Genomic DNA, 72,089 nt, shown 5'->3' with positions numbered 1-72,089 from the left:
TTATTTTCAAAAGGACAGTTCAAACCAAATTTATTTCTTCCAGGATGATTTAAATAAATTCCAATTTCTGATTGCTAATTTTTATATAAATAATTGTGAACTCTCAGGCAAGGTAGCTCTACAGGTTATGTCAGCAAAGAGAGTTCTGATGTTAGGCAGATAATAATATTGCAGGAAAATTACGACTTTAAATGAATACTACTTAACCAATAGCATTTATGGGTGGGCTTAGGGCACACCTGGCAATGTTTAGTTGATTTGATTATTGCAGCTGGTCAAACCAGATAACTTAAGCTGAAAGGCCCTCTTAGAGTAGACAAATACATCGACCACATTTCAAAGAATATAATATTTGTTTTCCAGTAGCTTGGAATTCTTGCCATTTCAACCAAACTAAATTCCACAGACGAATACAATTTCACAACTAGAAAAGACCAACACATCAGTATATGTTGGTGCAGCACCTGACTGGTTTATCATCTGTGTCAGCCTCCAGAGTGACATCTTCCCCTTCAAGTGAAAAAGTATCCCAATTGGTACTTATTCTGTGTGAGCTTTGTACTTAAAGAATCAAAATTCCAGTCAGAGCCCCTGAATTCAAAGTCCTCAGCAATGCAATGTCACCACTTGGTGACAGTCACTCAGACTAAGCAACGCTTCCAGTGTCGTCTTCCACTCTGCCTCATTAGAGGTGCTGGTGTCACAGGCAGAACTTGCAGAGTGCAGCTTGATTTGCTTAAGCATGAAAGGCTGATCTTTCCATGTTAGGCTCCAAGGTAGCCTCAAGGACAGGAAGTCATCCCTGGATTTTTCACTCTCCTCAAAGATTTAGTTAACTGATGCATAAGAACAAGTGAAAGTATTAACATCGTTCAGCCTCTCTCAAGATTATCAGGCAGATGATTGCAATTTTTCACATTCCCTCAGTGCATGGATTGCCTAATCTCATAATCTGGGGGTTCTGCAGAGCATGCCCATAAGGCAGGGACTTTTAACCAGGGGTCCACACACAGGGGTCTGTAGAAAGATTTCAGGGGTTTCATGAGCTTGAAATGAAAAATATAACTGATTATCCTTATTTTCTCTGACCTCTAACTGAAATCTAGCATTTCCTTCACTTATGAATGTGAGCAATAAATGACAGTAGTGTTCATTTCATATCACATTACAGTGTTTGCATATCTTGAAAAGTCACTTCTGCTTATCCAAACTTCAAAATTACGGTAGTTGTTAGACCCGACGCCAGTTAAGTGTCATGAAATGATCTGCCGCTACATTCTGAGAAGGAGTCTGTGGTTTTCACCTGACTGGCAAAGGGTCCATGGAACAAAAAAGGTTAAGAACCCCTGCCTATTGGTTTCCTCTTTGACGTTCAAGTTAATTATCGGTATTGAATCTTTAATACTTTAAAAATACACATTACTTATTTTGCTCACGTCAGTGGTTTAATAAATGCCAGAGTATATGTTAAATTACGTTAATATTTAATATCTTTTTTGAGCAGTCAGGAGTGCATTAAAAACGAAAATAATACTAATTCCCACTTCCCTGTGCTTACACTATAGGTAATATTATTTTACACTGTGCAACAGTGGTCTGCAAACTGACGTTCAGTCCCCTGAAGTAATGAACTTGGTGATTTATTTACCGCCTTGGGTGTTATTCATTACTTTTTCAATTACTGCAAAACTTCATTCATCACGGCATGAGACCCTGAGCAATCAGATGAACAGCGCGCTGGGGAGTTTTTCTTTCAAATGGGATCATGTAATAAAGATAAGGACTAAATTAGCATCTCTGTTATGCCAGGCCCCGACATGGGGCTCCATGGCAGTGGGCTTGAGAATAACCCTACAGAAAGGACATTTTCAGAAACGGAAAGCTCAGCACAGCCTTGTCTCCTGCCCTTTAGGAACTGCGAAAGTCACGGTGAAGCACCATCGCCCACAGGGCGGGAAAGCAGGAATCTCTAGGATCCAACATACTGGCAGGAAGCGGCTGAGATTTTGACAGTGCTGGTGTTTGGGTGGTGTCACCCTACAGACTTTTAGAACTGCCAGGAGTGATCGTTATGGAGAGAACCCAGACTGCAGACAAGTCCGAGATTGGTTTCTTTTTATATTTATTTTATTAAGCATCGCCTGGACTCTCAGGGTTGGAGGAACATAACCCCAAGGTGACAGTCCCCCACCGGGCATTTTATCGTTCCCGAGAGGGGCGCCCAATGTAGAACATGGTCCCTGCTGGGAATTCAGCAGGAGGGCAGGAAAGGGTCAGGGGAGGCCTCACTAGGGAGCTCCCACCGTCGCAGGCAAGCTGGAAGAGCAGAAGGGGGTGGGGAGCCCTCAGCAAGGCGACAAGCGGGCACAGTGGGTGTCCAATCGCAGCCCCAGCAAGCCCAGGTGGCCGCGGGAGACACACAACCCTGCAGATTCCAAGCAGCCCCTGGGCCTGGGCACAGGCTTTTCCCAGGCAGCCCAACCCACTCCTCCTGGTGGTCCTAAATCCCCCGGTACCTGAAATGTGCTGATAGAAAGGCGAGGGTCGTGCTTGGCAGGAGGGAGTTAATAGACAAAGGTAGGGATGAAGGGAGGGAGGAAAGGTCCCTTAGGCCTGATGGCAAGACCCTGCTACCTGCTAAGAGCCCAGAGGCAGCGGAAACCCCTGGCTGCTCAGGCCATGGGAGAAGAGACCCCACAAAATGCCAGAAGGAAGCCTGCGCTTGAGGCGGCTGCTGTTCGATTCACAAGTGTCTCTTAGTCCTTTGCCAAGTTTTGCAAAATATCTATCACACAAGGGGCCTTCAAACTCTAATTTTAGGAATTTTATGCCCGTATCAAAAATGTGACGGAAGCTCCGTTTTCAAGAGTTTTCCTGGTTTGCTCTGGCGTCTCTCTGTTGGCCAATCTGTCCTCACCGCTTAGACGGCTCCCAGATAGAGCAGGCAGCAGTGCCCCTGCGGACGCTGTCTGGCCTGTCCCCTTAGTTCTTGTCCCCTGCCTGTTCGCTGCTCACAGCCTCTTCTGAGCCCTTGGACTTGAGGACGAGGGTTGCTTCTCGGGCCCTGCACGCTGTCTTCCTTCTTCCTCCCTGATTTAAAGCACCCCTGTGATGAGGCCTGTGCAAGCCTCACTCCAGGGCAGGACCCCACCAAGCTGGCCCTGATTCTTCTAGCTGGGTGACTAATCTGGTTTTTAGGGCCATGGAGAAAACCTTTTGGTTCAATTCTTATTGTAAATAGTGTTTCTATTTGACCGAGTAGATTTCACCTGACCCTTCCTCCACGGTGAGGATCCCAGGACCCTCATTCCAAACATCAGCACCAGCTGCGCAGAGTTATGGATGAGGAAGTCATCAGATAATAGGACCAGACACGAGTATCCTTGGCTGAAGTGACCTCTCTTGTCATTTGAGCTCCCAAATCCATTTATTTCATCATACACTGGGGCCCATGAGTTCCCCGAAATTACACACAATACTTTGACCATGTGGGCACATTTTTCTGGGGAGAAGACCCATACCTTTCATTCTATTCTCAAAGAGTCCAGGACCTTCCTTCCCTTTGAAAGGATCGAAATGATCTGTCATTTTAATCAAGGCTATCATTATGCTCTATTTATAATCTTAAAACAGTGTCTTGACCGATCTCCCTGCCTTCCGTATCCTTCCAATCTATTCTGCACACTGATGCCACCCCACCATTCCCATTAAGCCAATACAAGGTTTAACAGCTGGGCTTCTGTCCCACTCCTCCCTGTCTGGAAATTCCAAGGAGTCTGACGCCACCACCCTACGGCACCAACACATCCACCCCTGACTTGTTAGCTGCCTTCCTACCTAGCACGCCACCCCTGCCCTGTCCACGCGGACCCACCCACGCCTGTCCACATCCGACACGTCAAAGTCCAGCAAAAGAAGCCTCCCAGAGTAAGACCAGTCCGGAGATAAAGAGTTTAGTTTCGGTCAACAGAATACTGGAAGGCTGGAAATGTCGATTTGACAGTTGTCTGCAAAGAGCGTCAAACCTTGAAAAAGGATTAGCTCTCCAAGGTTTCGACCTTGAATGCAAAAGCTCTCTCCAAGGTAAAAAAAAAAGCAGAAACCAGTCAAGTGCTTAATCTCAATGTCTACAGTACTCAGGTGCCCAACCCAGTGCTCGGTGAAGTGTAGCCCTGGAACGTTTGTAGAATGAATGTGGAAAGTTATGTTGCAACGAAACATATCTGACAGGGGCAGGGGTAAGGGTGGGGCAGTTTCAGTACGTCAAAATTTGCCTGCAAAGTATTTCCACAAAGTACTTTGTGAAAACCAGTCCTTGCCTCCAAAATCGTGGTTTAAAAATGAATTACAGGGTATAAGCTGTTTCAGATGCCAAAAGAGGTAGAAGAAAATGTAGTCTGGTGCCCAGAGAAAGGCTAGCCTTTGAAACAAAAGGGCTGGGAGATGAGGGAGGTAGAGAAGTCATAGGGCACAGGGAGAAAGTATCCAACCTGATATTTTCTTTACTTGGTGAAGCAGTGAAATGATCAGGCACAGCAGCTAAAGGGAATGTCTAATGGTTTTTGCTCTTAGTGTAGATAATGGCTGTATAATCTTGGCCAAATAACTTTACTTTCCCAGCCCTCAATTTCTGCACCGGTGAAAGAGATTACAGATTCTTTTCAAAGTTTCCATCCAGTTCTATGGTATTATGATTCTGCATTGTACCAAAATGTTATGAGGGGGGAAGCGGACTTGGCCCAGTGGATAGGGCATCTGCCTACCACAGGGGAGCTCCTTGACCCGTGTGGAGCTGGCCCATGCGCAGTGCTGATGCGCACAAGGAGTGCCGTGCCATGCAGGGGTGTCCCCCGCGTAGGGGAGCCCCACACACAAGGAGTGCGCCCCATAAGGAGAGCCACCCAGCGCAAAAGAAAGTGCAGCCTGCTCAGGAATGGTGCCACACACACACAGAGCTGACACAACAAGATGATGCAACAAAAAGAAACACAGATTCCCGGTGCCACTGATAAGGATAGAAGTGGTCACAGAAGAACACAGAGCGAATGGACACAGAGCAGACAACTGGGGGGGGGGGGGGGGGGAAGAAGGGGAGAGAAATAAATAAAAAATAAATCTTAAAAAAAAATGTTATGAGAAGCCAAGACAGTTTCTTCATGCCTTTCTTGCAAAAGTGAGGATCCCATGGTCAAGAAAGTCTGGCTCCAGTGAAACAGGTTTCTTTATAACAGGACCTCTGATAGCCTCTAGAATGCTATGTGTATTATGAATCTTGAAGAGGGGTTATTTTAACAACATTCCCCAAACTAAGAAAAAACGTTATTTAAAAACAGGGAGTGGATGTAGCTCAAGCAGTTGAGCGCCTGCTTCTCATGTATGAGGTCCCGGGTTCTATCCCCGCTACGTCCTAAAAACAACAAAACAAGTAAACAAATGAAAAAAAGAAAAAGACTCGGGGGGAGTCAGTGTAGCTCAGTGGTTGGGCTCCGGCTTCCCACATACGAGGTCTCAGGTTTAATCCCCAGCCCCGGTACCTCAAAAAAAAAAAAAAGGAAGGAAAATGAAAAATGCGTTGTAGTTGAAAAGCTGTTTAAAGTTATACACAAAGTCAAGTGACATCCTTAATAGATGCACATAAATATACATCTTCCTATTAACATTCTTCATAGATATGATTACAAAATAAATCCGAAGTGGGGAGAAAGAAAATACACTTTGAATTAATAATGAGTAAATAATCATCTCAGACATTTCCTTAATTATTGTTATCTATGCAACTCACCCCATGCATAATTATTCAGGAAAGAACTCATGTCTTCTTAGAATAACACATTCTAAACCTATATTGTTGGTCTCTAAGCAGTAAATGTGTCTACGGTCAAGTTGAGGGTTCAACAGTCTGAATCAATATTAATATTAAACTTGGGGCTGAAGAGAGACCAAAAGCAGAGGATAGTGCACAGCTGCATAACCATTCTCTGATCTGCTGTTTATGCAGCAACTCTCAGTTGCAAAATGAGGTGTGGCTGAAATGGGAGACCAAGCTCCCACAAGGGTGTCTTCTTCCTTTGCAGAGAGTAACATCAAGGCCAGGAGAGTGTCACCTGCACAGGGTCCCATAGGCACCAGCTACCATGGAGCCTGGCCTCTCCCTGACCTTCAGCGTCCTCTTAAATCTGCAGTAGCTCTAAATCTATAAATTTCTCCCAGGGGACAAGGATGTGGCTCAACTGAGAGAGCGTCCACCCACCATATGGAAAGTCCAGGATTCTATACTCAGGGCCTCCTGACCCGTGTGGTGAGCTGGTCCATGTGCAGTGGTGCTGCACGCAAGGAGAGCCGTGCCACTCAGGAGAGCTCCCGCATAGGGTGCCCCACACGCAAGGAGTGCACCCTGCAAGGAGAGCCACCCTGCGTGGAAAAAGCGCAGCCTGCCCAGGAGTAGCACCGCACATACAAAGAGCTGCCGCTGCAAGATGATGCAACAAAAAAGAGATGCAGTTTTCCAGTGCTGCCTGACAATAAAAGCGGACACAGACAAACACACAGCGAATGGACACAGAGAATGGACAACAGGGGGGGAGGGGAGAGAAATAAATAAAAACAAATCTTTAAAAAAAAATTTCTCCCAGGGAATAACCATGCCCTTTGGTCCCACACATTGGGAGTCCTTTAAAAACCTTAGCATAGATGAACCTTGAAGATATTATGTTGAGTGAAATAGCCAGATACTAAAGGAGAAATATTGTATGAGCTCAGTGATATGAAATAATTAAAATATGCAAAGTCATAGAGTCAGAAACAAGAATACAGGTTACCAGGTACTAGGGTGGAGGGAGGGCAGGAGAAGTTAATGCTTCATTGCTAACGAGTTTCTGCTTTGGATGATGGAAAAGTTTTGGCAATGGATCATGGTAATGAAGACACAACTTTTTGAATGTAATTAACATGACTACATTGCATATTTTAAAATGGGGAATATTAGGGTATACGTATTTTACCAAAATAAAAATTTTAAAAAACCAAACTACACAACAGTAACATTAAATTTAATGTAATCATGTTAAAGTATAATTATAATAATATTATTTTATCAATTGTAACGAAAGTACCATACTAACGCAAATTCTTGATAATAGGGAGAGCTGTGTGTGTGAGGTTGGAAATGGGAACTCTGTACTTCCTCCATGATATTCCTATAAACCTACTACAACTTTTCTAATAAAACAAATTAATTAATTAATAAAAATAAAAAATGAACAAGTGAAAACCTTCCTTTTAAGCTCCCAAGATCTCCAAAGAGAAAGCACTGGAGAATACCTCAAATCCCTCAGCCCCAGGGAAGCAGATGTGGCTCAAGCTGTTGGGCACCCGCCTACCATATGGCTTTGTTCCTGGTACCTCCTAAAGAAGATGAGCAAGACAGTGAGCTGATGTGAAGGGCTGGCATGGCCAGATGATGCAATGAGATGATGCAACGAGGAAACACAATGTGACACAATAAGTAGGGAGCAGAGGTGGCTCAAGTGATTGAGTGCATCCCTCCTGCATGGGAGGTCCCGGATTCAGTTTCTGGTGCCTCCTAAAAAGAAGACGAGAACACAACAAACAGATACAGAGAGCAGACAATGAGTACAACATAGCGAGGGGGAAAAATAAATAAAATGAATCTTTAAAACAAAAAACAAAATCCCTCAGCCCCAGACCTGGCTGCCCATGGCATTCAGCCCGTCTTAGGTCATATGGCCCAAAGTGCTCCTTACCCAGAGGAGAATCTCAACAAGAAGACCTCAACGATCACTGCTCATCTCATTTTACACGTGAACAAACTGAGGCCAAAAAACCCAAGGCCTGGGTAAAGACACTCTACAGTATCCCAGTTCTTCCTGCTGTTGGTGATGCTAAGGACACCACACTTGGCAGAGATGGCTTTTTAGGAGGTGACATTGGGGTTCTTCTGTAGTCTGAACACCCGGGGTTGTTGAGCATGATTGGAAAGACATTGCTCCTACTCATTGGAATCGTTTCCTTTCACAACCAATTCCCCACTCTTACTGACGCCTTCCCATTCACTTTCCTTTGGAAATGATCGACCTTGACACCATCTTGTTATCCAGCTGTGCTTGCAGGGATTTCTCTCTTATCTACATTCCCATGTATTAATAAAGTTCAGTGAGCACTGGCAAAGGATGGGAGGGAAGGGGCAGAGCTGCATAGGTTCTATGAAGTGGTCAGTGGCCATGACCTTTGCTCTGAGGCCTGCCCAGGGTGCTCATGTCTTCAGGAAGGACTTGAAGGTGGCTCAGCAGAGTAGCTGCCTTAGTCCCAGCATCGCTCAGCTGATACGCTTTGGGTAGTCCCTGTCCCGCATTGCTTCTGCCAATTAAAACGCCCTTCCCCTTTCAAACCTGGTTTAGACAGATAGCCCAAATTTGTCAGCAACTAAGGCAGAGACAGTCGGATGAGCTGACTCATTTAAGAAGAGTAATTTCTTTCAGGAAAGATTCCCCATTCATTTAGACACTCAAGCAATTATTAGCTGGCTGACAGTTGTAATTACTTGTTACTGCAGGTAGGTAACTGTTCCAGAAGCCAAGCAAATAGGTTTACTGGTTTCTACTGGGCTTTCAGAACAAGTGATTTTTCAAGGGGTTAGCACAGCGTGTTCAATGAACTTTCCACCCTTGGTAAATTCTTTCCTTAGTGGCTCCTCACTGCAGGCAAGGTACGGATTCTTGGACGGGGCACCTGAGCAAACCATGCTTGGAGATGTTTCATGAGCTTATACTTAACCATTATTCTCAATTTTCAACTTCTTTGGAGTCGGCACTGAACTATATCAATCAACGGGCCTTTTTAGTCAAAGCGGGGTTTATCGTTTTCCCAATTAGGGTATCCCATGGTAACTTCTTCCTCCATGTTGCTGGTTTCTGAAGGGAAGTCAAGGAAAAAAATAAACTCAGAGGGTGGTTTAGTCAAGGTTTCTAACAAGATTACTAAATATCGTAGAGTAGTAAATGATTATGCAATAAGGTTCTCTATTTGATAAGAAAAAGCCCCTTTAAATGTTTTTCAGCATTCCATTAGGAAACAATTTCTTTTACTGAGAAGTCATTTGAGGTATTTTGTTGTTGTCATTATGGTGACTTAATTGAACATTCTCACTCCCTCCATAAGTCCTCCACTATAGCTGAACTCTGGTTGTGAGTGGATCATGACTCTTCTCTTCATATCTCTGAATTGGCACATCCTTCCGGGCACCTGAATAGAAGTTGCAGCAGATGCAGAATTTTATGGCTGCATATAATTTAAGTCTAGCACCTCAAGAAGAGAAAGTTCTACTTTTAAGTAGATGAGAACACAGTGTTGTTGAGAATCAAGAAAGAATGAGGCGAAGTGAACATGGCTCAACTGATAGAGCATCCGCCTACCATATGGAGGGTTGAGGGTTCTATACCCAGGGCCTCCTGACCCATGTGGTAAGCTGGCCCACATACAGTACTGCCACGTGCAAAGAGTGCCGTGCCATGTAGGGCCACCCCCGTGTAGGGGCGCCCAACACGCAAGGAGTAAGCCCCGCAAGGAGAACTGCCCTGTGTGAAAAAAGCGCAGCCCGCCCAGGAATGGCCCCGCACACATGGAGAGCTGACACAGTAAGATGATGCAACAAAAAAGAGATGCAGGGAAGTGGACTTGGCTCAATGGATAGAGCGTCCGCCTACCACATGGGAGGTCCACGGTTCAAACCCATGTGGAGCTGGCCCACGCGCAGTGCTGATGCATGCAAGGAATGCCATGCCACAGAGGGGTGTCCCCCGCGTAGGGGCACCCCACGTGCAACGAGTGCACCCCATAACGGAGAGTTGCCAGCGTGAAAGAAAGTTCAGCCTGCCCAGGATTGGCGGCCACACACACACAGAGCTGACGCAGCAAGATGACGCAACAAAAAGAGACACAGATTCCCGGTGCCGCTGACAAAAATAGAAGCGGACACAGAAGAACGCACAGTGAATGGACACAGAGAACAGATAACTGAAGTGGGGGAGGGGGGAAGGGGAGAGAAATAAATAAAAATAAATTAGAAAAAAAGAGACATAGTTTCCCAGTGCTGCCTGATAATGCAAGCAGACACAGAAGAACAAACAGCAAATGGACACAGAGAGCAGACAATGGGTGGGGAGAGAAATAAATAAATCTTAAAAAAAAAAAAAAAAAGAAAGAAAGAATGAGGAGCAGATGTGGCTAAGTAGTTGAGTGCCCCCCTCCTACATGGGAGGCCCCAAGTTCAGTTCCTGGAACTTCCTAAAGAAAAAACAAAACAAGCAGATGAGTGCAAACAGTGAGCAAAAACAATAGGCAAACAGACAAGGGATCTATCTCAGGGGCAGGGGCAGAGAGAATGAGCCACTAGACTGTGGATTTGGGGAGTATTTTTTAATGACTATAGTCAAAGTATAGAAACTCATAAATAAATTTTATTACAGCTAATATGGGCTATCAGTTAGGTTTGCTAACAGACAAACTCTTCAGAGACTGGGATCTCCAGAAAGGAAAAGTAACCCTACAGCAAACTTTCTTTGCAGCCCTTAAAATAAAAGGACTCTTTGCTTATTATTATGAACATTGAAAGTAGGCTAGATAGCTGTTCTTAAGGCCTGAAAAAAGGTTTAGCTGAAAATCTGAAAATAAGTTGTTGTTTTTTTAAATTATTTGACATTACAAACCTTTAGTATTACCACAACCTTTGCAAATCATGCTGATGGGCTACAAAGTAATCCTCAATCCCTCAATTGTGGGCCAGCAGCTCCAAGATATCAGGACAGTAAAGTTTGCAAATTGAAAGTATATAATTCAAAGCACTAGTTTGGAATCAAATCCCATTCTGGGTTCAAATCTCATGGTCACTTTCTGCCTTTGTACAATCATACCTAACTTACAAGGGTGGGGATGGTGAGATAATGTACAGGAGGCACTTAGTACTATGCCTTGCACATAGTAAATGCTCCACAAACTGTGGTCAACATGCTAATTATACTGCTGAACCGTGCTTCCTTCAATGACGTATACCATTAACTTTCTGAGTGAAGAGTGTGCCATTTTCTCCTTTATAGCAGATCTAACATTCTGGTTATTAAGAAAGTTTCTAGGGTACCCATCAGGCTTGTGCTATTACAAAAGGTCAGTTTGGTCTCTGGTCACAAAGTGTGGTAAGTGGGCCACTATACCAGGATCATTGACAGTGTTTATTTAAAAAGCTAGTTCCTGAGCCTCACAAAAGGCAGGTTGTGTCAGTCAGGATTGGCCATGCTATGCTGCAGTAACAGACACACCCTAAGACCTCAGCAATTTAATAGGAGAGGTTTATTCCTCACTCATGCAATGTCCATTGTGGGTCTGGGATACATGCTGTTTCCATCTTGGAGTTCTGCCATCTCGAGACAAGGCCTCTGTAGTTGCCATGACAGGGGAAGAAGAGACTCAAAGTGACTCTCCTGGCATCTACGCACAGTCATTAGGCAGACTTGTCATGTGATCCTACCCATTGCCATGGGTCCACACGGATATGCAGTGAACATCTAACATCTCTACCCCACCTACTGAATCAGAATCTCGGGGGGTGGGATGCAGGAGTCTACCTTTTTTAACTCTGCAGGTGATTATAAAGCAACAAAAGTTAGTCATCACAGGGCTGTGATTATCTATTACTGGGAATGTTTCTTTATGGGATGAATAATTTGAAATAATGGAGCGATAAGAGTGACTCTGTCAATATAATAATTAAAATGAGTGTCTGACTCTGAAATCATCAGGCTCTTTTCTAGCCATCATTTAAGTATAGCTCCTAGATGCAGGTGCCTCCCAAATCTGCATCTCTGGCCCAGGCTCTCCCCTGGCTTCAGACCTCCACACACGTAGACAGGGTCTCGCAGTACCTCAAACTCTGCGCCTCTCTACCAAACCGGTTCCTGTGTCCACCCACCCAGGTGGCTTCTAGGGCTTGGGAGTCTTCCTCATCTCTTCTGTTTCTTTTACCCCTTGAATCCGGGCATCAAATCCATGTTTCTATCTCTTTACCACAGGAGCCTCTCTTCACACCTGCTGCTACTCCCTCAGTCAGGGCCCCAGTGCAGCGCACTTTGTCTCCCTGTCCCCAGTTCAGCTTCTCTCTCTACTTTAGCCCATGTTACCAGGATCGCATTTGTGGGAAGCCGGCACTCAACCACTGAGCCACATCGGTTTCCTTGAGTTGGTTTTTTCGTTTGTCTTGCTTGTTGTTTTTTGTTTTCATTTTTGTTTATTCAGGAGGCATCGGGAACCAGGCCCGGGACCTCCCATGTGGGAGGCGAGCTCAACCTCTTGAACCACATCCACTCCCCTGAACGCCCTTTCACAAGTATCTCTTCATCTTTAAAGGCTCAGCAAGACGACTCTCTTCTCAGAAGCCTTTTTTTTCCCCTTTATTTTTAAAGAACTTTTAGATTACATAAATATAGAGGATTCCCATATACCCTCTCCCTTCTCCCCTCACATTTTCCTCTATTAATAACATCTTTCATTAGTGTGGTATATTTCTTACAATTGATGACTGGATATTGAAGCATTGATACTAGCCAGTGACTATAGTTTACATTATAGTTTACACTTTGCTCTGCACAATTTTATAGGTTTTGGCAAAATATATAATGGCCTGTGTCCATCACTGCAATATCATGCAGGACAATCCCGATGTCCCAAAAATGCCCCCATGTTACTCCTATTCTTCCCTCTCCCTCCCCTCAGAACCTCTGGTGACCACTGTCTTTATATCAATGTTCCAAGTTCTTCCATTGCTAGAATAATAAAAGGTTTACTTTGGTCCATATTGCATTCCCCTCTTATGTTGTTCATTCCTCAATCTTGAGGATTTGGGGATGGTGATGCCCACTCTGCTTACAACTGAGAGGGGGCTTAGATCTTATAGGCCAGATAGATGAAACAGTCTTGCTTGCAGACAGTTGTAGATACTCTCTCTTTTGGGGGGATGGGCATTGTCCATCACTTAGTTGGTTGTCCTGGGTGAGTCCAGTGAACTGGAGAGTAGGTGCTGGCTGCAGCTCCACTAAGATTCAGGACTCAATTGGCATATGAACAGACTAAAGATTTAAGTTTGGGGGACATATATTTAACAGTGCTAATTATAGGTTCAGATAAAAGGGGCAGAAGAGCTATGTGTAGGGAAGGTATAAATGAGTCTAACTCTGTTACATTGAGAAACATAAATTCCATAGTAAGGCCCACTGGCAGCCTGAGCCTGTCTGCCCTACTTATAGTGTCTAGATGTCTCTAGAGTACTCAGGAGCCCTGCTGCTTGACTCACTGTTTATCGTGGCAGTCAATGAGATCCTGCTGAGTCATGCATAAGCATAATCTCTGGAATGACCTCCTGACTCACTTTGAAATCTCTTAGCTGTAAAGATTCATATGTGGGAAGTGGACTTGGCCCAATGGATAGGGCATCCGCCTACCACATGGGAGATCTGCGGTTCAAACCCCACGCCTCCTTGACCCATGTGGAGCTGGCCCACGTGCAGTGCTGATGTACACAAGGAGTGCCCTGCCACGCAGGGGTGTCCCCCAAGCAGGGGAGCCCCACGTGCAAGAAGTGCACCCCGTAAGGAGAACCACCCAGCTCAAAAGAAAGTGCAGCCTGCCCAGGAATGGCACCACACACACAGAGAGCTGATGCAGCAAGATGACGCAACAAAAAGAAACACAGGGAAACGGACTTTGGCCCAGTGGTTAGGGCGTCCGTCTACCATATGGGAGGTCCGCGGTTCAAACCCCGGGCCTCCTTGACCCGTGTGGAGCTGGCCATGTGCAGTGCTGATGCGCGCAAGGAGTGCCGTGCCACGCAGGGGTGTCCCCCGCGTGGGGGAGCCCCACGCGCAAGGAGTGCGCCCGTGATGAAAGCCGCCCAGCGTGAAAAGAGGGAGCAGCCTGCCCAGGAATGGCGCCGCCCACACTTCCCGTGCCGCTGACGACAACAGAAGCGGACAAAGAAACAAGACGCAGCAAATAGACACCAAGAACAGACAACCATGGGAGGGGGGGAAATTAAATAAATAAATAAATCTTTATAAAAAAAAAAAAAAAGAAACACAGATTCCCAGTGCCGCTGATAAGGATAGTAGCAGTCACAGAAGAACATGCAGTGAGTGGACACAGAGAGCAGACAGCTGGGGGGGAGGGAAGGGGAGAGAAATAAATAAATAAATAAATTTTTTTTAAAAAGATTCATATGTATTTAATATTTCCTCTTTTTGGTCAAAGTCTTTTTCCAAATACATCACGAATTGGCACTTGGTAATAATCCTGGGGTGCCAGGAAGGCCCATCCTGGGAGTCATGTCCCATGCTGGTGGGGAAGGTGGGGAGGTAGTAAGCTTAAATGAGGTTGGTATGAAGCATTTTTTTTTTATTGATTTTGTAAAAATATTACATTAAAAAAAAATGAGGTCCCATTCAACCCCACCACCCCCACCCCACCAGAAGCATTTCTTGATCTTACTCTTTTTCCCTCCACTGTTCCCCAACACACTTCTGTCATGCACCTTTAGTTTGCACTCTTCTGTAAATATGTCTTTCCTCTGCTAGATGGCAAGCCCATTGCGGGCAGAGGCCAAGTTTGTTTCTCAACATTGTATCCTTATATTCTAACATGGTGCTTGGCATATTGTAGGAATGAAAGGAGAAAGGAATGGAGCTTGGGAGCTGCTTGGTGCCAAGCACACTGGAGGTGTTCAATATTTGTTGAATGAAGGAAGAAGTGAATATTTTTCCATCCTCCTCTGCTTGGTTACCTCAAACATCCACGGAAGAGTTACACCAAACCTAAGATAATAGACTAAACAAAACTGACTATCTGTCTGTATGGGGATAGCAATTCTTAGAGAACTTGATGACCAAATTTTGTTGGAAACCATGTTCTGCAGCTATGATCAAAGGTGGGAATGAGAGATGAAGTAAATCATCATCTTCAGGGTGTCTGGGTAATGCTTTTGCAAGGAGAGTTCATGGTATTTGCTGTAACAGCCTAGGAAACTAAAACAATGTCCTTTGTCCATTTTCCTATTGGAGAATTTGTCTTCTTCTTATTTATTTGTAAGAATTCTTCATATGTATACAGGATTATTTATTTTGCAAATGTAGTTGTTTTTTGTTTTTGTTTTTGTTTGCCATGCAAAAGTCTTTATAATCTCTTGTTAGTCAAATCAGTGTCTTTTGCCTTGTGGTTTCCACCTCCAGCATCATGCTTAGAGAAGTCAAGTCAACCCTTATAAGTGTTCTTCTAGTGCATTTATAGTTTCATTTCTTGCATTTAAATCTGATTTATCTGAAATTTCTTGATGTGTGATATAAGGATTGAAATCAAACATTATTTTGTTTTCTAAATTGCCTCAACTTATATTGTTGGGAGAAGCCTTGGGAAAAGTTAAGGTTGCAACACATAACAGTTCTCCTTCAAAGCCTAGAATCTTAGTTCCCTGTTTTCCAGAGTAAGATGCCTGACTGTGCTCCTGGACAGCCAGGAGTACAGGTGTCCCCAGCAACACCTGAGACACCTTTGCTTTTGCCACATTTCCAAACTTCCTCGGAACATTACAGCAGTGGTTGCCACATTGCCCACCCATCCCCACTCTCAAGTCTGCTCCTTCTGCCAGGAACTAAGAAGACTAGTCAAACCAGGAAAGGGAGAGCCAGGGCAGCACAGCCCTTCTTTGAACCTAACCTACCAGGAATTCTTATATTAAGGATCTATTTAATCCAAGATTTAAAAAATAAGAGTCAAATATGATATATACAACAATATAAATCATCACCCAGAAGGAGACTAGATGGACTTCAGAGTCATTCAGGGTTGGACTTGGACTACACCATGGCATGAAAAAAAAATCATAGAAGTGTTTTGTTTTTTTTTAACTTGCCTCAGAAGGAAAAATAGAAAAGGTAAGCTTTGAAGTGACTGAGAAATCATGAAGTGAAGTTTCATTTTAAAAAGTGGAAATGACCATTGATTTTGCCTTATGACTTATTGATTTGATTACCAAAACAAGTTTACTAAAGATCCAACCCTTGGGTTCTCCTGTAAAGCAGCCACCAGATTAGATGCTATCAAGCCCAGGACTAAAGAGCACCTAGCTCCACCTACGCACAGCTCTGAGGACCATCTGGGAGAAGAGGGGTACAGAACGGGAGCCTCTCTTCCCTCTGATATGCTAAAGGGCTGCTTGCCACACAGAAAAGCCAAAGGGAGGAAGGGAGCTCAGAAGTAGTAGATCTTGAGCAAAACAACAGAAACAACCACTGTCTATTGATCTTTTCCTAGCAAACTTATTTTTTATTTCCCTCTCCTGGGTGGGGCTAATTAAGAGGATTTGCTTCAATACCTGAAAAGTATTCAACACACAGTCACTGACAGTTTGCTCCTCTTCCACCGGGCAGCAACAGTCACAAACCTCAGGAGAGAGATCCAAGAGTTGAAGACACCGTGGAGGAGCCCTTCTGGCCACTTGCAGATGAAGTGGTTCTGTGCAATTCTATTATCCCCCAAGTGACAAAATCCTCAAAAGAAGAATCCCCTTAAATGAGAAAATGTCTCCCCTCCTGTCTAAAACGACTTCCTCTATCCTTTCTTCTGCCGTAGGCTATCAATTACCCTTCTTTCACTCAGATAATCAATCTTTCCCTCTTAATTCCAGCTTTTCATCATGCTGTGGTCTCTCCCATTTGGAAAAAAACAACAGTCCTCTCTTGATCCCACACCTTGCTCCAGCAACCAATGCCTCCACCTTTTCAGTCAAATTTCTGGAAAGCAGCAGTGTCCCTACAGAGGGTCTTCATTTCTTCACCCCCATTCACTCCTCAAATCCACTCCAGCTTGGCTTCCTCCCACTTCACTACACTATAGCATCTCTCCCGGAGGTCGCCAGTGACCTCCATGTTGCTACATTCTGAATTCTCAGTTGTGTCTGACCACTTCCTCTTTCCCAGGCTTCTGTGAAACCACATTCTCCTACTTTTTCTCCTCTCTCTCCAACTGCTCAGTCTCAACCTCTTTTGCAGCAAATTCTCTGCTACTGCTCGAGGCTCTCTTCTCCCTCTGTAGTAGAAGCAGAGAGGATTCAGTGATTGAATTTATGCACAGGCTATATTATATCCCCCCTTTGATGCCTTGCTTAAGTTTGTTAAGTTTTGGTGTCACTATTTTGGGAGTTATGAGGTGGGCTGCTGTCCATGTTCTTACTGCATTATTTATTAAAGTGTGTACTCTAGTTATTATTAAGGGGAGGAAGCAGGGAAGTATGATGAGAGCATGGGAGGAGTTTCAGCTATTCACATGTCAACTGCTCATTTTTCCCATTAATTTTTTCAGGAAGGCTTAACAATAAAGTTTCTGGGAACATCTGGGCTTCTCTTGGCTTTTGGAGGAAGTGTTTTTCAGAGTGGTGGAATCTTGGGGAGATTTTTTGCTAGGCTCCAGATCTGTCTACTGATTTATTATATTATTAGCCTGTTCTATTTTTTTTTTTCCTTCGGAGAGTTTACACCTTTAATCTTAATGGGGGTACTGAAGTGGGATGATTTTTTTTCTGTAGCTACTTCCTGCTGGTCCCCTGACCAGTTGACCCTACCTGACAAGGGGTGAAACTCTCTTGCTATCTTATCTCGGTTGGAGGAAGATGGATTTGGCATCCTGGGCAAAGCTGGATGAAGTCTTCATATGGTTAACAAGATGCCGATTCTAGAAGAAATAAACTTAATTAGAATTTTGAGAATATATGGTTCCACTAAGAGGACACTGGACCACAGAAGTAGAAAAGGTCAGGCTCCTGCAAAGGTGGCATTTTCGTAAAGTTGGTGGGAAAGAGTATATATATAGTTATTTTATGTGTTAGTTAACTTCAGAGAGAAATTGCAGTAGACTACGAGGTTAGGTATAAATTGTCAATATCAGTTCCTATGGTAGAGGAGAGGAACGAGAAGAGGCATTTCTCTTTTCAGTTAAGCTAAAGGAGATGAAAAGAGGCAAGGTTTTTTTGTTTGTTTTTTTATTTTATCACCCTCCTTGCAGCTTACTTGTCTGCTCTTTGTGTCCATCTGCTACACACTCTTCTGTGTTTTTACTTCTCTCCCTTTTTGTTGCATCACCTTGCTGAGTCAGCTCTCTGTGGCACTTGCAGGCTGGTGGCTCTCCGCAGTGTGTAGGTGAGCTTGCCTTCACAAGGAGGCCCCGGGACACAAACCCAGGGCCTCCCATATAGTAGATAGGAGCCCAACTGATTGAGCCACAGCTGCTTCCCAAGAGGCAAGGTTTTTAAAGGGAAGTCTGGCTTGTCTTTTTCCTAGCAATAGGCATTTGGGCTAGAGTTAGAGGAAACAGTTAATTTTGACATAGACACTACTTAGCTTTGTCTTTTGACTGTATCTTAAGCTGTGCAATGACTGGCACTCGTGTTTTCAGTCAGGTGCTTCTGGTGAGCTGGCACTCTTGAGTAGCTGACTTTATTCAGGATTAGTACATGAAGCTGGACATTCCTTTAGCTTTAATAGCTGTGGGAGTGATCAGAACTACAGATGAATGCCTTGGTGAAGTTCATGAAGGATTTTTCACTGCACTTTTCCTGGTAGGTAAACTTGAGTATTTTTAACAAGCCACCCATCAGTTTCCAGGGTGAACCCCAAGCTAGCTGACCTGATTTGCTTACCCTGGGTATACTGTGGAACTTTAAGTACTGGTACAGGTGCTGGAATAAGGGGTAGGAGGAAAACCTGGGTTTGCGCTGCTGCTTTAGCAGCTGCATTACCTTGAGTTTTTTTTGTTGTTGTTGTTGTTTTGCTATAGCAATGTTTGTTTTCTGATGCCCTGGATAATGCATAACTGCTTTTTCCTAAGGTAACAGTACGGCTTTTAAGTAAATCTAGGATTTTTGCCTGTGTTTAATAGTTGACCCACTGACAGTTAAACAAGCCTTGTTCTCATTACACAGCTGAGTGAGTATGAAGGACAAGGATAGCATACTTAGAGTCTGTGTAAATATGAGCCCAGCCCATTTCCCAGCTGCTGGCTTTAAACTTAGGGTAAGAGTAATTAGCTCTTCTTTCAGGGTTGAAGTTTCAAGGGGAAGAGCTTTGGCCTCTATGGTTTCAAACTGAGAAACCACTGCACAGCCTGCCTTTTTAATTTTTCTTTTAATAAAACTGCTTTTATCTGTGAACCATTTAATGTTTGGGTTCACAAGAGGCTCATCCTTTAGATCTTGCCTGCTTGAGTAGTTTTGGTAAAGAGTCTCAAGGCAGGAGTGGAGAAGGGGTTTTTCAGGATCCAACTTTGGGCTCTCTACCAGTAGTAGGGTAGCTGGGTTGAGAGTTTGACACACCCTTACCTGCACCTCGGGATTTTTAGTAATTGAGCCTGGCATTAATTAACTGGCTACCTGTAAGCTACTGGTGGCCCTGGGTTTAAGCACATTTTTCACCTGGTGTGGGGTAAAGATTGTGAGAGGTTGCCCCCAAGTTCATCTGGTGGGTTTTTTTTTTTTAATTAAAAGGGCTGTTAGCCCCACTGTTTTCAGGCAAGGTGGCCTTTTTTTTTTTTTTTTTTTTTAATTTCACAGACATGTTTATTAATTACTTAGAAAATGAAGCTGACCAGGACTTTTAAAATGGTCAATGTCCTTCTGCATATGATTTACTAGAAATGTTACCATAATCATCAGACATATGTTTAGAATAGGATATAGGTACAGTATTTAATACTAATTAATGTACTACTCAATGCATAAGTTTCTCCTTGAGCTGCAATCAATGGCTTTAAGTTTCAGGTTTGCAATACCATACAGATTCTCTCTCCATGGGAGCAAGCTATAGTGCCAATTGTGTTTAAGTTCTACTTACAACACTCTGGTATTCATTGCTCCACTTTGTATGTTCTTCACAGAAGCTGCAACACCGTTGACCCTAGAGAGAAGCTAGAAAAGTAGATTCCAGTATTTTGCCAACTTGGTGCATTGTGCGCTTTGGCACTATGAAACAGTGCTAGTCTGGAGATGATATCCATTGTACATTTGGCTATACCGAGCCATTGCTGGCTGCTGCAGGAGTTTGAAACTACAATGTAGTTCCCATCCACTTCAGGAGCATGACCAGAGATGTAATAGATATCTCTGCTGTTTTAGGGGTCAGTGACTAACCTACCCAACAACTCATATGGAGATGTAACCTCTAGTGTATTGGACACTTGGTTTGAATGCACGAGAGAGTTTGACAATGCTGAAGTCTATCTCTTGATTTTTATATATCTTTTAAACATTTCTAATGCAATGTGTTATATAGTAAATGAACTTTTTAGTACTTTGCTTTTTACTTTTATACTTTTACTATGCAGATGTTAATTACACAGGTATTTTACTTTAGCAGTAGAGGAGAAATTATTTTTCCCAATTTTAACATGAAAACTGAAGTTTTCCAATGGAATCAAGGTAACTTTTTATTACCACCACTTGAATATGCACATTGAGGTGAATTGCAGACAGGTTTTATTGCTATGAAGTTACTTTTTGCCGTTAACATCAATTTAGGTTTTTAATTAATAATGGCTTTTTAGAACTAGCCATTCAAATGCTTCAATTTGGAAGATGCTCTTACAAACTTTTTATAATTAAACACAACTACATAGACTGGTTAATTTACCTTAGCAACCAATGGATTTGTTAGCAACCAATTTAGTTAGCAACCAATGGATTTTACTTTATGCATTTAGGAGAGGAAAGATCTACATTTCTTTAACTTAATTTCATTAGATATGAACTTAGAATTTTATCATAGTAAAGACTTAATACATATAATGTTAATTTATTAACTTGATATTTTGTAAACCAAAGAGATAACACCCAAGTTAAATAAATTGAAACTATTATAGTTTATACAAAGAATGTTTGTTTTTCATTTCTTTACAGGGGGCTAAAACCTCTTGTCTTTGAAAAAATTCTAAAACTGAATAATCTTAAAAGCATACTGACTTCTTTTTTTTTTTTTTTAATTTATTTATTTAATTCCCCCCCCCAACCCCGGTTGTCTGTTCTCTGTGTCTGTTTGCTGCGTCTTGTTTCTTTGTGCGCTTCTGTTGTCGTCAGCGGCACAGGAAGTGTGGGCAGCGCCATTCCTGGGCAGGCTGCATTTTCTTTTGCACTGGGCGGCTCTCCTTACGGGGCACACTCCTTGCGTGTGGGGTTCCCCTACGCGGGGGACACCCCTGTGCGGCAGGGCACTCCTTGCGCACATCAGCACTGCGCATGGGCCAGCTCCACACGGGTCAAGGAGGCCCAGGGTTTGAACCGCGGACCTCCCATGTGGTAGACGGACGCCCTAACCACTGGGCCAAGTCCATTTCCCCATACTGACTTCTAGGCTCTGGAATATATTGTAATTATTTAATTTGCTTTGATTATAATTTAGGATCTTTTCATAGCTTTCAAGGACTTTTCTTTTACTTACTGAAATTTGGTAATAGGATTAGTAATTACCTTCATTTAAGGCTGTTAAAAGGTTTAAAATGGGGAACTACGAGAAAAATTGACTTCATTCCCCAGCCTAGAAGACAGAGTTTTAATCTGCCAACCCTGGCCCCTCCTTCAGAGCTCTTGCAATGAGAAGACCCTGGGGGCTGAGCAGGTCAAAGAGCTCAGAAAAAAAAATTTTTTTCCTTTTCTAATAGTTTCTATATTCAGATTTCTATATGACTTTTCCATACTGCTTAGCCTAATTTGGTTTCTAGGAATATTTCTTACATATATAACTGCATATTTAATTTTTAAAAATTTGAATAGAGTGTTTTTTCAAAGAATTATTTGTTAATTTGATATTACTATCCTGATGTATGAAGATATATGCTGAGCAAATGGGCAAACATGAATAGTTTGACATGGAAACACAACTTAATTACTTAAAACTTTGCTTTTTTTTAACAAAACAAGTTCAAATGTAAAACAACACTTGAAAGATCTCCCTGAAGGCTTTTCTTTGTGGGCTTTTCCAGACTAGGGGTTCGTGTTTTCCCCCCTTTGTGGCTTTCTTAATTAATGGCTTATAACCAAGATGTTTCTAATGCTATGATACAATTTTTTGTTGCTTCAGAACTGTAAGCAGAGGCAAGAGGTGGGGCCAGACTTGCAGTAACCATAACAAAGGCAAACTCAGTTTATAATTACCATCACAATAGTTGAAGTCTAGGGGCTAGGTGAGGTTAGTTATAAAATAACCATAATTAAAGGTAAGTTTAAGTTATAATTACCATTACTATAGTAAGCACTAGATATACTTAGCCATAAACAGAGAAATTAGTTTAAGATTAACATTGCAATAGCTGAAATCTAGGCTACATCTACTCCACTGTAATAATTTCAGTTATTAATTTTTGTTTTTTACTGTTTTACTCATACAATGATTTCAACCCTTAGTTTCTAGAAAGTTTTTACTTAAAATCAATTTGGGCACCTTTATTTATTAACTAAGAATTAAAACAATTTTATTAGTAACAATTTTGTGTAGTTTTTCTGCTTTTCCAATAACTAAATAAATTTCACTTGTGATCTATGCATTAAATCCACTAACAAGACAATTATTGGTATTTAAAGATTCATTTTTAGGTTACTTTTCACCATTATCCAACAGGTAAACCCCAAATCTGATTTCCTAGGCACAAGCAAACTGACAAAGTTAAACACAGATTTCAAAGTTGAACACAAGGTTATGCACAGATCAAAACAGAATAATTTTATATCTTTAGTATTTCTAGGAATTCTTTGACCTTAATTGATGGCACATGAGGTTTCTTTATTTTGATCACTATTCACACCTTTTATAGGCACAAGTGAGTTTAAACTGAGAAGTTTGACATTTATTTTCTCATTTCTTTAAGGAGACACGACATGATCTATCTGTTCCCCCTTTTTTTATATGCCAGTTTAACTGGAGTTCAGGGTTCCACACAGAGGCTTCTCTGTGGCCATGTGGACCAGCAGCAGGCAGAACTTCCTGATTCCTGAGAAGAGACTCCCCTGGGGTGCCTGCTGGCATGCCAGAAGCTGTGCTTATCATTCTAGGAAGAATCAAGAGACATCCTTTTAATCAACTAACCTGGTATCACAGAGTTCCAGTCTAACCAAAGTTCACCATTTTACACAATTCAGTACCACTATCTGCAGGCATGAAAACATACATGGGCATCAAATAAACGTACAAACACTAAAGAGCCATAGCACACAGACAGAAACACAAAGCCCATCAATTTGACTCATAATTTCCATTTCTCCAGTATGGCCGTTTTTGAGCTTTTTACTTTTTACTGCTATTTCTAGGAGATTTCTTTGTTTAACTTTTGGGAAATGCCACTGTCTAGGCTATGGGGAGAGGGGGCTTATCTTTCTTTAATGCATATCAGGGGGAACTGAGCTACAGCTAGTTAATTGTTGCAAGTTTAGCCAGGGGTAACTTCTAACAGGGCTCTTTGCCTACCCTTGATGTTTCCAAAACAAGCTCAATTGCAATTCAGCATTAAAATTAAAAGACATTTCTGGCTAAACTTTTCCATTGCTCAATTCATATTCAGACAAAGCTTTATCACAAAAACCAATTCATTTTTCTGTAACCAAGATCTTTCAAATTTAGACCAATTCTTCAGGATGCATCCCAGTGGAAAGCACTGGGATACTGATGCCTCATTTCCTATGGCAGTGGAGAGAGAGAGAGCAGCCAAAATAAAGGCCCAAGAGGCAGCAGGCCTTTTTCTTAAAGGGAAGTAGGGAGCGAGCAGAACTTAAACCCCTCAATGCCTCTCCCACTGTAACCAAATCTTTACTATCTTAGTGAAGGCAAACCAGATCCCAAACTGCAGTCAGTTACAACCAAACATCATGTTTTCTTTTTTCTTTTCAGACCTGGAGAAGACGGCTTCCCCCCAAACTTTTGAGGGTACTAGGGTCCTCTTGGGAGCTAATCAGGCCTCCCCACAATGTTCACAGTTAGGCTTTTCTTACACTATGCCCCCAGGGGTCTTACCTGTCTGGCATGTGGAGCTTCTTTTTCATTCTCAGGATTTCCTTTTAGACTCTTCGGTGTGTCCGGTTTTTCCCCAGGAGGGCTCTGGCAAAGACCACAACCTCTTTCTAGACTAAAAGGTGTCCAAGGCTGGGGATTTGCCTGGGCTCTCTTGGCTTCCTCAGAGGCATCTGAAAGAAGCAACAAAGTGCTGCTGTCTCTGGCCTTCATTGCAATCCCAGACAAGCCCCCCAGGAAATGTAGTGGAAGCAGAGAGAATTCAGTGATCGTGTATTGAAGGCTAGGACTCAGGAATTCTGTGAGAAGGAAGATTTATTATGACCAGCTGGGCCTGGTGGACTCCTGTCCAAAAAGCTGAGCCCCAGGTAGGGGCTTCAGGTTAATTTTATACAAGAGACACACATGGCGGGGCCAGGAGAGGTTTAGGGGTAAAAAAGACTTTGTTAGTTCTTTAGGGCTCAGCCATTTGTTTGAATACCAGCTAAACTTGAATTAGCATATCACCCACATTCCAGATAAGCTTGAATTAACATATAGCTCACATTCCATCTGGATATAACTTTGAATACACATTCAGTCTACATTCTTTCTGAATATTCAAAGTCTATAGGGCCTGTTTCACTTAATTGACTTTCTAGAAACTAGGCACACTTGGATACAGAATTAGATAAGTTTGAATTTATGCACAGGCTATATTACCTCTAGCCTCTCTCAACAAGGGCACATACTTATTTACCAATTACTGTCACTTATTTACCAAAGGCTCCTTAATTTTTTTATTTTTTTATTTTTGGAGGTACTAGGGATTGAACCCAGGACCTCATACATGGGAATCAGGCACTCAACCACTGAGCTACATCTGTTCCCCTCCTTAATTTTTTTAAAAATTTTATTTCTTTATCTCCCCCCTTATTGTTTGAGGTTACTGTCTGCTGTCTGTGTCCATTTGCTGTGTGCTCTCTGTGTTTGCTCAGCTTCTCTTTAAGAGGCACCAGAAACTGAACCTGGGACCTCCCATGTGGAAGAGAGGTGCTCAATTACCTGAGCCACCTCAGCTCCCTGGTTTGTTGTGTCTCTCATTGTCTTTCCTCTTTGTGTCTCTTTTGTTGCATCGTCTTGTTGTGTCAACTCACCATGCTTGTCTGCCATGCCAGCTCGTCTTCTCCAGGAGGCACCAGGAACTGATCTAGGACCTCCCATGTAGTAGGCAGAAGCCTAGTAGCTTGAGCCATACCGGCTTCCCTCCCCTCCTTAATTTTTATCTTCAGCTAGGATCTCTTCCCTGAGCTCCAGATCTACAAATGCTTTTTTGACACTTCCGCAGGGTAGCTCAAAGTTACTCCAAGCCTAACATGCAAATTAAAGTCTTCATTTTACCCCCTAATCTAATTTTCTCCTAGTATCCCAATCTGGGATAGAGTGAACACTACCACACAAAGACGAGTTAAAGGACTCAGATGGGATCTCTTTTCACAAGCCTTTCATGCTACTTTACTGGAATTGTAGTTGGTGCTGGGGCTTAAGATATATCTAGGGGATTTGAATCTCTGGACTGACAATATGATAGCCAGGCCCTGACCTCAACAGACTACAGCTCTTACACTCTGATTTATTGGACTTACTCTACTCAGCTAACATGGAGTTGAAGAATGTCAACCACCACACCATGGAGCCTAGAGTGCCTACAACTGAAAGCAGGAGGATTGCATCCAATATCCATGTGGAATCTAAACCCCCTCTTGACATAGATGTGGAATGGACACAACCAAGCCAACGTCCACAGGAAGGAGGAATACAGTAAGGATCAGAGTGGACTTAATGATATTCTATTCATGAACTATTGTGGTTAATAATCGAGAAAATGTGGCATTGATGTGGAAAAAGTGGCCATGGTGGCTGCTGGGTGCGGGGAAGGGGAGGAAGAGAAGAGATGTGGAGGTATTCTTGGGACTTGGAGTTGTCCTGGGTGGTGCCCCAGGGACAATTGCCGGATGTTGTATGTCCTTCCATGGCCCACTGGATGGAACGTGGGAAAGTGTGGGCTATGGTGTGGAACACGGGACATGGGGTGCAGCGATGCCCGGAAATGTACTCACCAGACACAATGGATGTGACATGATGATGGGGGAGAGTGTTATTGGGGGGGGGGGGAGTGGTGGGGGGGCAGTGGGGGCGAATGGGGACCTCATATTTTTTTTAATGTAATATCTTTTAAAAAAATGAATAAATTGAGTAGAATTTGAAAAAAAAGTCCTAATCTAAAGTGCTGTGGGTGTGAATTCATTTGTAAATGAGCTCTTTGAAGATTCTATTTAGATGAGGTCAAACTGAATCAGCATGGGCCTTTGTCCAATATGACTGGAGTCTTTATAAGGAGAGAAAATCTAGACAGAGACACAGCTGACTGAGCAAGGGTTGTAAAAGCCACAGGAGGAGACAGCAATGAGGCAGAGGCAGAGATGGATTGTAGGCAAGCCACCACCAGAACACTATAGACTTTGAAGAAGGCATGGCCTGCCAATACTGTGAACCAACAAATTCCTGTTGCTCAAACCAACCAGTGTGTGATATTTGTCATAGCAGCCCTGGCAAACTAAGACACTGTCTGATTTAATAATACCTCCATAATGCATTCAAGAAACTGGTCAGAAACCTAAGAATGAATCATTCTTCTTTTTTCTTAATAACACTTTTTAAAAATTAAATTTAATAGATTACATAGAACATTACATTAAAAAAACATAAGAGGTTCCCATATAACCTGCTCCCCAACCCCCACCCCCCAAAATTTTGTAAATTGTAATTTTTTGAAGATACATACATCACAAAAAAGGTTACATTATAAAAAACATAAGAGGTTCCCGTATACCCCAATCCCTGCACCCCACTCCTCCCACACCAACAACCTCCCCCATCATTGTGGCACACTCATCGCACTCGGCGAACATATTCTGGAGCACTGCTGCACCACATGGATAACAGTTTACCCTATAGTTCACACTCTCCCCCAGTACATTCAGTGGGTTGTGGCAGGATATATAATGTTCAACATCTGACCCTGAAATATCATTTAGAACAACTCCAAGTCCCAAAAATGCCCCCTCATCACATCTCTTCTTCCCACTCCCTGCCCTCAGCAACTACTGTGGCCACTTTCTCCCCATCAATGATACAATTTCTTCTATTAGTAGTCACAATAGTTTTATAGTAGAATATTAGTAAGTCCACTCTCATCCATACTTTTTCCTCCATTCTGTGGGCCTTGGGATGGTGATGTCCACTCCACCTCTATATTGAAAGGGGGCTTAGATTCCACATGGCTGATTGATGCAATTCTCCTGTTTGCAGTTGTAGGCACTCTTGGTTCCCTGGTGTGGTAGTTGACCATCTTCATCTCCCTGTTAGCTGACCTGTGTAAGTCCAATGAACCAAAGAGTAGGTTTGCAACTCTACTGAGGCTCAGGGCCCAGCTGGTACATGGGCAGTCCAGAGACTTAAGTCCCTTGAGTATACACCATCCCTAGCACCAACCTCAGGTTCAGTAAAAGTGACAGAAGAGGCATGTGTAGAAAGGTCACATCTGAGTCCAGCTCCATCACTCTCAGGAGCACAAATTCCAAAGTAGGGTCCATTGACATGGCACAGAACTCCAAATCCATCTGCCATACCTTATACCCTGTGGGTCTCCGTAGTCTTTAGGAGAACCAGTACCTAGGGTTGTATCTACTTAAGCTGTTTCTGGAGTCCTACTGAGGTGTGCGTAAGCGTGACCCCTACGATGTTCTCCCGACTCTTTTTTGAAGGCTCTTAGCCATATACACTCACTTCTCTTTACCATTTCCCCTTTTTATTCAGGGTCAAAAAGCCATTTTTAACACATGATCATACATGGCTGAGATATTCTACTGGTCTGAATTAACCCTTTTGGAATTAATCATTCTTGACCTCTCTCTCTCCCCTCCCCATATCTGATCTATCATCAAGTCTTATTGATTCCCCTTTCTCTCTCATCTGCTTGACTTCAGGGGCTTCCGGATACACCTGGAACCCCTGCATCCATTCTCTCCATCACTAACCCACTCTTCTCATTGTAGTCATAGGATTTTGTTTTTTTCAAAGCACAAATTTGATCATATTTTATTCATGCCTAAAATACTTTAGTGGAAACTGGTGTAGCTCAGTTGGTTGAGTGCCTGCTTCCCATGTACGAGGTCCTAGGTTCAATCCCTGGTACCTCCTAAAAAACAAAACAAAAACACTCTAGTGACTTTCTATTGTATTTATGATAAAGACCAAGATCCCATCAGCAGGTCTCACAGCTACCCTGCGTAACCTCGTCTTGGCTTCCTCTCACACTACACTCCCCCTCACTCCACTCCACACAGGCCATTCTTCCTCTCACCAAAAGACTTTTCCATGTGCTGTTTGCTCTGACTAGCACACTCTCCTACCCATCTCTTCCTTCCCTGTTGTCTGTTTGCCTGAGCTGCTCTCACGAATACCACACATGGGCTCGGCTTAAACAATGGGAATTTACTGCCTCATGGTTTTGCTTCCTCCCAGGTCAGTGGCCTTCTGGTGCTGCCTGCCAGCAACGCTGGGGGTTCTGTGACTTGTATCAACTACTTCTTCTCATATGGTCTCATTCTTTCCTTTCTCCCTTGTGACTTCTGGGTCCTCTTTATAAGGCCTCCAGTAAATCCAGATGAAGACCCAACCTCTTTCATTTGGGTCACACCTTAACAAAACAACAACTTCAAGAGGTTCTATTTACAATGGGTTCACACACACAGGGACGTGGGTTAAGATTAGGAGCATGTGTTTGTTGGGGTACCTAATTCAACCTATCTCACCTGACATCCCCTTTGCCTCCTTAAATCCCGCTTAGCTCTGCGACTAAGCCCTGGACCTCCTTAGCTCCTTAGCAAACTCCCCTATTATATACACGCAGCACTCTCTTCCCCTCTTCATCACACTTACCACAGTTATAACTTGAGATTGATTATGTAACTACTTGTCAGAATCTCTCATTAGACTATAAACTGCACGGGAGCAGGAACTATACCTTTCTGTAGCCCACCAAAGTCTCATAAATATTTATTGAATAAATGAATAAGAAAACAAGATATGAGAGGACACATTGGAAATGAGACTAGCAGTTAAGATTGGAAAAGAAGGCAGGCTGTGAGAGTTTAACCCGATGTAATTTCCAGAAGGGCCCCCAAACTACCTCTGCTGTCAACTGATTCTATCCCTCCTTAACTAGAAAGGTTTGAAATGCACATATGGCTGAGAGAGGTAAGACATTAACCTGAATTTTCATTAGCATATTAATATCATGACCCTTCCAGAAAGTGAGCAGTGGAGAAGACTAAAGCAAGACCCTGAGTGTCTAAAGGTGGAAGCTGTCATGTCATGTCAAAGGAGGAGACAAAGTAGAGACCAGGATGAATGGTGTCAAAAACTGCCTTACGACCATAAGTTCTGACAAGATGGCATCTACTTAGGTGGGCACTCCCCAGCTCTCTTGCAAAAAACGGCTGAGAAAGGGCAAAATCCAACCCAAGTCAGCTGTTTTGGGAACCCAGAGAGCAGGAGGCTTCAGGGCATTGATCTGAAAGGAACTGCAAAGAGATAAAGAGCCTAAGGGAAACTTTGGTGCTGGAGTTGGTAGGTGTACGTCCAAGAGACTTGAATCTCTGGGCTGTCCATGTACCAGCTGGGCCTTGAGCCTCAATGGAGTTGCAACGCCTACTCCAGTTCATTAAACTCACCCAGGACAACTAACAAGGAGGTGATGATGGACAACCACCATACCAAGGAACCGAGAGAGTCTACAAACGCAAGGAAGAGAATCTCATCCATCGGCTGTATGGGACTGAAGTTCCCTCTCAATGAGAGATGGAATGGGCATCACCATCCCAGAACCCTCAGAATTGGGGAATGAACTACAGGCTAGAGTGGACGTACTGGTATTCTACTATAGACTTATTGTGATTCTAGCAATGGAAGAACTTATATCATTGATGTAAGAGGCAGTGGTCACTAGAAGTTCTGAGGTCAGGGAAAACAGGTGCACTAGAGGGGCATTTTCAGGACTTGGGAATTATCCTGAATGACAGTTCAATGACAGGTACAGGCCATTATATATCTTGCCACAACCTACAGAATTGTATGGGAGAGAGTCTAAACTACAATGTAAACTGTTAGAGGCTCCCTCTCACTAGGTTTGCAATAATTAACAAGCTGTGACTCAGTTCCCCCTGACATGCATTGAGGAAAGACAAAACCCCCCCTCCCACCATAGCCTGTGTGCCTGAAAGCATGGTACTTCCCCAAAGGTTGAACAAAGAAACCACATGGACACAGGAGTAAAGTGAGATAGGGACTTTTACCCCTTCCAGATCAAAGCACCTCCAGCATTCCAAGAAAGCATAACTCCCTAACCCACTACCTTCTAGCCATATAAGGGATAATTTCTGCCTCTAGGGCTTCCTATCAGCCCCTGCACCTCAACCCCCTCCCACTGACTATCATTTCCCCACCTAGGAAGATACTGTATAAATTCATATTCCCCCTTCCAGGGGTGAGTTGAAATCTATTCTTCAGATGCCCTCCATTGGGAGAGCTTCCCAACAAACTTTCTGCCTGCAGTCATCAGTCTCAGCATCCCAGTGAGTGCTGCTTTTCTCCAACAACATGTAAACTATAATCCATACTTAGTGACAATGCTCCAAAATGTGTTCATCAATTGCAATGAATGTCCCACACTAATGAAAGTTATAGTTAATGTGGGTAAATGTGGGTGGTGTGGGGAACAGGGCATATGGGAATCCCCCCTATTTTTTAATGTAACATTTATGTAATCTAAATATCTTGTAAAAGATATTTAAAATGTCACTTTATCCATCATGCCAAATGCTTCCATGAATTCTATTATTTTATGTGCAACATTATGTGTGATATAAATTCCATACTCCTTTTAAAAACAATTTTCATGTAGGATTTGTGAATGACTTTGGAAATAAATTTGTTTTCTATTTTTAAAAAAACTAAAACAAAAAAAACACAACAGCCTTTCTATGTTATAGTTTTGCTAAGGGTCAGCTTCCAGCCAGCAGCAAACCACCATGTTACTGCTAACCTTGCCAACAAGAATCCTTCCCAGGGAATTCTAACACAGTGCTTCACCCACAGTTGGGAGGCACTGGCAGCAGGAGGCTAATTCCCCCTTCAACTAGATGTATGCAGGCAGCCAGGAAGAGGATGAGCTGCCAGTGCCCATCCAAAAGGGAAGAGTCAGGCCCTTGGGTTCCAATCACAAGGTCCTTCTGCTTGTTCTACTGTAATTACAAATTGAAATATCTTCACCATCAACCAACATCCAGATCCCACAAGGTCCAAGCCACCATATGCAGCCAGTTATCAAAGGACAGTCATCTATTGGGGGAAGTCAAACTCCAGAACCCAATTAATGACAGGAAATGGTCCTCACATTCTATTTATAAGGACTTGCTGAAGATCTGCAGAAACAGAGAAACTTGAAATGGGTGATTGCTTTTATGAAGCACTTTCAAAGCTACAGTTGTTTTATTTTTTCTCCTCTACTGTCAACATGCCTTTAATGGCACCAAAAAGGAAAAAAAATTTCTCATTGTCCCAACTAAGGATATATTTCTATAACAATGATTAAACACTCCAAAAATGTCCCCTATTCATATAATCTGAAATTGTGAAGATCAATTGCATAAAGGATTAATCCAAAGTTTACTAAAATCTTTGACTTTTCCTGGTAGAAAGCCTCTCGGGGGGCATATAGTCCAACCTCCTTTTCAGTGAGGAAATATACTCTATAAAATCCCCGACAGTGACCCCAACCTGGTGCTCAATCACTGAGTCATATTGGTTCCCCTGAGTTGGCTGTTTCATTTGTTTGCTTGTTGTTTGCTTTTTGTGTTTAGGAGGCACCAGGGATCGAATCTGGGACTTCCCATATGGGAAGCAGATACTCAATCGCTCCCAACGACTTTTTTTATACCACTTATTACATGGGGTTCTTTTTTTTTTAAGATTTATTTCTCCCCCCACCCCCCATTTTCCTGGTGTCTGCTCTCTGTGTTCATTCACTGTGTGGTCTTCTGTGTCTGCTTGTGTTCTCATTGGGCAGCTCTGGGAACCAATCCTGGGAACTTCTGGAGTGGGAGAGAGGTTGTTACTCTCTTGCGCCACCTCAACTCCCTGTTCTGCTACATCTTCTTATTTTCTCTCCTCTGTGTCTCTTTTTGTGTCATCTTGCTGCGCCAGCTCTCCATGTCAGCTGGCACTCCACATGGGCAAGCTTGACCTCACCAGGAGGCCCTGGGCATCAAACCCTGGACCTCCTATGTGGTAGACAGGAGCCCAATTGGTTGAGCCACATCTGTTTCCTTACATGGGGCTCTACATAACAAGATGACAATTTAAATGTTGCTCTGTTGGGAAGCAGACTTGGCCCAGTGGTTAGGGCATCCGTCTACCACATGGGAGGTCTGTGGTTCAAACCCCAGGACTCCTTGACCCGTGTGGAGCTGGCCCATGCGCAGTGCTGATGCGTGCAAGGAGTGCTGTGCCATGCAGGGGTGTCCCCCATGTAGGGGTGCGCCCCGTAAGGAGAACTGCCCAGTGTGAAAGAAAGTGCAGCCTGCCCAGGAATGGCGCTGTCCACACGGAGAGCTGACACAACAAGATGATGCAACAAAAAGAAACACAGATTCCCGTGCCGCTGACAACAACAGAAGAGGACAAGAACATGCAGAAAATAGACACAGAGAACAGACAACTTGGGGGGGGGGGCGGCGGGGAAGGGGAGAGAAATAAATAAAATAAATCTTTAAAAAAAACAAAAATTAAAATAAATGTTGCCCTGTTACCTTATTCTTCCAAAAGTAATTGTCTAAAGAAAAAGATTTTAATTGTATATTTAAGTGAAGGGCACAGACTTGGTAATAACTTTATTTTTGGATTTATGGCCATCAGAATATTACTGTTGCAGGAATGACAGCAAACTAAACTTTGAAATTTAATAGACAGCTAATTTGCAGTCCTTTTTTTTTTTTAGTAAAACTGAACTTCACAAAACACTTTTTATTTGTGAGCTATCTTTCCTATAGTCTTATTTTTGTGAACAATGTCATTTCTATAAAATATATAGTTGGCACTTGGCATAATCAAATAATATTTTAATGTAGCATATTTTAAGAGTAAAAGAAAATGTGGATGATTTAGAAATTATGAAACATAAATCAAACAACTAGTAGTAGAAACCAAAGCTTTCTCACATATACTTTAAGTTAACTATTAAGAGTCAGGTCTTTAAAAATATGCCTATAAAATAATACTTTAAAATTTGTCCAGAATTTTAAAACATTTTAAAAATTTAGAGATGTAAAAATACATAGCCGAAATAAATAGAAAAATATAGGATTGCAGTCTACCGATTAGTCTCAGTTTAGAAATAATACCCCATACTATTTCCTGAATGTCAATAATAAGACTTGGTCAGACCAAGAGGAAAGAAAATTCCAAAGAAAGGGGATCTAATAATGAAATCATGAGATGATTAGAAAAAGCATTAACCTTCCAGGAGGAGGCAGCAAGAATCAGGAAATCTCAGCCAAGACAGTCAGCAAGAAAGGGAGCCCAGAGAAATTAAAATGGTTTGGATAGGATTCCCCTATATTCATTCCTCTATGAATGATAAGGGCTGCTAATGTTTGATTCAGTTGTAACAATCCTTACTGATGAAAAGTAGTTAGATCAAATGTTTGCACTGGTCAGCCATGTCCAAATGCTACTCTCTTCTGGTACCATAAAATTACATTTCAACTCAAAAGGGATTAAATCCTCTACAAATAGTGAAGTCTATTGAGTAAATTGATTTTAAGTGGGAAATAGGAAGTGGTTTAAAAAGTTTCATGGAATCAGCAACTCATCAAAAGCGATCCTTAGAATATTTCAGTGTCTCAATTATAGTAGTGGGAAGGAAGGCAAAACAATTGTATTCGAATCAGTTTTGAACCAAGCAAAGTTTAATTAAAGACAAATTCCATAATTGCTTCTGGAAATCAGAATCTCTTTCCCTTGGTCTTTTATTTGCAATTTTTAAAAAAAGTTAAAGCTTTTAAAACTTCGCAAAATGTTTCCTGATGTCTAAATCCACCCCCACCCCAATGCGCATTGTGAACAAAAAGTCTCTACTTTGGCTCCTTAGTGTGACAGAAGATAAACACTAAGGTGTGCCAGCAGGAGATAGAGGAGTGAATTCCACAAGCACTCATCCTAATTGCAGAGGAAAACCACTATCCTCATCATTTTTAAGCTACATAAAAAGAAAAAAATGGAAAAGGCTTTTACATTGCACAATCACAGATGAGTAGCTGATCACGGCTTTCATAAAATATGTATGCCAGCACTTCCGCACCATCAATTCAAAGAACCGTTCTCTTGTGCTAAACTATTTCAGAAGCAAAGGAACTACATAAAGCCATTAAGAATATAAAATGATGCCTAGAAAACAATTACTGAGCTCAATAATCAATTAAAGTTGGGTCTGGGTGTTTCTAAGTGTACTTATTAAAAATAGATTCTTTCCAAGAGAGTTAAAATTAAGAATTACCAAAGAAAATAAATTTCAAAATACTTTGGAAACAAAAATACTTTGGAAACAAACTATAAGCAGTTCTTCTCTTTATTATTATTATTATTAGCCTTAACTTTTTTTTCAAAGCAGTGTTATTGAGCTGCTATAAAAATCTAGATCTGTATAAAAATCATTTCCTAACATTAACAGATATACTACCCTGAATTTTGGTAGTATGATTTAGTAGTATTTTATTTATTTCTCTCCCCTTCCCCTCATTGTCTGCTCTCTGTGTCCATTTGCTGTGTGTTCTTCTGTGTCTGCTTGCATTCTCGTAGTTTGACACCGGGAAACTGTCACTTTTTTTGTTGCATCATCTTGCTGCGTCAGCTCTGGGGAGGGGGCACCACTCCTGCACGGGCTGTGCTATTTTCACACAGGGTGGCTCCCCTTGCGGGGTGCACTCCTGGCTCACGGGGCACCCTTATGTGGGGGACACCCTTGTGTGGCACGGCACTCCTTATGTATGGCAGCACTGAGCATGGGCCAGCTCACCACACGGGTCAGGAGGCCCTGGATATTGAACCCTGGACCCTCCATATGGTAGGCATACGCTCTATCAGTTGAGCCACAACTGCTTCCCTCTCATATATTTTTTTTTTTTAAGATTTATTATTTATTTATTTAATTCCCCCCCTCCCCTGGTTGTCTGTTCTTGGTGTCTGTTTGCTGCGTCTTGTTGTCTTGTTTCTTTGTCCGCTTCTGTTGTCGTCAGCGGCACGGGAAGTGTGGGCGGTGCCATTCCTGGGCAGGCTGCTCTTTCTTTCCACGCTGGGCGGCTTTCCTCACGGGCGCACTCCTTGCGCATGGGGCTCCCCCACACGGGGGACACCCTTGCGTGGCAGGGCACTCCTTGCGCGCATCAGCACTGCGCATGGCCAGCTCCACACGGGGTCAAGGAGGCCCGGGGTTTGAACCGCGGACCTCCCATATGGTAGACGGACGCCCTAACCACTGGGCCAAAGTCCGTTTCCCCCCTCTCATATTTTCATTCCTGTCCAGCACACCAGCTCACTGTCTTCTTTAAGAGGCATCAGAAACTGAACCAGGGACTTCCCATTTGGTAGGCAGGGGTTCAATTGCTTGAGCCACATCCACTTCCCCAGTGTTATTCTTAGAAGTATAAATATACTGGTTGCCTTGCAATAGGTATTGCAATAATATCAGTGGCATGTGCTTAATAATAAAATTAAGGGTATCAGATTAAATTTGTAAGTTATGAAACATAGAAATTATTAACAGGCTCTGCATTCTATTAATTCATGTTGAATCACAAAATATTATAACCAGAAGGAAACTTAAGATCACATAATCTTTTTTTATTTTTTGTCTGAGGTACAAGGGCCAGCCATGGGACCGCCTATGTGGGAAGCCTGTGCTCAACCACTGAGCCACATCAGCTTGCCTGAGTTGGTTTTTTTTGCTTGTTTTCTCAAGAGGGCTCCCACATCTCTTTGTTCACTGTTTTTGCTCATTGTTTGCTCATTATTTTTTGCTCATTATCTGTTTGTCTTTAGGAGGCATTGGGACAGAACCGGGACCTCCCATGTGGGAAGCAGGTGATCAAGGGCTTGAGCCATATCCACTACCCTAGGTTAATCTTGCCTTTCTCCATATAGGGAAACTGGAATCCAGATTTCAATGCTTTACTCATGGTCACGTGGCAAGGGAGTAGCAAAGAGAAGGCCAGAACCCCGTCTTCTTCCTTCCAGCCTGTGTTAGCTCTATTGTTCATTCTCTCTCTCCAGCTTCTCAGGATGGCACCAAAATCCATGAGCCTGCTCTGCTCTACCTTGGCACTTCTCTGTAGACTGCCTTTTACTTGTCAGAGTCACTCGTAAGTTACCACCCTTGTTCTATCTGGGCTCCAAGCATGGAACTCGACAGCCCTTCATAAATTAGTTTGTGTGCATCTCAAACTGGGGGGTGGTGAAGTACAGGGGTCCTTGAAACCACAGGTTAAGTAAGTCCCATTTTCTTGGAAGATGGCGGGGGGGGGCAGCATTCATTTTTATTATTAAAAGAAACATAAAATGTGCATGAATTTTAAAGATGAAATACATACATTTTGAAAATATGCTAGCTTTAGGTAACCTAATTCAGGTCATATTCTTCCTGCAGCAGGGAAACCTCTGGTCCCCTCTGCTTTTGGGATAGTCTGATGGAAAGCTTGGAGTAGTACCTAGTTCAGAGAGTCTTCTCCTTCAGAACATAGCCTGGAGCCCACTTTGTTTCTCATGATATACATATTAAGGTCCTGTTACACTTGTTTGTCCTAAAGACAAATTGTCACACTGTGTAAATACTATATAGACATTCCTAAAATAGATTTAACTTCTATATATGACAAGCATTACATTACAATCATACTATATACCAAATATCAATTGTTATATATGAGAAATATGTAACAGAGACCATTCTGGGCAGAATTCTTATGGGAATACCAAACACAGTAGATGGAATTATTAAAAATAAACAATTGAGCGGCGGACTTGGCCCAGTGGTTAGGGCGTCCGTCTACCACATGGGAGGTCCATGGTTCAAATCCCAGGCCTCCTTGACCCGTGTGGAGCTGGCCCATGCGCAGTGCTGACACGTGCAAGGAGTGTCCTGCCATGCAGGGGTGTCCCCCGCATAGGGGAGCCCCACGCGCAAGGAGTGTGCCCCGTATGGAGAGCCACCCAGTGCGAAAGAAAGTGCAGCCTGCCCAGGAATGGTGCTGCACACACGGAGAGCTGACACAACAAGATGACACAACAAAAAGAAACACAGATTCCCGTGCCGCTGACAACAACAGAAGCGGACAAAGAAAGAAGACGGAGCAAATGGACACAGAGAACAGACAACCAGGGTGGGGGGTGGGGAGGGGAGAGAAATAAATAAATAAATCTTAAAAAAAAAAAATTGTACAGCATTTAGAGTTTTATAATGGCTCTTTTTCCATTAAGCATTATGTTATAGAGAAAAGAACAGAGATCCAGGAAGCAGGAGAGCTGGAGGATCTTTGATGAATCACCTAACCTTTCTGAGTCTATTTTATCCTATTTCCTCATCTGCAAAAAGATTGGACTGTGTTAGTACTAGGGGGGGGGGGGCGGGGGGGGGAGAGGGGGAAGCCTAGAATGTTAAATTGTTGTTCTTTCATAGGAGTATCATTTCTCTGAGCATGACTTTTGAATGAATGTAACATAAGATCATTAGCACCTAAACCTTTTTCCTGTGCATTTTGACAATGATTAATTCAGTTACTTGAAATAGACTGACTCCCTTAAAAATTCTCAGCATATTGATTTGTTAGAAATCAGTAAATTAGTCAATGTCAAGAAAAAACAAGAAAGACTGAGGAACTATTCCAGATTAAATGAAACTAAAGACTTGACACCTGAATGCAATGCATGACCCAGGATTTTATTTTTCTATAAAGCACATTATTGGGACAACTGGCGAAATTCAATTAACGTCTGTCAATTAGGCAATAGTATTGTATCAATTTCCAATTTTTATAAGTGTAAAAGGATGTCCTTATTTCTGGAGTTACACACTAAACTATTTAGGGACTAAGGGGCATCCTGTCTACAACTACAGAGAGACAGCCAATGTGGTAAAACGTTAACATTTGGGAAATCTAGGTAAAAGATACATGGGAATACTTTATACTATTCTCGCAACTTTTCCGTAAGTTTTAAATTATGTGAAAATAAAAAATTAAAAGGGAAAGAAATCAGAAAGACAACTTGTAGAAATGCAAAGGACTTTTCTTTAACCTAAAGCTTCTTTGAAGATAGAATGAAAAAAAGACACTGGGAGAACATACAGAAAAAATTGTCACCATACATACAAGATAACAGATCTTACGGCAATGAAAGACAATGCATAAAAAAATTTATTTTATTTCAAATTTTTAAAATTTTTTGTTTGTATTTTGTTATTTTAAAAATTATTTTACTTTCTTATTAATTTTATTTGGCTATCTTTTTTGGCTTCATTTTTTGAGAGGTTTTGAATATCAGAAGGGTCACAACTGTGGCAAAGGAGGATCACTGGTGTGGAATGTCAGTGATGGGGGGTATGTGGGAAGGGGTGAACCTGGGGCATGTTCACGGAGCATTGTCTTGGTGGGTAGAGACCTACACAACCAAAAGAATATTGAATTCCCATCCTGGGGAGTCCTGCTACATTCTCTAAGAGCAGCAAGAATCCCCCCGAGTACATGGGCAGTGCCTAGTGAAGGAAGATAGACCATTACACCAGGCCCGGATACTGATGATTGTACTTATGAACTTTTCCCCCCACTCTATTTTTTAAAAGACAGTTTGATTACATAAATGTTACAGGGAATATATAGGGGATTCCCATATGCCCAGCTCCCCACACCTCCCACATTTTCCCACATTAGCAATATCTTTCATCAGTGTGGTACATTCATTGCAATTTAATAAACACATTTTGGAGCATTACTGCTAAGCATGGATTATAGTTTACATTGTACTTTACACTCTCTGTCATTATTATGGCCAGATACATAATGGCCTGCATCTGTCATTGAAATGTCATTCAGGATGACTCCCAAGTCCAGAAAATGCCCCCCATTACACCTATTTTTCCCTCTTTCTAATCCCAGAACATTCCTGGGTCACTGCCTACAACAGTGGTATTTCTTTCATTGCTAGAATCACAATAAGTAGAATACTAGTAAGTTTATTTTAGTCCATAGTTCATTTCCCAATCCTGAGGACTCTGGGAAGGTGATGCCCATTCCACCATTCATTGAGGGGGGCTTCGATTCCATACACCAATGGATGGGATTCTCTTGCTTGCAGCTGTAGGCACTCTCGTGTGAACTATTTTTTGTGAAATTGAGACTTAGCCTAGTATTTTATATTGCCTATCTCCTGAAAGCCTACTTGTTATTCAAATGTAGCCTCTCTTTAAGCCAAACTCAGCATATAAACGCACTACCTCCCCCCCACCCTGTCATGGGACATGACTCCTGGGGATGAGCCTCTCTGGCACCTAGGGCTATTACCAAATGCCAAAAAGTGATGCACCAAAAGGGGAAATTATTAAATACATATGAGTTTTTATGGCTAAGAGATTTCAAAGTGAGTCAGGAGGCCATTCCAGAGGTAATGCTTATGCATGTCTCAGCAGGATCTCATTGATTGCCACAGTGAACAGTGCCTCAAACAGCAGGGCTCTTGAGGAATCTAGAGACATCTCTAGAGACATCTAAACACTATAAGCAGAGCAGACAGGACCAGGAATTTGTCACCCCGTCAGTGGACCTTACTTTGGAATTTATGCTCCCCAATATAGCAGACTCATTTATCGTTTCACTACACATGGGTCTTCTGCCCTTTTTTTATCCCCCCCTCCCCCGAGGCTTTTTTTTTTTTTTTTAAGATTTATTTATTTATTTAATTTCCCCCCCCTCCCCTGGTTGTCTGTTCTTGGTGTCTATTTGCTGCGTCTTGTTTCTTTGTCCGCTTCTGTTGTCGTCAGCGGCACGGGAAGTGTGGGCGGCGCCATTCCTGGGCAGGCTGCTCTTTCTTTTCACACTGGGCGGCTTTCCTCACGGGCGCACTCCTTGCGCGTGGGGCTCCCCCACGCGGGGGACACCCCTGCATGGCAGGGCACTCCTTGCGCGCATCAGCACTGCGCATGGCCAGCTCCACACGGGTCAAGGAGGCCCGGGGTTTGAACCGCGGACCTCCCATATGGTAGACGGACGCCCTAACCACTGGGCCAAAGTCCATTTCCCCCCCCCCCCCCCGAGGCTTTTTGCTTGCTGTCTGCTCTGTGTCCATTTGCTGTGTGTTCTTCTGTGTCTGTATTTATTTTTATTTTATTTCCTCATGCCCCTTGCGGCTTGCTTGTTATCTGCTGTGTCCATTTGCTGTGTTCTCTTCTGCATTTTTTGCTTGTCTCCCTTTTTTGTTGTTGTTGCATCACCTTGCTGAGTTGGCACTGCGCGGTGCTCGTGGGTCAGGTGGCACTCCGCGGCACCTGGACCAGCAGCTCTCCACAGCATGCGGGCAAGTCTGCTTTCACAAGGAGGCCCCGGGACGTGAACCCATGGCCTCCCATATGGTAGACAAGAGCCCAACTGATTGAGCCACAGCCAGTTCCCCTCTTTTGCCCTTTTTTGAACCTATAATTAGCACTATACTTATTAAATATATGTCCCAGAGACTTAAATCTTTGGTCTGTTCATGGGCTGGTTAAGCTCTGAATCTCAGCCAAATTTCAACACCTATTCTCCAGTTCATTGGACTCACCTAGGACAACAAGGAGATGATGATGGACAATATCCATCCCAAGGAACAGAAAGTGACTGCAACTGCAAGCAAGATAGTTCCATCCACCTGCCCCATGGGATCTAAGCCCCGTATCAGTTGGAAACAGAGTGGGCATCACCATCCCAAAATCCTCACGATTGGGAAATGAACAATGGACTAAAGTAGATATTATTATTCTATTATAGACTTACTATTTTAGCAATGGAAGAACTTTTATCATTGACATAAAGGCAGTGGCCACCAGAGATTCTGAGGGGAGGGAGAGGGAAGAATAGATGTAACATGGGGGCATTTTGGGAACAGGAATTGTTCTGCAATGATAGATACAGGCCATTGTACATTTTGTCATAACCTATAAAATTGTGCAGGGCAGAGTATAAACTGTAATGTAAACTATAGTCCACAATTAGCAACCATGCTTCAATGTATTCAAGTGTAACAAAAGTACATTAATGAAAGATGTTGCTAATGTGGGAAAGTGTGGGAGGGGAAGGGTGTAGCAGTGTATGGAAATCCCCTATATTTTTTATGTAACATCTACATAATTTAAATCTTCTTAAAAAAAAAAAAAGAAATGCAATGGATACCAGATATAGAAAGGTTAATGGGAAGGGCAAATTTTTTCTCAAAAAGAGCTCTATGCATTTACAAAACTATATTTCTTAGGTATTTATGAATTAAGATAGTAGACACAAAACACTATACTGTGTATTGTATTGAAGGATGCACCTGATAAACATTGGTCTAAGAATTCTGATAAGATAAATACAGCTATGGAATGTCATTCTGTTTGGTGGCTTGCTTCTATATTTTTCTTTTAGGATTTGCTTTAGTAAATCTTTACTGACAGCCAGTGCTGTAACTTAAATTATCTTAACAGACAACTCACAGGAAGAGTATCACTCAGAATCTATATAGAAATCTACCTGAAATAAAGACAGTTTTGAGACTTTAAAATTTTAAAAAAAATTATGCCAAACAAAAATAATTAAAAGCAAATTGCAGGGGAGCAGGTGTAGCTCACTAGTTTAGCGCCTGCTTTCCATGTACGATAAATAAATTTTTAGGTAAATATAACAAAACCAACTTTAATAATACAGAAATGGCCCTTGCCTTATGCAGCTTACAGTCCAGTCATGAGCACCTAAAGGCAGGGCTATGTGGTCATAAGTCTGGTACCTCCTGGGGTGAGTCACATATATAAGAACCTCAGTACTGTTTATTGATGATACTGATAATGTTTACCCCACCTACAGATCTTTATGGGTGAGGTAAACAGATCTTTATTCTTCACATTATATTAAGATAATATTACCATTTAAAATAGATTTCATCCAGTACAAAGAATTCTGTCCTATTGGATTCCTAATAGTTACTTGGAATCTCAATCTTTTTGGGGATCTTGATAGCCTGTCTTACTGAAATAATAATCACTGCAACAAGTTTTCAGACAGCGGCAAGGAGTTATGACATTTGTAAATAATAATGTTTATTCATAGGCAGAAGTAATTTTCAAATGACAGAGTATTCTCTCACCCCAACTTCATAGATTTCAGGTCTCAAAGACAGGTTGCTCTTCTATCAACCTTTCTGCAATAAAATTTGGCAAATGCTGATGTTAATTAACAACAGCATAAAGGGAGGAATACAAAACAGCTTATCCATTGGTAAACTGTTGTGAAAATAACCCATTCATGCAACCATTACTCATTTTCTTCAATGAAAACAAAATTTTTTCAAGATAATAAACTTTGATTGAAACACCAATTGTACTAAATCTCATGGGAAAATGTTCTGTGAAAATCTATGAAACTGTACAACTACACTTCTTAGCTGAATTTTTCAGAAAGCCCAAAATTCAAAACAAGAGAGATTAGAGCTTAAAAGTTTCAAAAACTAGGCTTAACAATAAGGCATGTTACAATTTGAAAAATGCTTTTATCAGTAAAGAAATTGGGAACCTTACCTTAATGAAAAACAGATGTTATAATGTAGTTTTGCCTTTCAAAATTCTAGCAGCAGAAAGATGGCCACTTTTGCTTTAGAAATTGTTCAATAAAAAATTCATTGCTAAAGTAGCTACCTTATTGCTATACAGTTCATCACCAAATATGACTATCAGTATATATAGTTATTTATGTACTATGGTAGATGACATGTGATCATACAGTGGTTAACACTTACATCACAATGAAAAGATTCTTTGGATTTTTAAAAATGTGTTTTGTTATGGTGAAAGCAATCATGGTGTTGTAACTAAGGAAGCTATTAGAGCGGCTGAGAGGGAAAGTAAGGTCATGTATATTACTAGAAGGAAAGCTGAAAACTGTAACATGGGATTATGTAAGATGGTAAAACCTCATGTAAAACAAATATGGGTAATATTGCACATATAAGTCCGTTTTTACGAAATATAAAAATATACTAGAAAGAAGGAAAAAGAATAGCGGCTGTGACGGGAAGCATTTGAGAGATCAAGAGGTGATTTGCTTATTATTATTGGAGTAATGAAGGTGCTCTAAAAATGATTGACGTGACGAATGCACAAATATGTGATTACACTGAATACCACTGATTGTACACTTTGGATGATCTATGCTTTAACATGTATTTAAAAAATTGATTTGTTAAAAAAAATGTGTTTTGTTCTGGTTTTGATGGCATCAGAACAGAAGTTGCAGAATTATTTTATATACATTTGCTTTCCTTGGAGATTTATATGGCTTTCATCAGATTCTCAAAGATGTGCACCCAGGAAAGGCTAAGAACCAAAACCTCAGGAGAAAATAATCAGCACTCACTTTCTACAGCATCTGGTACGTAGAATGAATTCATGATGTGCACTTTAGAGAAATTACTCAATCAGCTGGGCATAAAATGGAACTATGGGTAGGAGGCCAATGAAAACTATTGCAGAAGTTAATGAAAACATGGGAAACAGATGTGGCTCAACCAGTTGGGCTCCTGTCTACCATATAGGTGGTCCAGGGTTCAATGCCCAGGGCCTGCTGGTGAGGGCAAGCTGGCCCCCGCAGAGTGCCCGCCCACATGGGAAAGCAGCCCTGCACAGAAGTGCCAGCAGACGCAGACAGTTGTGGTGCAGCAAGATGACACAACAAGAGACACAGAGGAGAGAAAATAAGAGGTAGGAGAACAGGGAGCTGAGGTGTTGCAAGAGAGTAATCACCTCTCTCCCACTCTGGAAGGTCTCAGGATCGGTTCTCGGAGCCACCTGATGAGAGTACAAGCAGACACAGAACACACACTGAATGGACACAGAGAGCAGACAACAAGGGGAACGGGGGTGGAGAGAAATAAAAATAAAATCTTTTAAAAAAAGTTAACAAAAACAGTAACGAAGCCTAGAATTATGGTGGTGACAGCAGGAATGTAAAAATGAAAGAACCTAAGGGGGGAGTGGATGTAGCTCAGTGGTTGAGCGTCTGCTTCCCATTTACAAGTTCCTGGGTTCAATCCCACCTCCAAAAAAAAAACCAATGTAAAGCAAGAGGGCAGACTGGAAAGAGAATTGCAATGGGGCAAGAGAGAGAGAGCAGGGGTTCTCAACCTGGACTTCATGCACAAAATTCAGAGAGGCCATGAACTTGGATAGAAAAACAGAACATCTTGAGCATTGCTAACCTCTAAGTGAAATGTAGCATGCCTTCAATTATGAATATGGGCAAACAAACCCACAGTAGTATTAGTCTTCATCAGACTGGCAAAGGGGTCCATAGCATAAAAAATTAAGAACTTCTCTAAAGTTTGGTAAAGCTATTACAAGCAATAAAGATTACAATTAAGGGAAGTGGATCTGGCTCAACAGATAGAGCGTCCACCTACCACATGGGAGGTCCAGGGTTCAAACCCAGGGCTTCCTGACCTGTGTGCCGGCCCACACACAAGGAGTGCCGTTCCTCGCAGAGGTGTCCCCCACGTAGGGCAGCCCCATGTGCAGGGAGTGCGCCCCGTAGGGAGAGTTGCCCAGCGCGAGGAAATTGCAGCCTGCCCAGGAGTGGCACTGGACACACCAAGAGCTGACGTGACAAGATGACACAAGAGGAGACTGATTCCCAGTGCCGCTGACAGGAATATAAGCGGACACAGAAGAACACACAGCGAATGCACACAGAGAGCAGACAACTGAGGGGGGGGGGCAGGGAAGGGAGAGAAATAAATCTTAAAAAAAAAAAAAAGACAATTAAATAGATGTGTAAAATAGAGAAAGAACAGTAAAGATGGATAAAATTATCAACTGAGTTTTAGGTGTCAGACCACATTTAATCTTATACATGGATATCCATTTTTTTTTCCCCCTTCCCCACCCCACCCCCAGTTGCCTGCTCTCTGCATCCATTCGCTGTGTGTTCTTGTGTCCACTTGTATTCTTGTCAGCGGAACCTGTGTCTCGTTTTGTTGCGTCCTCTTGCTGCGTCAGCTCTCCATGTGTACAGCACCATTCCTGGGCAGGCTGCACTCTTTTCATGCTGGGCAGCTTTCCTTATAGGGCACAATCCTTGTGTGTGGGGCTCCCCTATGCGGGGGACACCCCTGCATGGTAGGGCATTCCTTGCACACATCAGCACTGCGCATGGGCTAGCTCATCACATGGGTCAGGAGGCCCTAGATTTGAACCTTGGACCTCCCATGTGGTAGGCAGATGCCCTATCCACTGGCCAAATACCCTGCTCTGGATATCTGTTTTCTTGTGCCTAGTCACTCCAGCTACATGGAAACCTAATCCTCTCTATACATTTAAGAGTCTTTATCTCCCATTCTGTTTATCCTACCATCTTTCCTGGGACGGATGGGTTTTCCAGGACACAGGCCTTTCATACTAAAACCAGGAAAACCGGGAGGAGTTGGTTATCCTAAAAGGCCCCCAAATCTGGTGCTAAATGTTAATAATGCTATATTTATACTCTCTACATTAAAAAAACAAAACACAAAGACACTGCTATTTAAGGTTTATTTTAGATCTGCATTTGTCCATCTGTTCTTTCCATGGGGTGAAAAATCTTGGAATTCTTTCTCTCACAAGGTCAAATAGTTATGGGCATATAATAAATACTTTAGTAACTGAATACCCTTAGGTCAATAGTTTTACAATTTACACACTACCAGCACACTTACATATCACCCAATCCTTACAAGAACTCTGAAACAGACTTCTCTTCAAATTACAGAGGAAACCCAGGCTCTGATGGTTTTGCTTTCCATCTCACAGCAAGCAAAGTGGCAGACTCTTAGCACTGTAGCTGCTAAGCAACAATTAATTCTGTATATGGGGATTATGCAAAGCTGCAATTTTTTTCTTTTGTAATGTCTGTGAACTCAGTGCTCAGGCAATTTATTGATACAGTGTTAATTTTAGGCAGAAGGCACCCTAAGGAAAAAAGTGATGGTCTACTTATGAGGAAAGATATGTAAAAGCCAGAAACTATTCAAAAGTGGTGAAGATTAAGACTAGAAATAACTTGCAAAGCCAAAATGTTTGGCAAATGGTGCAAAAACTATGCTCCCACATGCAGCATCTCATCAGAAAATCTACACAAGATAGTTGAGTGCCCTTATATTAGTCAATACAGAAACCTCCACGCCCGTCTATGTCTGTATTGTTTAATCCAGGAAACTTGGACCGGGAAGAAAAGGGAAAAAGCCGGGGGACAAGCTCTGAAACTTAACCCAGGGTAGCCAATTACTAGTAAGGCTTAATACATTAGAGACGTCTGGCCTAGCCGCGTTTATCCGCCCCACAATTCACCAAATTCACCAACCACCTCGCCTCCTTGTAGCCTTGCCAAGACCCGCACCAAAGCAGCTGCAGAATTCACCTTTGGATAACCACAACCCACCGAATTTGAAAATACGCGACCCCAGTTAAACCAACCAGGATCTCACCACCCACTAACCCAGACAACTAAAACCTCGTTTCCCTAACTTCTAATTGATCCAGCGAACATATTCTTCAAATTTCCTCACCCATACCCACTTAAGGGAGAGGGAGTCCTGAACAACCACCACTTCTGATAGAGTAAAAGATGAGGTTTTCTTCTTTCTGCGGGGCTAGACATCAGAGACGAATGAACACCGGGCGCACACATATACAAAACATTTGCTTTAAAACGCAAATAATCTGCTCTGGTCAAAATAATTTTTCGGTCCACATCTCCTAGCATGACTGTCCGGCAAGCTTAGTTTTGCTCCGGCCACTGCCAGAGGAGTCGATAGTGCTTCCAGGGCGGCTGTTCGATCTACATTCTAAAAAACAAGCACGCATTCCGTGCGGGCGGCACAGCGGTCAGCGTGAGCAGGACTCATGACGTATTCGCGAGAGCTTTCCAGATTTGTTTTCCAGTCGATCTAGCTGCCGAAGGAACAAATGTCACTTCTGCCTCTAGAAATTGAGAGGAATTAACTTGCCCTCCCCGCGCACGCCGAGAACGCAAACCAGGCGGTTTTACAGAAGCTGCCGCTAAAACCCCGCTCAAAACCCCGACCCTTCGGGAGCTGCCGTTCCGCCCTCGACTCCGAGCCCCACCCACCCTGAGACCTGAATAAAAACCAAAATAACCCACCGCCCAATAAAAAGAGAGAAGAAAGCCCCCGACAAAACTTCAGTCGCAGAGCCTTTCTCTACTGGCAAAAGCGTGCAGGCTAACACTTCTCTGCATCCGGGGCCGTCCGCACTGCCACTAGTAAAGATGGCGGCCCTAGGCGGGGCCGCGCCCCTCGGAAGGCCGGGGCTGCCCCGCCAGCCACGACCATTCATGCGGAGCCCTCCACGCCCGCTGCGGCTTGACGCATTGCAGGTGCGGCGCGGCCAATCAGGCGTCTCGACTCTTTCCGGCCAACCACTGCGGGGTCTCTCTGGCCAATCAGGATGTCCTTGTCAAACTAACCGAGAAAAGCAGCCTCAGCAGCGCCAACTAATAAAGCTGCTCCAGAGAGAGTTTGGAGGCGTGCTTGGCGCTGACTCCTGTGTGCTCCTCCGCCGGAAGATATAGTGCGTTCGCCTGCGCCCCGCCCTGCCTGCCCGCGCGTTCTTGAAAGCCCTATACGGGACCCTTGCGCTTTTCCGCGTCTTGGGCTGGGGCCTAAGCAAGATAAATAGCTGCCTTAAAAAACGAAACTAGGGAGCGGGTGTAGCTTGGTTGAGCGCTTGTTTCCCATGTAGGAGGTATGAGGAACCCGGGACCTCCTAAATAATAAGTCGCTTTGCGGTGGCCTTCCGAGGGGCCCGCTGAAACCACGCGCGCCCTGCTGCCTCGTTCAGTGAGGCGGCGTTATTTGCCGTTGGTCGGGCGCGTTTTGTGAAACAGTTGCTGCCCCGTCTAAGCTCCGTCAGAGAAATAAGAACCTCCGCTTATCTAGAAACCCTGATTCGAACCGCCCTTCCTGTTTAGGAGCGCGGGGCTCAGCCGCCGAGAGGCACCCCGGGGGCACTTCTCCTTCCAGAAGGGCCCACTTCTGTTTCCCTCTAGTGCTTTCCTTGTTTCTTTCTCCGCGAGAGGCCCGTCGGGCTCCGGTTTCCGGCTCAGTCCAAGCCAGAGGGGACGGGTGGGGATGCGGGACCGATGCGGATGGCTGGAGGACAGACAGAGGAGCCAGAGGGCGCGGGTGTGGCCCGACGAGCTTCTCGCGTCCTGCCTCAGCCAAAAGCCCCCTGTTTTGTTCCCTGTGGAAAGGCCCTTCTCGAGAAGGGCTCGTGAAGTGACCTCTCCAGTGGGCGGGATCTGGTGCCGTAGAGTCTGGTGCTAGAGGGCACCCATAAACCTTATTGGCTGGTGAAAAACCCGAGACCCCCAGCAGAGCACAGATTAGAATCTGGGTTGTCTCTAGAGTGTTTTTCTACTATCCTAACACCCCATCTTCTAGAGCTGATGCTATAGCTGTGGGATGGGTCGAGCATTTGGGAAACTTTAAAGAAAGGCCCAAGAATTAAGGGAATAGCTTTTCTCTGACATAATTTTAAAATAGTGCCCTACAGAGGAAGAAGCAGTGACGAAATGTTATTTGGTTATTACCACTGCTCTCAGAATCTAGCTCAAATGATTAAATCTCATGGAGTCCTTAGAACTCCCATTTCACTTAACCTCCAAAGCTTTATCTGCGACGCTGGGACACTAGGGCTTGGATCATATAATGATTTATGTGATTGAACGATTCAGTATTCACATCCAGTTTCTAAGATTATGCTATTAATAGCCTTTCCTTAGGTTTTATAACCATTAGTGGTGTCTACACTGTACCCACGTAAAGGTTGTTCTTTGAACTAAGTATAGTTAGTTGCTGTTTATTGCTGCTGCTTAGACCTTTTCTCAAAGCCTTGTCCAAAAAAGAGAAAAGCTGTGGTTTTCTTTCTGTAGGTGGTTAGTAGTCATCCCAAAGATGTTTGCCAAGTGAGCAAATATCTTGGAACTTCCAGATGAGTGTTTTGTCATAAAAAATTTTTTAAAATGCCTGTCCATGTTTCCTTTGCAATGTATATGGAACAGGAAATAGGTTCTATGATTTCTTTGTGGGTTTTTTTTTATGTTACATTAAAAAAATATGAGGTCCCCATATACCCTCCACCCCTCGATGATTTCTTTGTATAAGGCCAGATAGTTATGTGAGAAAAGAGATCTGATCATGCCACTAGCAAACTGGGAATCCTTGGGTAAGTCCCTTTGCAGCTTCTCCTCCCACCTCCTCCTTTAAAAAAAAATTTTCCCCTTTGTTTCTTGAAACTTCAGTGCCCTAGTCTGTAGATGAGAGGATTCCAGATTTCCTTCCATCTCTAATATTTGATTTGACTGTGAAAAAGTTAGACCATAACTTAATTGTGTCATTATTTTTAGGCCTACCTGCTTCTATTTGCAGTATTTTATGTGTTTCGAGTCACTTTTATATTAATTTTCTCATTAGATCTTAGCGGCACTTCCAGAGGATGGGTTCCCATTTACAGAGAAATTAGGATTATTATAAAGTCTAACCCAGGTTTATCCAAATGTGAACTAGTGTGCCACAAAATATTCATCAGGGTTTATTACCTCAGTCCTAGTAAATGTGAAATCTGCTGCTGCTTTTTGGTGGTCAGCAAATTAGTTCACTCAATTGTTGAGTTCCTTAAGGACAGGGCCTATCAAATTCATTCTATATCCCCAGTGCTTAGTGATTTCCTTTGACATTCTAGGAGCTCAGTACAGGTTTATTGAAGGAATGAATTAACAATAATTAGGGCAGTGGTGGAAGAATCCCAAAGGGTATGTTGAGTTCCAAGAAAATCAACCAACCAATATTTATTGAGAACTGTAATGGGTAAGGCACAGTTTCTCTCCTCATCGCCAAAACCAGGACAATTTTAATCTCCATTTGATTTGTCTCCAACTTTTATTTTTAAATTAAGGAAATAACTGTATGGGACATTAATAACAAGGCCTAACTTCAAACTCTCCTTGGTATATATTCTACTACATTCTTTGAAGAATACAAAGATTTAGAAGAAAATTATAAAAATCTGACTCACCAAATAAACTTGCTCACTTTCCTGTTCTATTGTTGCTTTTCTGTTCTTTGTAAAGAGATAGTGTGCTCTACCCAGTTTTAAATCTTTGAATTTGGGGGAATAGATGTTAGGATTGATCAGTTGGTTTGAGTAGGCATGGCCTAGTCTGTTCTAAGTATTTTAATTGAGTACCATTAAACAAAGTAGAAACTCTCTCATGATCTTAATTGTTAACAGTTATTAAAAGATGTAGCTGGAGTCAAGTTCACTGTGACTTTAGCCTTATTTACATCCACATCTCCAGGGGTCTTCTAGCTACTAGGGTATTCTGCGCAAGTTCCTCACAAAATTAACAAGCAAAATATTTAGAATCAAATTCTAAATCTGGGAGGAACCACAGAAAATCTATCTTTCCCATTTTATAGGTAAGAAAACTAAGAACTGAGAAGTGACTAACTGGGGACAGAGCAGGCTTTAAGGATATACTAGACCTTTTCCCTTTGGTGTTTGAAAACATTTGAATCAGGGAAATAGAGGGACTTTATCATTAACAGGGGCCCGGAGTGACTGTGGAAAATCTCTAGATAACTTTGTTTTGGACTTTGTTATTCCATTTAGGGATTGGCTATCCTGGATTGTTCTCCTAGTTATGCCTTATCTATACTGCTAGTTTAAAATCTTTGACCTTCATTTAAATTGCTGACACTTTCCTGTTGTTCAGTCTTATCATAGTTTCTTCACTTCTGTCTTCTTCAGGGTAGCAGTGTTTCCCTTATTCCCAGAAGAGCACAGAGGTTAGAACCATAAGCTTATTTTTTGAGATGGGTAACAAATGGAAAGGAATATAACAATACAACAATGATTCATGAAATTCTGAAATAAGTTTTACAAAGTATTTTCTACAAAGTGCTAATAAAGAATAACCATGATTCTATCTTCACATCTCATTATGCATCTTTTAGATTTTTTTGTTTTGTTTTTAAATTTGGTTTTCTTACTTCAGCTGTTTAAAACAGGTGTGATGACTTGCTTAGGGCACAGTACTTTCTTGCAGAAAGAAAACTTTGTTTCATGGGCCCTGCAGGCCCCTAACCACCTAATCTAGCTAGCTGCCTAGCAAATGTTCACAAGCAAAATGTGTTTAGAAAGTAAGAATGGTTTGGTGGAAAGTAAGTTTCACTGAGAATGGCTATGTTATTATCATCATACAAAACTCAGGTTGAAATGCATGCTCAAACCGCCAAGTACCCCAAAGTACAAGATACTGACAGGTACAAAGTGCTGAATAGCTGTATCGGTTCTCTACTTTCTTTAGGGTTTGAAAATCAGAAATGCCTCTCTTGGAATCACTCTATGTCAATAGGCTGATTAAAATAAGGCTTATATCTTGTGCTGCTGTTCATTTTTGAGGTCATTTCCTAAGTTTTAAACTGTGTGGAACAGGTGCAACACCAAACTGTGTGTGCAGGGAAGAGCTGGCCCACTGAAACATGACACTATAAATCAGTTCTCTGAGTCACAGATCTCTTAGGCTGCTCTAGAAGCCTGTGATGACTCAGCAGCATTCCGGAGGAGTGGCAGAGGAAAGGAGCAGCCACCGAGGGCTTGTTGCCCTGGGCACCAGCCTGTGAGGGGCGTCCAGGGATGGGAGACCTACTTGGATCTTCCCTCTGCTGAGCCTTTAGATAGACTGCTTCCAACTTTGGTTCTGAACTGACTTCTGGCCTACCCTCTGCCATATAATCTCAGAGTGATATTTTACATATTGTAAACAATCATGCCTTCTATATGTCTGGGGCTTTATTGTTTACTAATTAATTGAACATTTTTTTCCCTCTCCTGTAACCCTCACTTCAAGCCCTTGAGGTATGTTATTATTTTACCAGTTTTACAGGTGGGGTGACTGAGTGTATGTGGCTAAGTGCCCAGGGAAACAGCCATTTAATCTAGCAAATAAAATTCCACAATATTGTCCTCTTCTTGGGAAGTAACCATTTTCTTTGTCAAAACAAGAAAGTAATAACGCCCTGAGTAAACTTTCTTTGAAATGAGGCAAAATTTCTGTCATTTCTCTTGTTTAAGAAGAATGTGAGAAAAGAGGCCGCACGCCACTTCTCAGCTGTACACTTGAAAACCCTTCTAAAGACAGATCTTTTCAGTGACCAGCTCATTCTCTTGTGATGCCAAGATTTGGGGTCTCTACTTAGAAGAAATAAAACTCAAGACATCTTTGCTGGATTTAGACAGAAATAGTCCTCCTCTTTCGATTTATGTACAACTTCCCTTAGGCCCTATTTTCTCCCTTTCATGAAGCAGAGAATGGACCCAGTTAGGTGAACATGTGGAGAGCCTTGCTAAAGGAGGAGGATCAACCTAGGTATATACTTGCTGAGGCTATAGAAAGGCACAGACTGGAAACCAAGGAGAGACAGTCCAGCATGTTCCTGGGGAGGTATGGTCTGCCACCAAATCTAGGGTCCAGATAGCAGTTCAGAATTAAAGCAAAGGGTTTCCTTTTCTCTCTGCTTTGGAAAATTCATTTCTAATATCCTCTCTAGTCCCAGGACTGAACTGAAGTCAACACTAATCCAACAATTTACAGATATTTATTGACTCAGAGAGTGTATAAGATGGTGGCTTCTGCAACTGTCTGGTTGAAGAAATGAGATACGTGAAAAGATATGACCATTGAAATGGACAAGAGATGTAGAAATTCAGGAGAGGGGACATTCATTTGGAGCTGTGATAATGCAGAAAGTTTGACAGACGTAGGATTTAAGCTGGCCATGAAGGACAGGTAGGATTTAGATAGCAGGTGAAGTGGTGAGCATTCAGACCCTGGGAATGGCATGGAGATCACAAGGTAAATTCCGGGAACAGAGAGCAGACCAGTTTGTTCTGGAGCAGAGAATTCATATTTGTAGAATAACAAAGGAAGATAAGGCTGAAAAAGTAGGTTGAGGAAATACACAGGGCTTTGAATCCTAGGACTTAGCATTTTACCTCCTGGAGGCATTGGGGAGTTACTGAAGTAGCAGAGTGACATGATGAAACCATTCTTGGGAGCTGAATGGATCAGAAAGGAAAATGGGATAAACAAGACTCATGGACATGGTATTTAAAAGTCTGGGATCTCGATACTCTTGAACAGGCAAACATGAGTGGAACTGTCTTTTGGAACTTTCTGCAATGATGAAATGTCGGCAGTCCAGTACAATAACCACTAGACGTATGGGCCAAGTGCATACGTGGAATGTGGCTGGTAAAACTGAGAAATTTTTAATTCTTAGTTTTAATTGAAATAACTACATGTGGCTAGTGGCTAAGGTATTGGACAGCACAACTCTAGAAGGCAGGGCAAAGACTCTTCAAAATGATTCAAACCCAAACCACACAGTTACCAAAGTAGATCTTAACTGTTGGAATTGACTAGGCCCATTCGATTTATCCTTACTGTTGACATTTCTGCATATTAAGACCTCAGTGAAAGTACCAATTTGTGCCAATCACTGGTCCTGCTCTTCAGGCAAACTGGGTCACCCCGAAACCTGCCATTCCAGCTTACCACTGTGGCCACTATCCCTCAGATGAATAGTTGTGAAGTCATTTGTAAGCCGCTAGAGGCCTATTGTTGCATGTCTAAGATAAGTCTTAGACCTGCTCTTGGGTTTGTTCTTTAGCACATGTAGTAGAAATGAAAAGTTGCTCATTATTATTTGGATGCTGATTAAACTTATCCTTGCATTTAGCTTTCGGATAAATGTAAGGAAAACGGTGACTCAAGATTTTCCGAAATATGACTTAGAGAATACATTGCTCGGTAAGTCAGCTGCATTCCCCCCACCCCATCACCCCACAAAAAACCAACTTGATTTAGTGTAAGCAACTAAAGCACCAAACTCTGATCTTATTCCATTGGGCATTTTAGAATCTGAATTCACATACTCAGTTCCTAAGTTCTGCGTAACCATTGGCTGCATGTTACTTAAGAGCCCAGTTGTTTAAAGTACATATACAGAGTTAATGAGGCCCGAGTCATGGGTCCAGTCTCTTTATTGGCCAATTATTTTGCTCTGTTTTCTATTCCAGACTCCAGCTTGCTGTGTTGCATATTCATGACCTTGGTCACAAGGGTGGACCAGGCCAGGGAGAGAATAGACGGGTGCAAATCCATCACCACAGCTACCAACAAAACAAGCACAAGCCCTGTGAATGGAGGGCAAAATGTGTCCTCTGCTGTACAATGGGAAGCATGTAGAAAAGATAAGAGAAGGGGGTATGTAATGCAAGGTAAATGGCTCTGTTTGAAAATATTGCACCTTTTAATCATTAACCAAATATACTGATGAACATTGCAACCTGGAACATACAGCAGGACATTTAGTCCAGCTGTGATTCCCTTAAAATCCTGGGACACTAAACAAACACTGTATTTCCTAAATTGATGTTTTTCTCATGATATGGAGTCACGGCGAAACACTTGCTTTTTTTTGGGTGGTAACATGGTCTCAAATTTAGATGTTATATAAGAATTCCCCCTCAATTTCTTACCTATAAGGGTCATTCATAAAAGATAATAGCAAAATTTAAAATGGAAAAATAATAAAGTGTTTTATTTGTTGACGGAGATAATAAAGTTTTTTATAATAATGCTGCATAAAATGTAATGAAATGTCAATCTACTCATAAAAAGCAAGAATCTGTTCTGGCTATTGGAGATGATATTTGAGGTAGAGAATTCCAAACAACATATGGTCATCAAAGTTTTATTGGGCTACAGGGCAGAGAAGGAGAGAACTGGGGATGGTGGAGATGTAGAAGGCAAGATTTCTTTCTCTGAGATAGCTCTCTGGAGGAAAATCCTTTTGATGGTTTGAAGCTGTATGTACCCCCACAAATACAAGTTCTTAAATTGAATCCATTCCTGTGGGTGTGGACCCATTTTAAGTAGGACATTTTGATGAGGTTAATTCAGTTAAGGGGTGACCCACCTCTTTCAGGATGGGACTTAATCCTCTTATTGGAGTCCTTTAAAATGGAATGAGTGCAGGGAGAGAGACTGAGAGAAAGCCATGGAAGCAAGAAGATGAAATCATCAAAACCCAAAAAGAGGAGAGAGACCAGCGGATGCTGCTGTGTGCCTTGCCATGTGGCATAGTAGCCAAGGATCACCAGCAGCCAGTCTTTGGTAAGAAAGCATCTCCTTGATGATGCCTTGATTTGGACATTTTCTCAACCTCAAAACTATAAGCTAATGAATTCTCATTTTCAACCCAAACCACTTCATGGTATTTGCTTTAAGCAGTCTAGGAAACTAAAACAGTCTTCTAAGTGGATAATCCATCCGTGAAGATAGACCATAGTTACATGCTGTGAATGAATTTGGGCTTGTTACTTTGTAAAAACCATCAAACCAACCAACCATCAAGAGCTTGTATGCATGCATACATAGCCACGCACACACACCCACTCACAGAGTCATTGTCTCAAGAATGCAGGCTCCAGGGAGGCAAGGATTTGTGTGTGTGTGTCTGCCTAGAAGAGTGTGGGTAAAATAAATATTATATTAGAGACTTGTCCTGTCTAAGATATTTAAATATATAAATATATTGTTTGAATATAAGCTAGTGAAAAATCAGGTCTATACTTGTTTTGTATTAATTAGTGTTTCAAAATCAGATTTTGTGCTGGAAACAATTTTGTAGGAGAAATTTAAAATACCAACACCTGGAGAGACAGCATGTCTAAGGAATGGACTTGGGACGAAGGAGACCTGGAACATCTCCTCAGATAAAGCAGAGAGTCATAGATTGAAATTTTGATAGGAAGCTAGTCTCCTCTCTCTAGGCCTTATTTGCAAAATGGGAGATTTCATCTGGCTAGAACATCTCAAAGTCAATGTTTTGCTTTCCGTTTTCTTTTTACAAACACTCTGCTCCATGTGTGGGAGATGGAACTACTACTATATTCCTGTGATCTTATTTTGATTTTAAATCCTTGGATTAAAAAGTATCTCTTTAAAGACCAAATTTTAACCTTAATCCTTGTTACTCTCCCCAAAAATTTAAATTTAAAATAAATTCATGAGGCATGGATGTGGCTCAAGCCATTGAGCGACTGCTTCCTACATGGGAGGTTCCGGGTTTGGTCCATGGTGTCTCCCAAAAACAAAAGTAAACAACCAGCAAACAAATGAAAAAATCTACTCAGGGGAGCTGATGTGACTCAGTGGGCTTCCTGCATACAATGTCCTGGGTTAATTCCCTAGACCCGGTACCTCAGGAAAAAAAAAAAAAAGATTCATGTAATGCCTAAATTATTGGAGTTCTTCTACTTGAATTAGGCAAATAACCTGAATTTCTCAGCGCCTCAGTTTCCTCATAAGGACAATTAATGGTACTTGCCTTTCAGGGAGGATAGAAGGGTGAAATAATTTGTGCATTTAGCACAGTCTAGCCATAGTTAATGATCACTAAATCTTATTTTTAAACCATTTCCCCTCTTCATCTTCAATATGTGCGTATTTGTATGATACATATATTTATAATCATATATAATCTCAGACACAGGATTTTATACATATAAGGAATTTATAGATCAAGTTCAAACCTCTAGTTTTACAGATGGGTATGTACATCTATTACATTTAAATTCTTTCTGTCAGACTCAGAGGGGTGGAGCGAAATGGTATTCAAACCCGAGATTCCTGGCTTAGGGCTGCATTCTTTCCATTTTTCTTCCATTTAACATTATTTTATTTAAATAATTTCATTTAGAACCATTTAATCTCAAAATGATGAAAAGTTCCATAGGCTTTTTGGTTCTCAGTGAACTGTGCTGTTACAATGATGTTACTTATTTTCTTGATTCTATCTCCATAAAGTAGGAGGTTTAGTCACTTAAACAGTTTATTTTACTTCAATGAAAATCCAGTGGGCACCTGCATGGTCACCCAGAAGAATCTACTTCACAAAATAGACAAACCCTTAACATTGTACCTTCACAAATTTTAGATATGGGTGTCACTAATATATAATCTAATATTAGAACCCCAGTGCAAGAGCTCAAGTTCTACTTCATGTCCATCACTGACTCACGGTAAGATCTTGGGCAAGTCACCTGACCTTCTTATATTTCAGTGTATCAAACTAGTCATGAAACTGGGAAAAGCATGACCTCATTATAAACCCAATAGACTTGAAAGCTAAGATGTGCTTTGATACATTAAATAATTACCAGACGAGAACTCTAGTTGGTAAACTCTAAAGAATCCAGAATAATGAATTTTACTCTAAGTAAAATGATTACTTTCTTAGAAATGTATAGTTTTTAGCAAGTGAAATCAGGAAAAAGAGTTTCACTGTATTTTATTTTGGTAAAATAAAGTGAGAGGAAAAAATATTATTTTAGAGAATGGCTGACTGTTAAAAACGTAAGTTGTAGCAACTTAAACCAAAATAATCATAAGGAACGAAGACTATTAGAAGAAAGTGAATCCTTAATAATTAAATACATTCCATTATTTACTTCTACTTACACAATGAATACCATCTTTAAGAATGTATCGAACTCGGGAAACGGACTTTGGCCCAGTGGTTAGGGCGTCCGTCTACCATATGGGAGGTCCGCGGTTCAAACCCCGGGCCTCCTTGACCCGTGTGGAGCTGGCCATGCGCAGTGCTGATGTGCGCAAGGAGTGCCGTGCCACGCAAGGGTGTCCCCCGCGTGCGGGAGCCCCCACGCGCAAGGAGTGCGCCCGTGAGGAAAGCCGCCCAGCGTGAAAAGAAAGAGCAGCCTGCCCAGGAATGGCGCCGCCCACACTTCCCGTGCCGCTGACGACAACAGAAGCGGACAGAGAAACAAGACGCAGCAAATAGACACCAAGAACAGACAACCAGGGGAGGGGGGGAAATTAAATAAATAAATAAATCTTTAAAAAAAAAAAAAAAAAAAAGAATGTATTGAACTAACTACGAAAAGCCTGGCAGAAAAAATATTAATTCTCCTAGGAATGAAGCAGTTTTAGTGATGTGTTTGGCCATTTATAGACTTGTAACTCACTGGATTACTAAATATTCTTTAAATTGCCTTTTTTACAAGTACCTTTCCCTCTACTTCCTTACCTGCAACTCACGCATTAATATGTACACTTTATTCCCACTCGAGTTTTTCCCCACGAGTACAGGATTATTACTCTTTGGTGTAGACTTGTAAAGTGAATAAATGTTCTAATTTGCAGTGGCAAGGCAGCACCATTCCTTGGCTTGCTACCAGCAGCCTCTCTTTCAATTGAAGAGCAGGTTCACCCTTTCTCCTGCCTTCCAGAAAGAACATCAGTTAGAAGAGAGGCTCTACAGATGCTGACACCTTTTCTGAGGTTACTGTGGCATTTGCAATGCGCCTGAACATTTTACATTCTTTTAAAACATTTTTCTGCAGACTTTGTCAACGCCAGAAACAAACATAACCAAGCAAAGCCTCTCCTAGGAGAGCTTGTCAGTCAAACATTCCCTGAAAGAGTAAGCAAATAACTTGCAACTGTTGCCCCGGCCCTGTAAACAAAAGATCAAATTCTGCGTTCTTTGGCAAGAAAAGAAACTGCAGTATTTTGTCAAGACTTTTACAGGTTCTGGGCTTAAAATGAATGATTGAAATTGTCTTTTTCTAGTTTACAGAAAAATTGAAAACATTAATAGGTTTAAAGATGAAACACTATTTAAAAAAAAATAGAATCAAGGTTGTAGGTTAAAACACAGTCTGCTCCACAACAGAGGTATTTAACAATATGTACTAGCTGTAATTTGGGGAATTCCAATTATTTTTCCCCTTCTCTATTTCTATGGATTTAGGAATATAAATTGGCATCTTTCTCAGGACCAGGGGAAAAAAACGCACGGGTTTTCAGGTCTATAGAAGATGCACAGGTACATTACTTTCAGTAAAACTGGAGCCAGGATGAAGAGTATTTTCTGAAACAAACAGGGAAGCAATATTATTCAGGCATACTAAAAAATATTCAGTGGAGACGCAAAACAATAAAAATAAGGCTGGCTAAGCATAAGAGCATGACACAGATTTAGCAAACGAGCATATATAATTTGCCACAGATACTGCTTCAAACTTTGGAGGAAAAATTTTAAAAGCCCAACCAATTTACTCCACGAGGAAAACGAGCCCACTCTGGCTCACTTCTCTTGGGCAGCTGAAAGTGAGCGGTCATCTGTCGCCTCCCCGTCCCCCCGCGACCACCCCCAGCCCCAGGCCCTCAAGCCGCTGCCCGAGCAGAAGTCGGCCAGCGGGAGACCCGAGGGCAAGGGGCAAGCGGAGCCCCGCCGCCCCGCTGGAGAGGTGGGAAACGTTGGGGTGCGGCTCACACACAGGTGGGAGCGAGGGGCACACAGGGTCCGAGGCCCAGGGCCGCCCCAAGGTCGGTGATGTGTAGGCGCTTTGTCCTTTCTCCCGAGCCGTTGAGGCGTCCCCGGGAGACCCCTTGCGCACTTGCCCGCCACCGCGCGCCCCGCTCTTAGCCCTTCCCGCCCCCGGCCCCGCGCAGCGGCGGCGGGCGCGGGGGGGAGGCCGGGCCCGCTGGGGGCGGGGCCAGGCCCGGCCACCGCAGCGCCGCTCTGCGCGAGGCGGCCGCGGCGGAGGGATACGGCGCGCCCTATATATAACGCGAGGCGCAGGCGCGCGCTTCGGCAGTGGCGCTGGGTGGCTCGTGGGTTCGGCGCCGTTATTCGCAGTCGGGCGGCGGCGCGGGCGGCGGCGGCGGCGGCAAAGCGCACAGCTCGCACCGCGCCTTAGCAGCAGCAGCGGCAGCAGCCACCACCGCAGCCGCGGAAGCACCCCCGCGGTCACAGCCCCTGCGCTGGTGCAGCCGCCCTCGCGCCCTCCGCTCTTCCTCCCTTCGCCCGCACCATGGTAGGTGGGAACGGCCGACGCCGGCGGAGCAGCTGCCCGGGCTGCTTTCCTTCCTAGGTTTTGAGTTCAGTCCTGCTTTTTCGGGGTTGGGTAGGTTTCTCCCCCTTTTCCTGGTTTTACGCACCAGCTGGGGAGAAGAAGGATGCGTTTGGGGTTTGCATCCACCTTGCCTCGGCCGGGGATCCTCGTTTAAAATGTTGGTTCTCTCGCCCTGGGAGGTGGACTTGGCCGCGGGGCTCCGGCCGCAGCGGCTCCGGGGCCCTCCGCATCCCTCCCCCCTTCCCCCCAGCCCCGCACCCACTGCATCCAGCGCGCCGCACCCGGGCGGTCCGCAGCGCTGCGCCTGGGCCGGGGCCCGGCGGGGGAGGGGAAGGCGGGCGGGGCCGGGAAGTGGACGGCCCTCCACCCCACCCCGAGCCCGGAGGCGGGCGGCGGAGAATGAATGGGCCGGAGCGAGCCGGGGGCGCCCGCTGCCCCGGCCCGGCGGCGGGGGGCGCCGTGCGGCCCGCCGGCCCCCGGCCGACCCAGCCGGGCCGCCCTCGGAGCCGCTCTGCCCTCCTCCAGCCCGGGGGGCGCGGTGCGGGCGTGGGCTGGGAAGGAAGGAGCCGGGAAGGGTGGGGTGGGGGCAGGAAGACGCGGGGTGGGGGGCGGAAGCGGCGGGCCGGCCGCCCTGCGCCCGGGCGGGGCCGGCGCTGGGCCCGGGGCTCCCTTCTCCCGCTCCGCACCCCGAAGCCCCCCGCCCGGGGCCGGGGTGACGGCACGCGTGAGCCTCGGGGCACCAGGGGCCCTTTCCCGCGGGAGGCGCTGCGCTCGCGCTAATTGGGGCGGGGGGGGGGGGGCGGGGGAGGAGGGAGCTGGCGCGCGGCTCGGTTTCCAGGAGAGACGCAAAGTTTTTGCTCCGGGAGGAGGCGGCGCGGCGGGCTCGCCGCCTGGGGAAGCAGAAGTGGGTGGGAGGCGGCAGGCGTTCTTGGCCCCCACCTGCAGCGCGGTCCTGGGGTGGGAGTGGGGAGGCCCCCCAACCCCCCGGTCCTAGCTCGCACCGCGGGTCCCCGGCGCGCACTCCCGCCCTGCTGCCCCCCCCCCCCCCCCTTGCTCGACATTTCCCAGCCGCACGCCCCTGCCCCTCTTCTGGGAGATGCCCTCCACGGTTTCCGCCTCTGCAGCTTCTAGATCGCCGCCTGCGACCGTGCGCCTCGCTGGGGGTGTTTTCCACGGCCCCCTTCCTTCAGCGGCGGGCACGCCTGACATCACCCGCAGCGTTCGATGAGGCTTGGCGGTGGGGTGGTGGCTCCCGGCAGGGCTAGTGGGCACCGTGGACCCTGAAGCCAAGGGGGCTTGGGGAGTAGGGTGGGGGAATTTACTTGTTAACAAAGGCAGATGCGGTGAGGTGGGACTGTGCCCTCTGGTGAGGTGACAGTTTGTCTTGCGAGGTGTGGCACCGCTTCCTGTTGTAGGAGAGACATTGCCCTGGCGTTACATAAATCATTTGGTCTCCTTTGATTTAAAGAAAACTAATTTGCAGTGACTGAAACAGAAAGGAAGACCCAGTCTTAATTTGGAAAAAGAAAAAGTTTGGCCCCCAAATCTCAATGTATTGGAACACCATTCCTGTTGTGAAAATGTCATTTTTAGGAGCTGGAATAAAACCGATACCATCGGCTTTAAATTAGGAGTTATTTTGTAACTGACTTCATTAGGCTGTCTTCATTAAAATCAAAATACATACTAGCTCTCCTTGAGATACTGAATTCCCCTGGCTGTAGGCACAACAGGTTCAGTGTTGCAGAGACCAAATAATGCAAGTGAGAATTACCTTGGTGGCCATTACCAGGTTGAGCAAAGTGTGTTTATTATGAAGAGCTCTTATGTCATCCTTAAGGTAGACAGGGTAAATAATCTACAGCAAACTTGATAATTCCTCCCCTCCAAAAAAGAGAGGGGCATAGAGTCATAATTGTTATGTAGTGTTCTTCATTTTTATAAGACAACTATTCCAGCTTCTGAATCAGGGCAGTTTGACCGGGGCATTAGCCATTATGCAGCGTAGACTTTTAACAAATAATTGCCTACTTTAAATGACCGGCAAGCCTTATTGGCATAGAAATAAAGTTATGGGGTAACCATTTCCATATGCTTATTTTTTGCACTTAATTGTGTCTCTTAAAATGAACGTAAAAGCCTGTTAATCCAACCCAGTGCTGTTATGTAATGCGAATTTGAAGATTTGGAGCACCAGCAGCAATGCGGAAGGTGTGCTGAAAGCCTGACCCTGGACGCAATCCTGGTGGCCAGTTGCGGTGACCGCAGTGTCATACTGGGTCCCCTGGATGGAACCGGGCACTGCAGTATCCCTGGCTCAGTAGGTGGCGCTGTTTCTCAGAGCCTGCAGCTATAGCCTGTGCCATGGGACCTTTGGCCGCTAGAGGTGCCATTTTTCAAGTTATGAACTGACCCTTTGTAGTTAGAGCTCAGAGTAAGCCATAGGCCCAGAAAAGAAAACCTGAAGCCAGCAGATTTTGCCACTTCCTTGTCCTTTGTTTTTAAGATAGCATTAAAAAGTTCCCTTTATTCTAATTGCTTCCCCTAAATGGTAATGCTAAATTTTTCAAATGATTGCTCTTTTCCTAAGTTTAGTGTTTTTGAAAGCTCACAATATTGAAAGTATAGTTACAAAAGCTATGCTGATCTCAACCAAACTGTTGTGGATTGAATTTTAAGAGCTTTTCTTTCTCTGTGTAGGCTGATCAGCTGACCGAAGAACAGATTGCTGGTAAGTTGAGGACTCCAGGGGATGGATGCCTAGAAGTCCAGAACTAGGTCTAACTCAAATTTGGTGTCTCTGTTTCCTCCCCTCTACAATCTGAGTAGTTCTTAAAGAATTTATTCCAGTGAAAACAGAAGTATTCAGGCCAGTCTTCTGGGGATAATATTGTGGAAGGATATGGCTCTGAGAATATCCACTTGTTAGCACTCTGGAGTATTTGTGTGCGCTTCATATGTGCGAAGCTTTGCATATACAAACTTGCACTGAGCCTGCTAACTCAAAATTTTAGCTTAGAATTCTTATGTCCTAGTTTTTGTTTTTTTTTTAGTAATTCACCATGAAAGCTTGTGCTAGGTATCCTAATAAACATGGGAATGAGTGAAAATGAGTAATAGGGCTGTTGTAATAATTGGGAGAGGAGTTAGAGTAGTTGAGGTTTTAGCTTTTAGTATTGCCTGGAGGACTTGTTCTGAGGCAGCTTCTATTTCTAAAACCAGAAATATCTTTAATACAGTCTAAATGCTGTGTTGAGAAAACAATCTATTAACCTGTCAAGTTGATCTGAACAAGGGGCTCTTAATGGCTGTAGAAATTTAATAGGAATGTGGCCTTAAGGAATTTATGGACTAACTTTCATGTGTCAGGTTGAATTAGGACTAATTTAAGCATCTCCAAACTTAGCCTTCTTAAAAAATGTGAAAATATCATGGTTTTACAGACCTGTTGGTTACCAGGAACAGTGTTTGCTTAATGGGCTGCTTTATGGAGGCCAGCCTAGTAGGACTCATGTGGTCTTTATTTCGGAGGTAAAGACCAAGCAGTTTCTGATAACTTACATTATGTGGCAAGCCCCAGGGAAGTGTGTATTGTGGCTGTTTTGGTAAAGACTTTCATTCTAAAGGATAAACTTTTGTTTTCAGAATTCAAGGAGGCTTTCTCCCTGTTTGATAAAGATGGCGATGGCACCATCACAACAAAGGAACTTGGAACCGTCATGAGGTCACTGGGTCAGAACCCAACAGAAGCTGAATTACAGGATATGATCAACGAAGTGGATGCCGATGGTAAGGCTTTAGAACGGTGATTGAATGCCAGTGTTGTGTAATTCAAGTCCAGCCATGTTACAGGATTATCTTTCACATCCCCAGAGCAAAGCAAATGTGCAAAGATACTTTCGGTTGCGTTGTGGCCATTGACAATTACAATAGAAGACTGTGGGCTTGCCCTTTGTCCTCACTGTCTAGAACACTTCCTGGATTGGATACTGTATTGTTCTTTTCTTGCTGCGACCTACAGCTCCGTTTTTATCAGCTGGCCCATGTGTCTGCAGTGAGTCCTACAGGAGAAGTAAAAATCAGTAGCTGTGGCCCTGCCTCTTAGAGGACGAGGAAGAACCTCAAGTGAAGTGGGAGAAGAGCACTCTCTGACGTTAACCTGCCTACAGCTGAGTACAGCACGAGCTGTAGTTCTGTTTGTCAAGGAGTTTTTGAGAATCAGGCGAGGCATGGAGGTGGAAGTGTGGGCAGTGAACTCAGGAAATAGTCCCATGGAACGTAACAGTAACCAGGAGCATCCGGCACCACTAGTGGTTCTTTCCTGTAGACCTGCGCGGTGAGGGGGAGGCCTTTTATTACTCAATTCCATCACTATATGGTGTTTGAGCATAATGCCTCACCCCAAACGTGCATATTTGTAAGTTATTATAGAATGTAATAATTTTAAGCTAAGAAGTACAGATTAATTGGATCTAGACTTTATATTCTACATGCATGACTTGGTAGTAGCCACTTTTAAAAACCTGTGTTACTATTAGGTGATTCAGTATAGGATAGCATTTTTCTGGTCACATATATTTATAAGTGGGGATTTTGGTTAAGCTCTTTGGCAAACATTTCTGCTCATTTAAAGCTACTTCTCAAGATTTTTTCATCCTATTTTGGAAAAAGGGGCTGTCCATAGTTCTCTCTAGTTTTCTAAGATGCTCAGTGATCTAGGAACTTGGGATGGCTCCATCCTGGTTTTGGTAAACCACAGGAAACTTGGCTTGGGGACTGGAGAGAAGTGCATTTAGGTCCTCAGGTTGTATGGAATGAGAGAGGAGAAATTGTGCTGGGCAAGAGAGTCCAGTTTTTGCAATGGGCAAGTAAGATGATATATAAGGGCATCATCTCTGCATGGCTGTGAGATACCGTGTTAGATCATTTGTCTTGGATGAATATCACTAACACTAAAATTTTGGGGGCCAAAAGCACCCAAAGAGCACTCTCAACTTTTTATCTAAAGGTATTGGTGAAAATGAGTCACTTAACCAGATGCTTTTTCCCTTGCAATTTTATTTTCTGTTTTAATTCAGGTTAGGCTGTTAATCTTGTAGTTTGTCTTTATGGTTTTCCTCTCTTAGTTTTAGAGAAGCTGTTTGGAATATAAGCTAGAGAATACATTCTTCTGACATAGTTTTCCTAAAGGTCTGGGTTGCACACATGCTCTCACCTTGTCCTCCTGGGAAAGTAAAAGTGCTGAGTTGGGGGAGAAAACCATTAGGCAACAATGTAGGCAAGAAACAGGAACCTGGAGAATAGTTTCTAAGACTTCATGGCCAGTGGCATAACAGTTAGTGTCCCTCCCCCCATAATCCTTATCTCTACTAAGACTTGTAAGAATATGGGAAACCTGCCGTCCAACTTGAGGCTCGTTTGGGTCCGTAGCATCACTTGCCAAGGCAGATGAAGATCTCTTTCACTGGGGAGGGTGATTACGAGTGCTCCTTTGGGAAGGGAAAGATTCATCCTGGGCTGCCTTGGGCTCTTTTCTGTTGAATTGCACAGCCCTCTTCGGTGGCCATGAATCCAGATGTGCAGTTGGCCCTTGCCTCATTAAGTGCTATCCTGGGCACTCAATATTAGTTTGAGCCATGTGAAGTTGCCTTGTGAAATACTTGAACATTTTAGACCTATAAAAATGGCCATTTTACATGGTCCAGCCCAATAAAATTGTTACCCAGTTTGTCCTAGAAAGCTCCTACCAGCCTAAACAGTGGGTCTGAAATCACCACTGTGGAGTAGTATACCAGGAATGCTTAATTTACGTGTACTTTGTTTTTAAATTTGAGGTAATGGCACCATTGACTTCCCAGAATTTTTGACTATGATGGCCAGAAAAATGAAAGACACAGATAGTGAAGAAGAAATCCGCGAGGCATTCCGAGTCTTTGACAAGGTAATTCTGCATCTGTGTCAGGGGCAGTGTGGCTTTTTTTTTTCCCCCCATCAGTTCTAAAAGCTAGCAATCTGTTATATTTAGATCACGTGTCTTAAACGTGTGAGCCTCTGAAATATTACTTTCAAATACAATCATTTTATTGCAGTAACCTTACTGTTTGAGGGTTGGCGTAATAAACAGTGGGGTTTTTTTTTCTTTTTTTCTTTGAGAGGCTGTGGGTTTATGGAACAATTCATACATAAAATACAGAATTCCCATATACCTCCCCATTATTAACACTTTTCATTGGTGTGGTGCGTTTGTTACAAGTGATGAAAGCACAGTTTTATAACTGTACTAACAACTATAGTCCTTGGTTTAACTTAGGGTTCATTGTGTAGTGCAGGTCCAAGGATTTTTAAAAAAAATTTTAGTACCATATATACAATTTTAACATTTCCCCTTTGAATGACATTCAAATATATATATATTTCAGTGCTGTTAATTAAATTCACAATGTCATGCTATGTCACCACCATCCATTACCAAAACATTTCCATCGTTCCAAATAGGAACTCTATACATTTTAAGCTTTTTTTTTTAGATTATGCTTTATTTGTTATTTATTTATTTACTTATTTATTGAGGTACCAGGGCCAGAGATTGACCTGGGACCTCGTGTATGGGAAGTTGGTGCTCAACCAGTGATCCACATCAGCTCTCTGAGTTGTTTTGTTCTTAGGTAGCACTGGAACTGAACCCAGGATCTCCCATTGGGGAAGCAAGTGCTTAACTGCTTGAGCCACATGCACTGCCCTACATTTTTAAGTTTTAGCCCCCTGTTCCCTGTCCCTAAGTTTCTCAATTGTTATTTTTGATTTCTGTATGCTTTTGAAAATCCCCCATGTTTTTTGCTTTAGCAGATTTGTGTGTATTTAGTAGGTAGAGGTGGGAACTGGTGCTTGGAGAATTGTTGATGTGAACAGAATTGGCAGTAATGTGAGGGCATAATTAAGAGGCCTACTTGCCCATGCTGACCCACTTCAGTAACTGAGGAATTGTTCAATGTTCACAGGATGGTAATGGTTACATCAGTGCGGCAGAGCTGCGTCACGTCATGACAAACTTAGGAGAAAAACTAACAGATGAAGAAGTAGATGAAATGATCAGAGAAGCAGATATTGATGGGGATGGACAAGTCAACTACGAAGGTAAATCACTAGATTTCTTTAGCTTACTTTTTCATAGTCTTACCTTTAGGGTTTGAAAACGTGGTAACTGCTTTACTAGGCATCCACTGATTTTACTGTATGCAGAGTAGAGCTGTTTTGTTCATTAAAGCTACTTTTGAAGATAACCAAAAGTTATGATTATTTGTCTTTTCAGAATTCGTACAGATGATGACTGCAAAATGAAGACCTACTTTCAACTCCTTTTTCCCCCCTCTAGAAGAATCAAATTGAATCTTTTACTTACCTCTTGCAAAAAAAAAAAAAGTTCATTTATCCATTCTGTTTCTGTATAGCAAAACTGAATGTCAAAAGTACCTTCTGTCCACACACACAAAAAAAATCTGCATGTATTGGTTGGTGGTCCTGTCCCCTAAAGATCAAGCTACACATCAGTTTTACAATATAAATACTTGTACTACCTTAATGATAAGGAAGCACTTAGTGGACTCCCTAAAGTTCATTTGCTAATGATTAATACACTGTTTGGGCTGGCCAGTTTTTCATGCATGCAGCTTGACGATTGAGCACAGTCAGGCATTTGTATTAAAAACGAAAAATGAAAAAACAAATTCAAAACCTATTCAAATGGGTTCTATTCAATTCGTTAGCATAAATTGTCGTAGCTGGTTTACTGAAAACAACTTCTAAAATTGGTTTACCTCAGGATGATGTGCAGAAAAATGGGTGAAGGATAAATTGTTGTGACATAGCCCCGCTGGTAGGACGGTCCTCTCGTACTTCCGTGCGCTCTGACCCATGGTGACAGTGATGCAGCCTGAGGGCGTGCCTGCGTGCTTGGGGTTTGCGTTGCCTGCATTGTACTAGCGTGTATGGGGTCAGGCTTTCACTGTCACATCTTTTTAAAAAGAAACCTTTACTAAGGGAGCATCTTTGGACTCTCTATTTTTAAAACTTCCTGAACCATGACTTGGAGCCGGCAGAGTAGGCTGTGGACTTGAGCACAATTGTCAGCATTGCTGTTCAAGAAATTACAATTTCCGTCCATTCCAAGTTGTAAATGCTAGTCTTTTTTTTTTTTTCCAATAAAAGACCATTAACTTAAAGTGGTGTTAAATGCTTTGTAAAGCTGAGATCTAAATGGGGCAAAGCAGTTGGAGGGGAGGCCAGTGCACATTTAAGTAAATGCCCACAACCCGCCTTGGGAGTCCTTCCTCTGGAGACCCCTGTACCAACCTCAGTCCCAGACCTTGCCTAAGACCAAGCGTGTTGGTAAGATTGCGTCACCCTATTACTGGATGCGGAGGGCTAGCCGTGTTTTCACCGGAGGGGTTGTGTGTGTGTATGTGTGCGCATGCGCACAAAACATGGTAACTTTTAAAGATCTATTCAGGAAGTAGACCTCTTAATGAAAGAAAAAACCATTTTCTCTCAAGCATGTATTTAGGGTTCTCAATCGTGCTGCAGATATTACATGTTCTATGTAACTACTTGAGACTTTCTGTGCAAGAGACCTGATTTAGCGTGTCTGTACTTCAATCTTCGCTCTGTGTGGTAGAATCAGTAGTCACTTTCTAAGCCAGTCTCTCTGTTTCTAAAATACACTACCGGTCACTCTTTGACTTGGGACTTGGGAGTATACTTTCCTTATCCTCTTTTTACTGTTCTCTTTTTTTTAAAAGTTGACTTGCCTTTGCTTTTCTCCCCAAGTAGAGCTAATGCTGTACCCCGGCTTGGAAGTAGAACTCTAGCTCAGAACGAATTTTGAATCTAATTATAAACCTGTAATGCGAATTTACGAGAGGCTGGTATTGGTTTTTGCAGCGGGATTAACCCATTTAAAAAGCCCCCCTTGAAGACATATTAGCGGAGGGCTCTTTTTGAAATGAAGGCTGGCTGTGCATTTTTTTGGGGTCTTATCCTGTATCTTATTAGCAAGGAGATAAGGATTCTGAGTGTTTGTGTGGTGGTTTTACTTTGCCAAGGAACAGTGGCGGCTGCTAGCAAGGCAGCGAGATGCTCTTGGCAGCCCCTGGGTGTATTCAGGGCTGATTCTCGAGACCCTTTGCATTTCCCTCTCCTACTCCCCGTCTCTCGGGCATTTTGGAGCTTTTTAGATTTTCTGCCCGAGGGGTGGGTCGGAGCGGTGGAGAGGAGACACCCACCTGCTTCTGCCGCTGCTGGTCCTTAGACTGGGCAGTTGGTAGAGGGAGGTTGACATTCTGAGCTCCAGACTGGCCTTCCAAATTCTCTGAATATGAAAGGATCATTTAAGAACACCTTAGGGCTGCTGCTCGTGGTGAGGTCGGGAGGACTCAGGGCTCCTGGAGGTCTGTGGGAGGCTTTTGAATAAGTAATGGCCTGGATGTTTCTTTTGGGGTCCCATAGCCTGTTGGCCCTGTCTCAGATTTTAGCCTGTGGTCGATGGCTGCTTGTTAGTTTCAAAGGGGTTCGGGGGAGTGACGAATTGACATGTGTTTACTTTTCTTTCTACCTTACCCTTTCACTAAGTCTCTTTCTAGAAGTTGGGTGGACTCCACTTTAGTGGTCCCACAGCCTGTTCTAAAAGACCAGATTCTTGTTGTATGACCAGGATCCTGTTTGGGAACCAGAAACCTTCCCCTCCCCCGCCAGGGAGTGCTGAGTTCCAGTAGGTACAGAGGTGAGGAGGACTCCCTTGGCATTTGGGGGGCCACCAGCCCAGGGGTGGAGCATTTGCAGTTTGCCTTGCTTTGTGAGAGGAAGTTGCTGGGTGTCATGGCAATATTCTTAAAGTTGATTTAGCACCTTCCTGTATACTCTTGCCCCTACTTCTAACTGCTCTATAAATATATACATATATATATATAAGTGACTAGTTTAACTGGCATCCCGCTTTAGCCTGAGACTTGCCATAAAAAAAAAAAAAACGGCTGAGTACTTGGCAACCACTTTCCTAGGTTTGTTCTCCATCTGTTTGGGGTAGGTGTTGAGCAAGGAAAATGTATCTTGATATTTCAGATGGGCTTTTGATTCAGTGTTGCCAAGGAAGACTTTTTCTGATTTTCTGACAAATGAATTTTTGCACACTTTAATTGGTGTCTTTTGGCAACTTAAACACATTGAAAATTAGCTATTGTACATATTTTTATATTCTCTTTATAAATGCATGTCTGATTGTACTTGTAACTATTGTAACGAATGGCTGTCCAGCAGGCCGGGCGCTGCTGCGTCACCTCTGAGGAGTAGCAAGTTATTAGCCCCTCAGCATTCTGGGAACTTCTTCCTAATCAAAGAATGTAAATTTGGTCAAATCTGCTCTTCGTTCATTCAATTATTTTAAACCTTTGAATTATTTATTGTATATCCTAAAGACATATATCCTGGCAGTGATGATTCCATTAATGTATCTCTTCAGCTGGCAGTTCCTGTTTTCTTCTTTAACCCTTGAAGTTGTCCCATAGGAGACAGAAATCCTTTGCTGTCTGTATCCCTGGCATAAGAAGGTAGTGACATGGGCAGAGTGTGTGTTCTTTCTCCAAATCTATAATGTTCATTAAACACTTCGTAGCAAAGATGGTGGAAGTTGTCTTGTTACCGAAGTTTCCCTTCACCATGGTCATTTGAAAAGGAGATGCACTTGAATGTTTCTGTAAATCTCGAGATAAACTGTTTGGAGATTTAACCACCTCTCTGATGGGGGACCAACTCTATGGAAATTGTAAATAAGTTTTATTTATAAACCTGGCACTGTATTCAATAAACATTTCTGCAGCCTTTCATCTCTAACTGCGAACTGTGTAGGTTTTTAGCTTGCATAGCTTTCAACCCTTGTTGCTCTGAACAAGGTCTACCTGCTCTCTGCTGCCACTCCACCTGGACCCTAGGCTAGTGGGTGAGTGTGAAAGGCCAGGCTGCCAAAGGCACATCCCGCTCCAGCCTTAATCCGGTTTTAAGTAGTTTGGGGTGTTAATAGCTGACACTGTAACCTGATCTCTTGACTGATACAATGGATCCATGCTTGTTATGAAAATTGACACCATAAAAGGATTCATTTTCCTATAACCTCAGCATTAACCCAAGTCTCTAGGAATTGTGTAAAGAAACACATTTTTAAAATAAGATGCCATGTCAAGGGGTCATGCAGCTGAAAATGGGGTGGGACGTGACTGCCACTGAGAACCTTGGAGTTGCAACCTTGTCTATAAATGGGTGCTGTCCCAGACTCTGGTTCCTAGACAAGGTCCTCAGCACGACGGCCTGCCTCCTTGCCACCACCTGTTTCCAGAAGGAGCTTTTCCAGGCTGCCTATCCCATTTCCTTTCATACTGTACAGAAGCCAGGAGGGGCTGGAAAGCAGGGGGATTCCCTGCTTTGGTCAGAGGGCTTGGTACGCGTGTCCAGGGAGCATCTCAATAGGAGCTGCAACTATAAGGATATGGCACCACCACGGGGACGGGTCCTTCGTCCTGAGA

At 43.1% G+C, this 72,089-nt stretch overlaps 1 protein-coding gene and 3 long non-coding RNA genes across 4 annotated transcripts; 2 read left to right on the top strand and 2 right to left on the bottom strand.

Annotated features, from left to right (window-relative positions):
* Positions 1–22,807: 22,807 nt before the first annotated feature.
* LOC131278109 (uncharacterized) lies at positions 22,808–43,399 on the bottom strand. The gene is made up of 3 exons (XR_009185362.2): positions 43,042–43,399; positions 24,096–24,265; positions 22,808–23,136 (listed from the first exon to the last, which is right to left on the bottom strand). It is a non-coding gene; the product is annotated as an uncharacterized lncRNA (long non-coding RNA).
* Positions 43,400–46,027: 2,628 nt separating this feature from the next.
* Positions 46,028–47,853, bottom strand: LOC139438636 (uncharacterized). Its single transcript, XR_011648281.1, has 2 exons — positions 47,654–47,853; positions 46,028–47,442 (listed from the first exon to the last, which is right to left on the bottom strand). It is a non-coding gene; the product is annotated as an uncharacterized lncRNA (long non-coding RNA).
* Positions 47,854–47,955: 102 nt separating this feature from the next.
* On the top strand, positions 47,956–55,186 carry LOC131277460 (uncharacterized). Its single transcript, XR_009184630.2, has 3 exons — positions 47,956–48,081; positions 54,315–54,385; positions 54,655–55,186. It is a non-coding gene; the product is annotated as an uncharacterized lncRNA (long non-coding RNA).
* A 4,958-nt stretch (positions 55,187–60,144) lies between these two features.
* On the top strand, positions 60,145–71,403 carry CALM1 (calmodulin 1). Its single transcript, XM_004476063.5, has 6 exons — positions 60,145–60,483; positions 63,223–63,253; positions 64,168–64,311; positions 66,357–66,463; positions 67,521–67,656; positions 67,832–71,403. Exons 1-6 carry the CDS (start codon positions 60,481–60,483, stop codon positions 67,858–67,860), a joined length of 450 nt encoding a protein of 149 aa, XP_004476120.1. The 5' UTR covers positions 60,145–60,480; the 3' UTR covers positions 67,861–71,403.
* Positions 71,404–72,089: the final 686 nt, after the last annotated feature.

This window comes from Dasypus novemcinctus, chromosome 3 (assembly GCF_030445035.2).
Source record: "Dasypus novemcinctus isolate mDasNov1 chromosome 3, mDasNov1.1.hap2, whole genome shotgun sequence".
NCBI lineage: Eukaryota > Metazoa > Chordata > Mammalia > Cingulata > Dasypodidae > Dasypus > Dasypus novemcinctus.
This window is presented reverse-complemented; position numbering and strand designations above follow the sequence as displayed.

Excerpts from the sequence above, each read along its gene's own strand:
- CALM1 (XM_004476063.5), top strand. Across the intron at positions 66,464-67,520 it reads CATTCCGAGTCTTTGACAAG|GATGGTAATGGTTACATCAG; the intron begins GTAATTCTGCAT and ends CAATGTTCACAG. Across the intron at positions 67,657-67,831 it reads TGGACAAGTCAACTACGAAG|AATTCGTACAGATGATGACT; the intron begins GTAAATCACTAG and ends TTGTCTTTTCAG.